This window comes from Hemicordylus capensis, chromosome 3, assembly GCF_027244095.1.
Source record: "Hemicordylus capensis ecotype Gifberg chromosome 3, rHemCap1.1.pri, whole genome shotgun sequence".
Lineage (NCBI taxonomy): Eukaryota > Metazoa > Chordata > Lepidosauria > Squamata > Cordylidae > Hemicordylus > Hemicordylus capensis.
Genome location: NC_069659.1, coordinates 178,913,297 through 178,985,385, shown reverse-complemented (window position 1 = coordinate 178,985,385; position 72,089 = coordinate 178,913,297). Strand labels below are relative to the sequence as shown.

Below are 72,089 nucleotides of genomic sequence, written 5' to 3'. Positions count from 1 at the left end.
AATGCACCTGCACACTTCAGTTGTTCTCACAATCCACCTTGAATGCCATAGGCAATTCACACACATTCCTACCCAGGAAGGACTAAGACACAATGCATTCCAAAAAAGCGGGGAAGGGGAATCCCCTGTTCAGCAGAAGACAAGTGCCCTCAAGGCACGTTTTGAGATATAATTATCCCTAACTCCCAGTGTGCTTCCTCATGTATTACACCTCGGACTCCCACTGTGAAACATCTCAGTGTTCCCTTGTACCTCTCACTCTGGACCACAGCAGACTGCAAAAAGAAACTCCACTGTGGTGTTCTCCTCTTCAGGACAGATGATATAAACTCTTGCCCAGCTCCTTCAGGACTGAATCTACAGTATCCCTTTCTCTTATTTCTTATTCTCTTATTTAACCACCCAGAGCCTCTGGATGGGGCGGTTTATAAATGTAATAAATAAATAAACAAATAAATAAATTAAATAAAATTTTGAAATCTTGCCCCTCTATTTTAAAGTACCTCTCTAGCTCACCTGGGAATTTACACATAATTTGGAACTATAAACTAAATGTTTTTTTTAGCATATTTGTAGTGCCTTTAAACTAGGGCCACATAGTAATTTAATCTGATTTTACTTTTAATAAGCTCCTTTTTGATTTAATTAAAACCTCTCTCAAGCCAATTCTCTTGCGTTCATATGCTTACACAAATTAAGGCTGATTGGAATGGTCTTCTGTTTTGAACTAAATTCCTGACATCTGCCCGAACTAGGGGGTGTAGGCCAATCACCCTTGAGGCAGTTTCATTAACCAAATCTATTTTGGATGAAGTTTCACTTACCTGAAAAATCAATTTTGTGGCTTGGGGTGCTTTTTCTGGTGGCAATGGTGGCCAGTAGTGTTTGACTTGAATATATATTGGTGATACACCAAATGTACTCCTTTCCTGGAGATATCTTATCTAGCCACAGTTATGTATACTTTGCTAATATCCAGATGGGACTACTGCAAAACCCTTCTCAGGGACTACCTTTGAAGAGTTCTTAGAAACTTCAGTTGGTCCAAATTACAACAATATTTCTTCAAAATGCAACAGTCCTTACGATGAACTGTCACACAGAACACATTATTCCAGTGTGTTACCCTCTCCATTGGCTTCCATGTTGTTACCAAGATAAATATGAAGTGCTGGTACTCATGGCTAAAGCCCTGAAGGGCCTTAGTCCAGGGCACTTGAAGGACCATCTCCAATATGACCTTGCCTAAGCAATTAGATGATCATCAGAGCCTCTGTTCTCTGTTTCCCCACCCCTGAAGTGGGGCAAGTGATTACACGTGAGAGGGTCATTTCAGTGGTTGTCACCAAGCTTTAAAATTCTCGCCCATTGTCTTCCTGTTTGGCTTTCTTGCAGAAGGTAAAGGCCCTTTTATAGGTGGTGGGGGATTGGTGCATTGGCAATTGTCTGTATTTCTGTCTGCCTAGCTAGCTAGCTAGCTAGTGTTTCTAATGTCAATGGCTGACATCATGCACAGCCTCCTGCTTCCATAATGGTCTACTGTGGGGCTACTGTGGACTTCAGAGGCAGCCCCAATATTATTTTGAAGCAGTGGATGTGGAGGCAGCATTTCATTGTTTCTCTATTGCTGTGAATGGGGAAACCTCTGGAAATGCCACATCTGCATCCACTGCTTCAAATCTGCTTCAGAGCTGCCTTTGAAGGACTCAGCAGCTTCAAGGTGGACCATTATGGAGATAGTAGGCTGTTCATCAGCCATTATATTGATTTTTAACACATTTTAATTTTGCATTTTTGCATAAATTTAGCATCCAGCATAGCACTTCCACAACTGTACTAGCACAAGCCATTTTCCAAGACCACTTCTCCCCACTGTAGTCCTCTGATCCCTCTAAAAAGCTGTTTTTGAGGGTTGTGGGACACTCAACAACCATGGGAGGCTGCAGGTGGGAAAATAACTGTAACCTGTGAGCAGAGGGGTGTTTCCTCTTGCAGTTTCTGAGTATCCCCCTTGCCGCTCTTTTGCAACCCCTAACACCATTCCCCACACCATTGCTGAGGATTTCCCTCAACCTTCAGTTAATATCTTTTCAGGGGCATCAGGGAAGTATAGCAGGGAAAAATTGCTTGTGGGTAGTGTGAATGCCACTCTGAGTAGTACTTGTTTCAATTAACTGTTTATGTAGAAATGTAGGATACAAAAATTTTAATCAATAACTGAATATATATGATCATATATAATTATCATATAGGATAATCATATGTGAATAAATATTCATATCTGTGTGTTTGTCACAAGGGTGAGGTAAAAGTAACTTAAATAACCTAAATACTTTTAGCTCAAGTTCCTCCATGCTGATAATTACATTTAACATTGGCCTGAGAAATTAAAATGTCCCACAAGGCAGGATGTAGTTATTGAAGGTGGCGAAATATGGTGCCAGAGTACCAGATGCAAAGTCTGAAGACACATCTGTCATAAGGATCTTTTGCCTCCTTTCATTTCAAATGTAAGTATCAAGGTGAATCATGCAATTGCTAAACTTCAGATGAATATGCATTATGAATATGAAGTGATCATAGTCAAGAACAGCTGATCTGTGGGCGATAGTTTCTCCAAATGTGTATGCACCATCTGTGAGCTCTTTGCTCTTGTCCTAAAAGTGAATATTAAAACACATGCTAGGGAGCATGTGCCAGCTTAAAACTGTGCTCATATCCCCAAATGACTGATTGAGTAAACAACTGCCTCTTGAGTCAGAATTCTTTTTGTCATTGTTTGCAGGTTTATCCATTTCATGCCAAGAATTATTTGAAGGGCTGTCTGTATGTAATTAGAATTATACCTGCAGCTACTTATCTCAATAATGTGGTGACTTTGGTATAAATCATTGTAAACCGCTTAGAGAGCTTCGGCTATAGAGCAGTATATAAATGTAAGTGCTATTGCTATTGCTATTGCTTTCTGATCCAAAAATACCATCTAGATTCAAGGAAAATTAGAGAAGTCCTGGAAATAATAAAGCAGCAAATAACAGCAGTGTCAAAGAAGATTAGCAGATACAAAGCTAGAATTACACAACACAGGTAGAATCTCAAATTCCAGTTGAATCGGAGACGTTTCTACCAAAGCATAGAAGGAGAAATTGCAAGAAACATCGAAACACCAAATCAAGAAGAAAGTGCAGTTCTGGGGGAAACTATGGGACAATCCAATAGATTATAATAAAAAAGCAGGCTGGATGAAAGAGGTCAAAAAATGTAACCAACAAATGTAAAAAATGTAACCAACAAGATCTAATAATAACACCAGAATTAATAAGTGAAATTTCAAAGAAAATTAAAAATTGGACTGCACCAGGCGACGATGAACTGCACAGCTTTTGGCTTAAACACCTAACAAGCCTTCATAAACAACTATCAAAACAGTTCAATCACATTTTGCAAGGAGGTGATATTGAACAATGGCTAACAACTGGGAAAACTCATCTCATAATAAAAGACCCAGCAAAAGATGCAGTTCCAAGTAATTATAGACTGAAGACCTGCCTGCCAACCATGTAGAAATTATTAACTGGAATAATAGCAGATGAAGTAATGCAACACTTATTAACTAACAAACAGCTTCCAGCTGAACAGAAAGGAAATTGCCCAAACACTAGAGGCACAAAAGACCAGCTGCTGATTTACAAAATGATTTTAGAAAATTGCAAGAGAAGAAAAACAAATCTAAGTGTTGCCTGGATTGACTACAAGAAGGCCTTCGACTCATTGCCTCACACATGGATACTAAAATGTTTAGAAACAACTGGTGTCAGCAAAAACATTCAGATATTTATAAAAAAGCAATGAGCATGTGAAGTACACAGTTTACAATCAATGGCGAGACACTTGGATAGGTTAGCATTAGAAGAGCTATTTTCCAAGGGGACTCATTATCCCCTCTGTTGTTCGTAATTGCCATTACTCCACTTTCACAAATACTAAACAAAACAGGCCTTGGATACCAAACATCTAAAACATCAAGTAATATCAACTATCTGCTGTACATGGATGATCTGAAGTTGTATGGAAAGTCCCAGTCAGAAATCACATCACTGCTAAAAACACTGTCCGTATATTCAGCAGTGATATAGCAATGGAGTTTGGACTAGACAAATGTGCTGCATTAATAATGAACAGAGGGAAAATAAGAAAAACAGAAGGAATAGAACTGCCCAATGGAAGCAAGATCAAGAACCTGGAAGAGAAAGAACATTACAAATATTTGGGCATTCTCCAGGCTGATAACATTGCACACACTGAAGTTAAAAGAAAAATTGGAAGTCAATACATCAGGAGAGTTAGAAAAATCCTCAAGTGCAAACTCAATGGCGGGAACACCATACAAGCCATAAACACCTGGGCTATACCTGTTATCAGGTACACTGCAGGAATAATAGACTGGACCCAGGCAGAGCTAGAGATGCTAGATCGTAAGACCAGGAAAATAATGATCATCAATCATGCTCTACACCCCTGCAGCGATGTAGATAGGCTATACCTCCCTCGCAGCTCAGGTGGAAGAAGAATGCTGCAAGTCCATCAAACAGTAGAGGAGGAGAAAAGAGGCCTTGAAGAATATACCAACGACAGTGAAGAAGATGCACTTAAAATGGTCAAGAACGAGAAACTATTCAACACCAATGAAACAAAGCAGGACTACAAGAAAGAAGAAGTCAAGAACCAAGCAGAAAAATTGAAAAATAAGCCACTGCATGGTCAATATTTGCACATTGCCCAACACCCAAGAAGACACGAGACACACGGTATTGGTATGAATTGGGCCACAATTTATTTAAACTTCAACAACTTAAAGAGCAGGGATTGGCTCTTCTCAACCTACAGTGCAGTACTATAGGCATGCGCCACCAGGGCATGCCTAACCTATGGCATAGGGCGATACACCTTGGCTCCAGGCAACCCCAAATGCTCTAAATCCAGGGCTGCCTATCCTAGCCGGCCTAGTGCCGGGCCCCTGAGCTAGCATCGCCCCCAGGTAGCCATTCAGCCATTCCGTGGGGCTTAGCCAGCCAGAGTAGGTCGACCAAGGGCATATATCCCTGAGCCGTGCAGTCTCTAGGGAGTTGCCCTTCCCGAACTATAGCCAAACGCTTACCCGAAGGTGTTCACCAGCCTGATAAGATTTTCCCAACTGTACTGCACCTGCCACCACATGGGTTAGCCTCGCTTAACCCCTGCCACCCCACCAGGTGTGTAAACGTACGGCCAATCCCTGCTCTAAATCCTGTAGAAACAAATTAGTCCCACTGGGCGAAAGGTGGACTCCATCCCCTCTAAAGAAGCTGGGTACAGAAAAGAGGATGCCCGGATGCTCTATGAGACCACCCCCAATGGACACAAGGAAATGCCCCATCTGGGCGTTAACCTTCCTGCGAGCTCTGTCCACTTGGTAAGGGTCCCCAGCATCCCTCCAGACCCTACGTTGCAGCATTGCTGACCAAATGATGACAATTCCCGGGCACCACTCAAGGACTTGTAAGATGTCCTTCCACAAGCTATGGAGAATGGATAACCCTGACTGAGACACTAAATCATTTTCTCCCAAATGAAGGACAAGGATGTCAGGCGGCGGATTTGCTGCCAGAAATTCCTGCAACATAGGTAAACATTGGGCAATGACCATCCCTCGACGACCGATCCAGGAGATCGATGCCCACTGCCCAAGACCTAGCTGAGTTCCTTTCTGCACCACTCATGCTACCTTATGAGCCCAGAAAACTATGGAATGGCCCAGAATGAGGACTCGAGCCCTTTCCGCCCGTCGCACTGGGCCTGTAAAGAGAAAAACAATCAGCGGCTGCTGCCAAAGCACTAGCGCACATATCTCTTGTAAGTGGCAGACTGCCAACGCCCAATGCACTGGATGTTCTTGCCCGAAAGACCAAGCTGGGAGGCTGTCGATGCAGCGCCAATGCGAAATGAATGGAGAGAAAGCTGTGCAGTGTCAACGCCCGCCGCTTCCAGTGCACGACGCGCCACTGTCCAGAACTGGTATTGAGAAAGGGGGCGCCCATCATTGTGGATGAAAAGACACCCGGGTGCGGACCCTCAAAGGGTCATGTAATTATTTAAGGCCCGCACTGGGCAGAGGAGCGTGTTGTCAGCCTGATGCAGCAACACGAGTTGCCCTCTGCCCCTTTGTTCCATCTTAGAAAAGTGGAGGCGTAACCGCACCGTGTCCCGCCCCAGGACAACATCCCCAAATTGTACTACCTTGAAGACAGGACTGTTCCGCCCCCTAGGAAGCAACTCACTGGCCCCAAAAGCCCCAAAAAACAAAACTAGTGTGGCTGCGTGGAAGAGCGCAGTCTCGTAGGGAGACCGGCAAACAACCGAAAAATGCTCCACAGCACCCTGAACAGCAGCGGGCAAAAGGGGCCTCCTACTGTCTGCCATGGCCGGGTGTTCCCGCACCCAGCCCTCTAGCATCCTCCTTACCCTGAAATCCCCAGTGGTGTCAGCAAGGCCCTTGTAAAAAGCCAAAGCTGCTAAATAACCTGCCAGAGCCCCTGGGGACAACCCCTTACCCTTAAGGTGGACCAAAAACTACATCAGCTGCTCTGCGGGAGGGGGCCAGTCCTGACCCAATCCTACCTGTATCCTAAACTCCTGGAAGACCCTGCACTGTCTATTGTATGCTGCCCGCGTGCTGGGGGCCAAGGAGGCCCAAACGGCCCTCTGCGCTCCTAGGCGCCAAGGCTCCACAGCCACGACGGCATCTGCTTGGGCTGGCATTCTGCCTCTGGCGCAAGCTGGCGAAAGCACTGAACCTAGAAATGAGACAGCACGTCCGCCAGACCGTTCTGAAAGCCTGGCACGTAGCATGCAATGAACTGGATATTATTGGACAGACAGGCTAAAACAAAAGCCCTGACCAGGGTCATCACCCTGGGGGACTTAGAGGTCTGCCTGTTGATCACCTGGACCGTGGCCTGGTTATCACACCAGAAGCGCACTGTCTTGTTCCGAAAAAGATCAGCCCAAAGATGAATGGCCTCGACTATGGGGAAGAATTCCAAAAATGTCAAGTCCCTAATAACCCCACTTGCTAACCAGGTGTCTGGCCATCTCTCGGTGCACCAGCGGCCGCGAAAGTAGACGCCCAAACCTGACCCACCGGCAGCATCTGACTGGACTTGCAGCTCCGCCTCTAAAAGGAGTGAGTCACGCCAAAAAGATGCCCCATTGTAAGAATCCAAAAAGGATGCCCACAGGCAAAGGTCAGCCCGCATGGGAGCAGTGACCCTGACCCGGTGGTGACCACACCGGACAACCCGAATGGCGTCACAGAGCCGGCGTAGAAAAGGACGGCCAGGCAGCACCACCCTGCATGCAAAATTTAGATGTCCAATAATTTGTTGGAGCTGCTTGAGGGTGGCCTTGTGTGCTCGTATACAGGAGGCCAACAAGGCCCGCAGCGTGTCTAGTTTTTCCCGGGGAAGCCTGGAACAGCACGAAATGGTGGCCAGCTCAATGCCCAAGAATATAAGAATGGGTGAGGGGCCTTCCGTCTTCTCCTTCACCCCCAGAAGGTGCTGACATTGGTCAGTCCCAGGTCGGCCAACCAGGAGAAAATCATCCAAGTAAAGGGCCATGGTTGCAAGGCCAGCCTCCCGCCGAAGGGCCCATTCGAGCATGGTGCTAAATGCCTCAAAGGCTGCACAAGAAACCGAGCAGCCCATGGGCAGAGCCCAGTCAATGTAAAATTGGCCCTGAAATGTAAACCCTAAGAAGTTGAAGTCTACTGGGTGAACCGGGAGGAGGCGAAATGCAGAATCAATGCCGCATTTCGCCAGCAGAGCGCCTCGCCCACACGACCAGACAACCCGGACCACCTGGTCAAATGACGTGTACCTAACCAAGCAAAACCCATCTGGGATCCTGTCATTAACTGAGGAACCGTGGGGGAAGGAAAGGTGGTGAATCAATCAATATTCGCCTGGCGCCTTCTTGGGCACCACCCCCAAGGGGGAGATGCGCAAGTCCGGCATGGGCAGCTCCTGGAATGGGCCGAGAACCCACCCCAAGGCTATTTCCTTGTTAATTTTCCAAAGCACCACCACTTCCATCCCTACCACGGACCTAAGGTTTGGGGCCATACTATGAACTCTTGGACCAACATAAGGAATACGGAAACCTTGAGTAAAACCTTCCCACAGATAGTCCGCTTGCACTCTAAGTGGATAGTCCCGTAGAAAACGCGCCAGGACCGGGATATTAACTGGGCTGGGGCCCTTTTCCAGTAGTGGCACCCAGCATGGCGCCCCCACCCTTTCTGTTGCCCCCAGGGGGTTCTCTTGTGCCCCCCCGGGGCCCCTTGACACGCTGGCAGTGAATGCTGGCATGCTTCCCCCCGCAGAACCTGCACTCATGCTGGAATCAGCAAGGAGACTTATTGCAGCTACCACTGGTATTATAGGCCCAGCATGGCAGGGTACTTTGAACACCCTGCGCAGCAACAGGCCCTGAAGACTGCGCTGCGGGAGTCCTAGAAATCAAGTGGCCGCTGTCTGTGCGTTCTCCCTGAATGGGCCTCGAGGGTGTCATGATGAGGAGCCAGAGCTCCTGGTGCTGCCTATCCCAGGTAATAGCCGGATTAAAGGATGCTTGTAGCCGAAAAGAGCGATCATAGCGCTCCCAGGCGTTGCCCATAAAGTCCATGTATCCGCGATGTATTATATCCATATACTTTACAAGGACAAGGCCTTTGGAGATGTGTACCTGCAGCCTAACGCCCATGTAGACCGTATATGCTGACAGACAGTTAGCCCAGTTATACTCAACTAGTTTGTGTTTAGATTTCACCTCTTCTCTCTTTTGCTCTCCCTCCTTCAAGACGGGTTCAGGCTCCCTAAAGATCAGTTGGAAGATGTCCACAAATTCCCCGCGCCAAATGCGTTCCTTAACCGCAGGCAACAGGTGGTCTCCCAGTAGCAGGGAGGTGTCACATGTCGGGTAAGGAATCTGTGTCCCTGAAGTATCTGCCATGGCACCCGTGACCACAGTCAATGGAGTAGCTGCAGAAGGTGCTGCCCCCTGCCATACCTGTGTGCATGCCCCATATGGGGGTAGCGGGCCCAAGGGGGCCAGGTGCCAACCGTACGGGTTGAACGTCTGAGCCCAGGGAGACATTCCCCAAGGCCAAGTGTGGTGCAAGAACTCACCAGGTCCCTGCTTATCCGGTGTACGCGCATCTCCACCGCCAGGCTCGGGAACGTTCGATGAACCATCCTTGTCCATGGTCGCTTCCACCGCTGGAGGGACAGATTGTGAATCCCACGCTTCCAAGGCCTCGATCCTGGATGAAAGCGACTGCATTAGCTTAGCATGCTTAACCCCCCTAGTAACCCTTCTGGAACTGGATGGAACACCAGATAGACCACCCTTCTCTGCTGCAGGTGCCAGTTCCTGTTTCTCCTTTTCCAGCGCCTCCAGGCGTGCAATAAGCGCCCTCACAGGACCCAAGTCCCCATCATCATCTGAGGAGGAATCAGAAACAGGCACAGGGTGCGGGGGGGGGGGGGGAGGTCGAACCCGCTTCCTGCCAGTCTTTGCCTTGGCTTTTTTTGGACCCATTGGGATTGCCCCAATTAAGCACTATGGCAAGTGAAAAACACCCACCCTGCTGTGGTTGAATAACAGGCCAGTTGGTAAGGTAATACCGGACACAAAACCAAAACCCAAATTGGGGATTGAAGTCTAGTCAATCGTATCCCCTGTCTGCCACCCCCCGCAAGGTACCAGGCCTGCACTCCCTGCCCCCCACTGTCCTGGGGGGAGTCACAACCCAGCCTGCCACTTATGGCCCTGAACGCGCGAAGGTGTCCGCAAAGCCTCCTCTCTAGATAAGCCCCCCGCTGAGGGAAAACCGCCCAAACTCCCGTTCGCCGAACGGGGGGTGCCTGCCCACCCTGCTGATGCCCGGAGCCCCGCTGCCCAGCCGAACCACCGCTGGGGCCTAAACAATGGCAGATGGTACCCGCCCTGAAAGTAGCCAAAAGGCCTCTCCAAACCTCGGGGGGGCCTTAAAAAGCCACCCCCCAGTCACCACCACCACCGCTCGGGTGGAAACCCACTCCCTGTCTCACGCCGGACCGCCCACGCAGGAGCCTGAAAAGGTGTCCTGCTCCGATGCCTGTTGAGAGCGAAGTGAGCTCTCTCGGGCCCAGAGCAGGACTGAAGCCCCGCCCCTGCACTGTCCCTTTGGCCAACCAGGCCAAGGAAAGCCTCGTGCTTCTCACGGGGGGGAGGGGGGAGGCAAGAGCGCTTATTCAAGTGGCGAGCAGCGTGAATATTACCAGAAAATCAGACATCACCAAGACCTGGCAAAGGCTTAAGAATGGCAACTTGAAGAAGGAAACAGAGGGTCTAATACTGACTGCACAAGAACAGGCACTAAGAACAAATGCAATAAGAGCAAAAGTCGAAAAATCCACAACAAACAGCAAGTGCCGTCTTTGTAAAGAAGCAGATGAAACCGTGGACCACCTAATCAGCTGTTGTAAAAAGATCGCACAGACTGACTACAAACAAAGGCATGACAAGGTAGCAGGGATGATACACTGGAACATCTGCAAAAAATACAAGCTACCTGTAGCCAAAAATTGGTGGGACCATAAAATTGAAAAAGTTGTCAAAAATGAAGATGCAAAAATATTATGGGACTTCCGAGTACAAACAGACAAACATCTGCCACACAACACACCAGATATAACTGTAGTTGAGAAGAAAGAAAAACAAGTAAAAATAATCGACATAGCAATACCAGGGGATAGCAGACTAGAAGAAAAAGAAATAGAAAAAAATCACAAAATACAAAGATCTACAAATTGAAATTGAAAGGCTGTGGCATAAGAAGACCAAAATAGAAAAAAGAGCAGGATATAACTGTAAAATCATCATCACCCCAGTGGTAATTGGCACCCTAGGTGCAATTCCAAAACAACTTGAAGAGCACCTCAACATCATACGGGCCACAGAAATCACCATCAGCCAATTACAAAAAGCAACTTTACTAGGAACAGCCCATATTCTGTGATGATATCTGTAACAACAGCAACAACATTGACAATAAAATTCAGCCATCCCAGGTCCTTGGGGAGGACTCAATGTCTGGATAAAATAAACCAGTCAATAACACCTGTCTGACTGTATAAACAACAACAATAACAATAACAATAAATAATAGAATGGACAAGAAATAATAATAATAGAACCTCTGCAACTGGCATATAGAGAGATGAGAAAATACCACAATCTGCCCCAAATCCCATGACCTGAGGAAATACATTGATTAAATAATTAAAGACTCACTGTACCCACTTGCAGAGGAAATTGCCTGCTGGGTCTCTAGCTTTGAGTTCTTCAGCCTCCAGTGGGGTGGCAGAGTAATTCTGCTGTGTCTCTGCACCCGATGTGATTAAGGTGATAATCCAAAATATACTTACTAGGGAGTAAGCCTCATTGAGCACAGCGGGATTCACTTTTGAGGAAAATAATCACAAATAGGGTTGTGCTGAAAAGTGTTTAATCACTCCAGGTGCAAAGATGAAGCAGTAACCCACCCCAAGAGGAGGCTGCCTGTTTTAACTCTGCATGAGGCAGTGTTCTCTCTAGTCAGGAACATCTAAAGCAGTGACTCACACAAAAGGGCCGAGCTTCTCTGAGAATGCTTTTTCAGTTGCAAAAGTGAACAATATTTCCAGTTTTAATTCAGACAAAACATAAGCTTCATTAGATGGCTCTTCCTACCTAGTGGCTCATTTTAGCAGGTTGATAGTCCACCTCCACCCCAACTTGGGGATTAACAGTGGGGGGTTCGCTAATTGCCTAGTGGGCAGGCACCAAGTAGGATTTTTGTTGTTTCCCTGTATGGTTGACTCTGGTCAAAGGGTGTGTGTGTGTGTGGGGGGGGTGTCCCTGGTCCATATTGTTATGTTTGGTGGTGTTCACAACTGGCAGGTAAAGTGTAGGTAGGAAAAGACTGGGATAAAACTGTTGAGCACCCTGAGGTACTCTGGGCAAAGAGAGGATTACTTAAACCAATTCATCAAAACTGGGCAATACAGGAGAAGTTGGGATGGCACCTACTCAGGCACTAGCTTCATTGCCAACCTCAAAGGCTTTGGGAGAATGCTGTTGCCAAGAGTTTCATTGTACAAGTAAAGGGTTGGGCTGGAAGGAGCAGGGACCAGACTGTGGATTGGGTGGATGACTCAGTGCTCGGTGCTAGGGTGTGGTCCTCTGATAAGGTTATGGGTTTAGTTGCTTGTACTATAGAAGGGATGATAGATCTGCTGTAGATCATTATGTGTTACTCAAGTTATGATTGCTTTTGAACTCAAGCTGGTACCTCGTGTCTTTACTGGTGTGGGGACAATGCTCAGTTTTCTTATTTATTTACTTTCATATTCTGCCTTTTCCCCATGGCAGAGTACATCCATGGGCTTCCAGGCACTGAGCAGATGTAGGCAGTGGCATAGCTATCCCATGGTGGCCTGTGTTCAACTCCCATTGCCCTGCCATTCCTATGTGGGTAACAGTGGGGCTAGCCCCCTTGGCATTGCCCCCTCCTTCTGCCTCCCACTGCCACCTTCCTCCTCATCTTGTGGCTCATGGTTCCCACCACCACTGTCACTACCACCATTACCCAGCTGAGTCTTGCAGTGGCAAGAGAGGGGATGGAATGCTCCCTTCTTGCACAAGCAAGAGAGGAAACATCTCACACCCCACCCCACAAGCCTACCTGGTAATGCTCCCAGGTGCACATGCGCCCTGATGTCAACATTTGTGCCATCATGTGCCTGGGGGAGGTGGGATTTGGTGGCACTGTTTTACAGTGGTTCCACTCCTACTTCTCTAGCAGATTCCAGATGGTGTCACCTGGAGACTGAGAGCTGAAGTTTGGAGTCCCACAAGGCTCCAAACTGTCTCCAATGCTTTTTAACATCTACATGAAACTGCTGGGAGAGACCATCAGGAGGTTTGGTGCTGGGTGTTATCAATATGCTGATAACACCCAGATCTCCATGCTAACACCCACTTCTCCATGCCAGCCTCATCAGGAAAAGGCATATCTTCGCTAAATGCCTGCCTGGAGGCAGTAATGGTCTGGATGAGGGATAACAAACTGAAGTTGAAACGAAATAAGATGGAAGTACTGACTGTGGGGGGACAGGACCCAAGAGATGGTTTAGATCTGCCTGTTCTGGATGGGGTTACACTCCCCCTTAAAGATCAGCTTGAGAGTGCTCCTGGACCCAAAGCTCTCCCTGGTTTCTCAGGCTGAGGCAGTGGCCAGGAGCACTTTTTATCAGCTTTGACTGATATGTCAGGGATGTCAATTTCTGGAGATGAATGACCTTAAAACAGTGGTACATATGCTGGTAACCTCCAGGCTTGACTCGTATTGTAATGCACTCTACATGGGGCCACCTTTGTACATAGTTTGGAAACTACAATTGGTACAAAATGAGGCAGCCAGATTGGTCTCTGGGACAACACGAAGGGACCACATAACTGTTGGGAATTCTCTCTGGTAGGAGAAACCCTTTTTTCATTATAGCAAAGTACACAGAGGCACAACACATTGGAATTTAGTTAGGCATGCGTGTATGCTGAGAGTAAAGTAACTTGGAGCCAGTTCATAGTTTCAAATCAATATAAATGGTATTTATTAGAGAACTCCGTTCTAGATAAGAAAGTGAGGAGTTAGGATCTCTCATCTATCTAGCTAGCTGGATGCAGCTGGATTCAGCATCTCCTCACACATGGTGCAGGGGAGAGGAGCTTGCATGTTGCAAGGTAGAAGGAAGGGAAGAGGAAGGGGGGAGAGAGGAAGGAAGTGGCTGGAAGGAAGTCCCTGAGATTAGCAATCTACATATCAAAGGGATAGTGTCAGAGCAGTAGAGAAGAGATGGGCAATGTCTTGACCCTCTAGCCCTCTGCCTCACTAGTCTGTCCTCCACTATCATTGAGACAAGAGACAGCGCACAGTCCTTAACTTCCAACACCCCTTCTCGATGTCTTGTGACTCAGTTCACAAGATTCATTTACTCTCTCAGCTTTTCAAAGCAGGGTCTTGGTAGTGGCTTAGTGAGTAGATCTGCAAGCATTTCATTTGTTGGGCAGTAGATCAGCTTGATTAGTCCATGCTTTTGCAGATTTCTTACTACATGATACTTTATTTATTTATTTAGTTAGTTAGTTAGTTAGTTAGTTATTTTTGCATTTATATACCGCCTTTCGTTAAAAGACAACCCCAAGGCGGTTTACAAAAGTTAAAACATACAATAAAAAGGCAATTAAAACATCAAGCTAAAAAATATAAAAACATATAAAAAACAGGCATAAAACAATACAACAGGTAAAAACACACAGACATACTTCACAATATGTTTGGTACGCCGCTTTACATCTTCTTGTTTGGAGAGTTGAATGCAGCTTTGGTTGTCTTCATACAATGGTATGGGCTGTGGTACATCTATACCTAGATCTTTCAGTTGTTGACACAGCCATTGTATGACAGCCCCGTGCAGCTGATACATATTCTGCTTCAGTGATTGATGATGCTGTTATGTCTTGCTTGGTGTTTCACCAGCTTATGGCTCCATCTCCATAGAAAATTATGTGACCACTGGTGGATTTCCTTTCTGTTAGGTCTCCACCCCAGTCTGCATCTATGTATGCTTCTAGTTTTGGTTGACTGTTAGCTGGCAGCTTGAGCTTAAAGTGTGCAGTACCCTTTAGGTACTTAACAAGTCTCTTAATTGCATTCCAGTCCTTGACTGTTGGTGATGCAGTCTTTCTGCAAAGTAAGCCAACTGCTGTACTAATATCTGGCCTAGTGAGTGTACTAATGTATAGAAGCTTACCCAATGCTTCACGATATCTATGGTTGTCAGATAGTGGCTCAGTTTGATCTTCTTGCTTTATGTAGTTCACTTCCATTGGAGTTGGTGTAGGATTCTCATCTTCCAGTCTGAGCAGGTTTATCAGGTCTTTAATTTTCTGTTCTTGGTTGATGAGGAAACTTCCATCTTTCTCTCTTTGTACTTAAATGCCCAAGTAGTGTGCAATGTTGCCAAGTCGCTTGACTTCCACATTAATGTTCAGATGATGCATTATTTCCTTGCTGTCATCTGGATTCTCATAGGCAAGAATCAAATCATCAACATATGCCAAAATGTAAGTCCATTTGCCATCTCTGCATTTCATGTACAGGCAGGGATCACCTTCACTTCTTTTGAAGTTTGCTTGAAGCAGCATATCATTCAGTTTTGTGTTCCATGCTCTGGCAGCTTGTTTTAAACCATAAATGCTCCTTTGCAGTTTGCATACAAGGTCCTCTTTGCCTTTCTCTAAGAAACCTGGTGGTTGTTGCATGTAAATGTTCTCTTCTAGTTTGCCATGCAATAATGCAGTTTTCACGTCTAGGTGTTCAACATGCATTCCTTTGCTAGCAGCAATACTCAACAGAGTCCTTACTGTAGTATGTTTGACCACTGGTGCAAATGTTTCATCATAATCTTCTCCATATTGTTGTGAATATCCTTTAGCTACTAATCTGGCTTTGTAGCACTGAATCTCACCATCAGCATCATGTTTGAGTCTGAAAACCCATTTGCAGCCTATAACTTTCCTCCCTTGAGGTAACTTAGTAAGAGTCCAGGTTTTGTTTTTCTGTAGAGCCTCAAGCTCTTCAATTGTAGCTTGTTTCCACTTCTGGGCTTCTGGTTGTGGTAGGTGGGATATTTCCTCGCATGATGAGGGTTCTGGTTGTTCCACCGTTCTTGCGAGGTAGGACAGTCTCGGGCCTGGAACACCTCTGGTTAAGCGCATTGAACACCTCGCCTCACCCTCTGCGGTCTCTCCCATTATCTCAGGTGCATCTGGTGGATCACTGGGGGTCTCTATGTCGAGCGTGGTTGGATCTGGATCTGCTGTCTCCCCCTCAATTCCGCTGAGATCAGGAAGCATAATCCAGTCATTGGGGTGTTTGGTCTGGTTGCTTGCTTCGGTGTAGGCCCCCTCTGAAGACTTAGCTCTTTCATTTTCATCAAAATACACCAATCTGCTTATGGTTATCTTGTTGATGTCAGGATCCAGAATTCTGTAGCCTTTGGATTGCGCTGAGTAGCCTACAAAAATCCTTTGTGTGGCCCTAGCCTCTAACTTAGCCTTTTTTTCCTTTGGGATGTATGAGTAAACTGTGCTTCCAAAGACAAGCAAATGCATCACGGATGGCTTATGACCATGCCAAAGTTCATATGGTGTTGTTCCTACAGGCTTTGTGTGCATTCTGTTTTGTATGGATGTAGCAGTCATGATGCCTTCTCCCCAGAGTTTCTGTGGGTGGTATGCGTCAGCAAGCATGCATCTTACCATATCCAGGAGGCTTCTATTTTTCCTTTCTGAGACTCCATTTTGTGACGGTTTATAAGCTACAGTGGTTTGATGCATGATTCCATGTTCTCTCAGGAACTGCTGTGTGGCACTGGACATATGCTCTCCTCCATTGTCTGTGCGCAGGATCTTTGGCTTCCACTCAGATTTGATGCTTGCCATGGCCACGTAGTCCTGGAGTTTCTCGAGCATCTGTGATTTCTCCTTTAGTAGAAAGTCAACCGTGTATCATGTGGAATCATTGATGAATGTGAGAAAATATCTGAAATTACCTATGCTTGCTGGTAGTGGTCCAGATATATTGCTGTGGGTCAGCTCCAGGGGTTTTCTGGTCTTCCTTTCACTCTGCTTAGGAAATGGCTGGTTAACTGCTTTAGACTCAAGACAACAAACACAGTTAGTCACAATGTCACATGGTACAAAATCAATCCATCAGCTAATCCTCTTTCCTTCATGTTCTGGATTGGCTCATAGCTCCTGTGTCCTAGGCGTCTATGCCACAGTTGCAAATAGTTCTCATCTGAGCATGACTGAGCAAGGATCACTTCATTGGGCTGGTATGCTTCAGGTTTGGACCAGGCTGGTCTCTCTCTGTCTGTCTTTGACACAGGTTACTCCTGCACACTGTACAGGCCTTTGCATTCAGAGCCTACAAGGCAAACGTCTCCATTCTGGGTAACAACACATTGTCCATTTCTCATATACAGCTCACAGCCTTATTTCTCTAGGTTGGATATTGAAAGCAAGGAGCTTGAGAAGTCAGGGATATACAAAACATCCTTCACAAAAAATTCATTAATTGATCCATCTAATAACTTGCAATACAAAATTCCTTCGCCTTTCTTCTTTGCTTTAATTGTAGTGTTATTACCCAAATGAACAATCTCTTCAGGAATATCAAACAGTTCAATATAGAAATCCAAATGATACAAGATATGAACTGTGGAACTGCTGTCTAGTACGAATCTTCCATTTTCTTGTATCAGGGAAACACTGAAATTCTTATTTGAATCTCTTTCTGTAAAGTCAGCTTTCCTTGTCTGATTCTTGGGACAGTTCACCACCTTGTGGCCAAATTGGTTACACAGAAAACATCTAAAGGCATTAGTCCCAGTTGGTCTCATTCCATACATTCCAGGAGCAATCTCCCTGCTGGTGGTCATGTGAACTCTCTCTCTGGACTGAGTACTCTTGGCAACGGTGCCAGACCTCTTTGTATGCAAATGTGGGGGCCCCATGCGGTTTCCTCTTGCAGCATTCCCTCCCCACCTTGGGTTTCCTCTGGAATGGCCAATTGTTGCCTTAAGAGCAAAGTTATTTGCCAATTCACCTTCATAGCGAGAATTCAAAACTTGTCTTCTGCTTGCTTCAGAAGAGATAGTTTTCACAGCTCTCTCAAAGGTTAGAGCGGTGTGGACTTCCAATTGGCCGATTTTATTGCTATAGCTGGGGGGCATGCTTAGAGACAGAGCTTCCAGCTTCTGCCTCTCTGTAAATTCCTCCTTTGCAGCTTTAAATTTTGCAAAAAAATTCCCATAGCAGTCCCACATGCATGGCAAAACAGTCCTCGTCTTTATACTGGAGATTCTGCATTTTCTTTCTCAAGTTAAAGGTGTATGCCCACCCCTTTTTCATAAGCAAGGAATCTAGCTTGCTTAGCGTTCCTTTTGAGGTCTCAAGATCACATATGGTAGAAAGATAATTTTTACTCACAGAAGCAGCTATCAAAGCTTGAGCTTTTGCATCCTTGAGTTTCCACGGCTCTTTAGCAGTTTTCTCAGCAGCTGTGGTTCCATCTGCCGGGGGAATCTTCTTCAGTGACTTTCTGTAGTCCTTCATCTCACAATGCAATCCTCAGTTGGATTTTCCCTTCCAAGTAATTGTCTGGGTTCAGGATAGTCAGCCTGAGCTTTCCCTCTAGGTAAGTAGCCATCCTCACTGAGCTCCGTAAAAGGGCAGCTGCTGTAGATTAGCAATTTAAAGTGTCCACGGCTAGATCTCACTGGATCTCCTGGAACAGACTTAACTCTTTCGTTGCAGTACACGCAGCTCAAAATACTGGGCTCCTATAGCCTGTTGGGAATTCTCTCTGGTAGGAGAAACCCTTTTTTCATTATAGCTGAGTGCACAGAGGCACAACACAATGGAATTTAGTTAGGCATGTGTGTATGCTGAGAGTAAAGTAACTTGGAGCCAGTTTGTAGTTTCAATCAATATAAATGGTATTTATTAGAGAACTCCATTCTAGATAGGAAAGTGAGGAGTTAGGATCTCTCACCTATCTATCTAGCTGGATGCAGATGGATTCAGCATCTCTGCACACATGGTGCAGGGGAGAGGAGCTTGCATGTTGCAAGGTAGAAGGAAGGGAAGAGAAGGGAGAGAGGAAGTGACAAGGCAGGCAGGCAGGAAGTGTCCCTGAGAGTAGCAATCTACATATCAAAGGGATAGTGTCAGAGCAGTAGAGAAGGGATGACCAATGTCTTGACCCTCTAGCCCTCTGCCTCACTAGTCTGTCCTCCACTATCATTGAGACAAGAGACAGTGCATAGTCTTTCACTTCCAACAATAACACTGGTTTTAAAAGTAGAGGTAAAGCAGGGACAGGTAAGGCAACCCTCACTAGCTACCTCTAGTCCCAATGCTCCTAGTGGTCATTAGGATAGTCGGTGCAAAAGGTCGATGCACTGGAACTCTATCTCCAACAAAGTTAACCTGTAGTTCACACCTGGTCTAGCTGATCACTGCCAGGTTAAACAGCTCCCCACCAACAGCCCGGTGCCATTTCCGGCAGGGAGCTGGGGGGAAAGCTGTGCCTGCACCAAGTGTGGTGGCTGCTCTAATGAGAGCAGCCGCTGTACTCATGCCCCAGGGCAACCTGGGATGCGGGAGAGGGAAGTCCCCCCACTCCCAGTTTTTTCCTTTCCACGCCCTCTCTCCCAGCAAAGGGAATGATGAAAACGCTCATCTGTGTATTGGAGTTCATGTGCATGACCTCAGTGTGTACTCACAACAGGAGTGAGTGCACAAATAGCTCTCTGGAAATTTCCTGCCTTCTTTAGGAATGCCTATATGCTCCAGTTAGGTTCCACTTGAGTTTTTGTAAATAAATCAAATATTAATGGTTACAAAGACACCTTCAGTCTGCAGTGTTCTCTCCTCCAAAGGCAACTAAGCCATGTAGCTCTGCCCCTAGAACTTTTCACCACTCTGGGCAGGAAGGATTGCATAACAATGCATTCCTCCAAACAACTGTATTTGGAACCACGTCATTCATTACTAATCTCACATTTCTGCTACATGCATCAGAAAACTCATGTATGAAATGGCCCTCTGGTTGTACAGGAAGAGGTAAGCATGGTTTCATTCCCTTCCCTCTTTATGGTAATCAGTCTTCTGAATCCTCTTATGTGCCACAGGCATGTCTTAAATAATTTTGAGCCAGGAGGAATGGGCCATCGTACAGACATTTGTGGTGCAGGTGAATCCCAAGGGATTGTCTTGAGGGCACATAATGTAGCCACCTTGCTGATGCTAAGCACGTCTACATGCAGGGGCATAGCTGTCATTGTGCAGACGTGTCCCAAAAACATGAGCCACCTACTTGTGAGCAGTTACATGGGCCCCTCACCTGTCACCTCCAGATCCCTTCCATTGACATGAGAGGGAAATTGATCGTCATTAAAAAATTGGGCTTGGTGCGCGGGTGACAGGAGTGACTTTGTTCCCAACACTTCACACATGCAGCCTAACCCAGGCTGGGTTGTACATGTGAACACATATGAATACCCTTACTACCTCTCGCTGTTCCTCTATGTCATTCTTCCATTCAAAGACTGCCAGCTGCTGTTTCTTACACATTTGTTGGGCACCAATCTCAGAGTCCTTGCAGTTGAATTCCCCATTCAGGAAACATCAATAGCTACTAAGGCAACATTAAGATCCTTATGTCAGCTCCCCAGGTCCCAGGAGAAGATAATTCATATAAAACCATCTTGAGAAGTCAATTCACAGTCTCTGCACAGTCAGACATCCAACAGCATAGTGTCTAAAGGCCTATGCTTCTCCTTTGGTGGAGTCCTAGGGCATATCCATATTAGGCAGAATCCTGAGAGCTGTGAATTGATGAAGGGGATGAGAATTCTATGTTTGAGATCCCTAGCTCCAGCCCTTGCAAAAATACAGCTGCCAGGATGTCTTGGAGGAAGTCAAATCAGTTCAAGACTGTTACTACAGTTGAGGCCTCAGAATCCCTTCTAGACATGACACTAAAGCAAGGGATATGCATGTAATAAGTAATGAGTTTGGGGCAATTATTTGTACGATTAAGCAAGGGTCTGGTTCTAAAGAATCAAAAGAATACTACACTTCTGAACACTCAGTTTTTGGTAAGAGAAGCCAATATCCTTTTCTCTACTCGTGCCACTGTCAAGACAGTCATCATGCTGATTTTTGGTTTGTGTGCCCAGACAGCCTTGAGTGTAATGATTTCCTCTTAGAGTTGTTAAATCAACTGTGGGAGTGAGATTGCCTTAAGAGAATCCTTGAGCTTTGAAAGAGGAGTTCTCATCTCCCTCATCCATATTCTTCTCTTCTTTTGACACAGCATGTTGTTCTTGTAGAATGTATTCTGATGCAGAGCAACCATATTGTGTGTTCTTCTGTGTCTTGAGATATTTCCACAGCACAAGGAAATTCTTGTATTATCTAAAGCAAAGGCTCTTATACAAATGCAACAGATCAATGCCTCATGCTGCTTTGCAAATCAAAGCAACTATAGACAGCAATCACTTGAGACTTGCTGTCTTCATCTGAGAGTACGCAGCAGCTGGAAAACTTGTTTCAGATATGCTTGTTTTTAATTTGTCTTCATGGGAAGTGTGCCCATTTGTGGCATAGTATCCGTTTATTATATCTCATAATAATCTTTTGTACTTTATGAGCTGTCATGAACCCAGCCTATAATTGCCATGCTTTCGAAGGCCTGGCCAGTTTCCATTTTGCAAAAGTCCCCAAATTCCATTGCAGCAGCAAGTAATGTCAACAAAGCAGTCAGTCCATCTGGTTCATGTGCAGCATGTTCAGTCCCTTTGTGTAAGTCCCAATTGTCACCTATGGGGAGCCAGTTATATGGATTTTTGTCTGTCTCATTGTTTCTTCCTGTCAGTGCTAATGAGTTGTTACTAGGCAGAAGTGTTTTGCCCTGTGTGCGTGCATGTCATTCAGTGCCAGGAGGAGGGTGGGGCAAATGAGATGCCTGCCCTGCGTGTACCAATGCTTAGGGCTATCAGAGTGATCACCTGGACTCTGGTTGGTTTGTGCTCCAAAATGAGGCTGACAGATCATGCAGTCCTTCCATCCAGTACAATGGCCATGGTGCAGTTCCTGCTGCTTCTCCTTCCTGCGTTGCCATAATGCAATTAGGGGGAGAAGCAGCCACTGCTTGCTCCTCTCCTCCCCTTGTAGACTCCCCTACCAAGCGGCAGTACAGATGTGTTGCTGTGTCTTCTCTTTCAGCACTGCCCATGTGACTGGCAGGGGAAGAGAAACAGACCAGCCTCAGACTAGAATCACATGTGCCAGCCAGTGCCTATGCTATTCATAGCTGTCACACAGCTCTGGGCATGTAGCAGAGGAGAAGTGATGGTGCTATTTGCAGAAAGGAGGAGTGTTGCTGGACCTCGGCAGCTCTGCATCTCTCTCGTTGAAAGAAATGATCCCAATTCCCAATTTCCTCAGTATTATCGGTACCACTTATTTTATAAAAAGGAAAACCTAAAGTTTAATATGGTAAGTTGGTGTGTGTATGAATGAAATTTTGAATATCTGCCCCAGATGCAAAACAGCTTGTCCTGACACTGATGTCATGGATGCATTCTTCCGCTCTGATGGCTTTTTACAACTCTTACTTACTGCCCTTATGTACAGTGTTGATTGGTTCACAAGCTTTTCCCTATTGAAGGATCGTTCCTGGGAGATTTAGGGGGAGATCTGTAGAGTCAGCTGAGAGTTGTTCTGTCATGGAAAAACTTCCTTGGGCCTGTTCATTTGATCTGAACAATATGTGTTAGGAGCAAGGGTAGTATTATCATAAACTATCAGTATCACTGCTGGGCCCCATATCTCAAAAGCAACATTGTAGAACTGGAAAAGGTGCAGAAGAGGGCAACCAAGTTGATCAAGGGTCTAGAACACTTCCCTTATGAGGCAAGGCTACAAGATCTAGGGGATTTTTACTTTAGAAAAAAGATGACTAAAGGGAGACATGATAGAGGTCTATAAATTTATGCATGCTGTGGAGAGAGATTTCTTTCTCTCCCTCTTTCGCAACACCAGAACCAGGAGTCATCCCAGGAAATTGATTGTCAGGAAAATTAGGACTGGAAATTTAGTACTTTTTTCACACAGCATATAATTAATCTATGGGATACAGTGATGGTCACCAAATTGTGGCTTTAAAAAGGGCTTAGACAAATTAATAGGTCTTCCAATGGCTACTAGCCTTGATGGCAATAGGCAGCCTCCAGACTCAGAGGCAGGATGCCTCTAAGGGGGGTGTCCCATGGGACATGGGCCCTTAATGAATTGCTTAGAGCCCTACATCTCATCATCCCAGAGCTAGTGTAGCAAATATTTTCCACAGCCTGTCAGATTTCCTAGCCCAGTCATGCCTTCTGATGGACAAGAATGTAAGTTTTCATTACCCCCTCGGTTTTCAGTACCAGGGCAAACTTTTCTGATGGGTAGTGTTTTCTGATGGACTAGACCATACGTTTTCAGTACCCTGTCCAGTACTGAGGTGAGCTTTTTTTTGATGGGTAATGTTATGATAGACTAGGCGGGCGGACTGAAATATTTCAGCACCTGTGCACATTTCAATAGTGAGTTAAGCTTTTCTGATCGGTAATGTTTTCTGACGTACTGGACCATAATTTCTCATTACTCTGTCATATTTCAATATTGTATTTTCCAGTAGTGTTTTCTGATGGACCTGGACCATAATGTTTCATTGCTCTGTCAGTGTAAGGGCATTGGCTATAAATAGAGAGACTGAGCATGCTTTTTGCTTGCTAGCTCCCCAGGCATTTCATAGCACTTTAAATTTGCATTAATAAACACCATTGTAGCCTTTCCCTCTTTGTATTTCACTTATTTGGGTGCCAAATAACACAAGCCACACAATCCGGTGCTTTTCTGTAGAATTTGGATTTGTTTTGTTCCCATTTTGAAGGAAGTAATAAAATCTGACAAGAATTATGGGCAGGGGAAAAAGAAAGCTGCTTCTTTCAGTCATACTGAGCATGCTTCACTGCAGTTGAACATGCTCAATTGCATGGGGTAAGAAAATGTGACTGGCTAAGGAAAAAATTCACTATATTGGCCTTACATCAGCCACCTCCATGGCCTCTTTCAGAAGGGAAGTGCAGCAGTGGAAGCTCCTGCACCAAACATAGGAGAGAGCCCATAGCCTCACCAGCTCTCTGCTGCTTCCACCTTCATAGGTGCTGTATTGTAATATTAGAGACTTTTAAAAGCATATGTAATTATTCTTGGGGGCGGGGGGTATGATTGAGTTTAATTATCAAAAGGCATCTGTGGGCCTGGGCCCCAAATCCTTTAAGTACCAAGCAGTGCTCCTGCCTTGAAATACCAGTTACAGGGGAGCAGCAGCAAGAAAGAGGGCATGCCTTCAACTCTTGCCTGTGGGCTCCCCAGGGGCATCTGGTGGGCCATGGTGTGAAACAAGAAGCTGGAGGACCAGATAGGCCTTAGGCCTGATCTAGCAAGGCCTGATCTAAATGATGGGCTCATGGTAGGAATTTTTACTGTTCATAACATTTGTTTTGATGGATACCACTTACTCCACAATTAACAAGAAGACACATTTGGAGCAGAAGTCCTTCTTTTGCCCTTACATAGTTGGGGTTCATCAAAGCAGGATGGTCAGGCTGGTAGCTGCTAATAAAGCAAGCTCAGAACTTGACTGTATTAAGCCCTTAGTTAATCTTGATAAGAAACTATCCTTTCATCCTGCTTCCTGCATTTTTACTAATCTTGGTATTTGTATTGCTATGTGTGGCTTCCTAATCCCAGTTTTCAAATCACCATGTTTTGCCACCCACCTGCACATTTCCTACTTTTATGAGGAATCCACACTGCCATTTACCAGCATCAGGCTCCAGAGACATCCTTGAGTGGATGAGGCATGCTGCTAGAACAGGGACTTGCTCTAGGAGAGCAGCCATCTGCTATCTCTTAGGCAAGACTGTTGCCACCAATGTCAAGGGATCTGCTGATGCATCCTTTTCTATTGACGGTTTCAGCATCCAATCAGGGCTCAGAGTATTGTGGCATAGGACACAGTTGCTTAGGCAACACACAGTTGCTACCAATGTCCCTGCACTACAGTCCAAAAGCAGCACTGTGAGGCCACACATGAACCAATACCTCTTTTTTGGCTCCTTAGAATGCCAAAAAAGCAAGTATTTATGGAGGAAGCTTGTAATTAGTTGTCCAAATACAATTCAAGCAGAGGGACACTGGCACATCTGGTTTGGGACTGTGGCATGAGATGAGAGGGGACTGACCTTTTGCCCCGTTCATGGCCCAGATTCAGATAGGGCTTACCCCTGCAGATGCTTTCAGACCTGGGGCAAGTAGCAGCCATGAGCGAAGCCTGATCTGGATTGTGGCCATGGTGAAGGCAAAGCCCCTCTTCCTCCATGATCTCATTCTGGACTGAAACTTCCCCATGGCTGCTAATGCCATATGTAGTTTGATCCTCAGCCTCCCTGTGCTCTTCTCTCTAACTCTATTCACACATGCATGCAAAACTGGACTAAGGGAGCCCAGCCCGGTTTTGCATGCACGTATGAACTGCTGGGATTGGGCCCGATCCCAGTGGCTAGATGGTGGCAAACCCGCATAAGTAGCCACCCTCTTAAATGAGATTAAAGAAGCAAGTGCTCACTTAACCTCTTTTTTTTCTTTTTGGTTGTGTGGAGGCTGCAGCTGCCACACTGTGGGGAGACCAGGGAGGGCAGGGGGGGTTCCATAATGCACCATGCACTCACGTAGTACATTAGTGGAGCTCCGGGGGGGGCAGGGCAACGCATGGCAGTGCATCTTGGCACCCCTATACCCGGAGCTGCCAGGAGGACAGCTGGTCATCTGGGCCGGCGATCCGCCTGCCCAGGGAAGGGAGGTCAATCATCTGTGGGGAGGGTAAGTGAAACCCTCTCTCCCCGCAGTCCTCCCCGTGACCCTTCTCACTGATCCTGAGAAGAGCTCCTCTGTGTTTCATATAACTGATAACTTAATGCTTGGGACTTCATAAGATAAATGGAGGTGTCCCTGAATGTCTATAAAAGCTGCAGTGCTTGCAGATGGTAACTACTATTTTGTATGTTTTTGAATTTGCATGGGAACCAGGAGCTTTCCCAGGGGTGTGGATTTACTGCAGCAGGAAGTGCCTGAGATTAAACCACTTTGACCACTGCACCAAAGTGCTACTTTTTAAGGATGAATATAATGGGCAGTGACTGTGAATTGCCAGAAGCTAAGTTGAATAATGCCATTGGCTGTATCAATGGCACATTCTGTTTGTTTGTTTGTTTAATACATTTATATACCGCCCCAAACCAAAGTTTCCGGGTGGTTCACAATCATAAAACAACAATAAAAATAAATAAAACATTAAAATCAATTAAAACTCCTGTTCTGTTACTGTTCTGAGATAGCTGTAAATGGTTCCTTCATATGATCTCCCTTGCCACCGCCTAAGTATTGCAAAGCTGCATTCAATCTGTACTTGGAAAAACTCCAGCTGAAGCTGCAAGATAAGAATGGTGGCAGCATACAAGAGTGTTTGACTCCTGCTGTGCCACATGGGCACAATTAAAACAAAGCAAGCTGTCTAAGGGCTTAATTCATGACTAAGGGCCATCTTCCCATGGCCTCTGGTGTTGGAGGGCCAAACTAAACATGACATTATATGTTTCATTGTGCACTTACAGGCATGACTTTACTTATGGATAGCAGCTGCATGGAGTCCTGATTTTAACTGGAACCATGGCATGGAGGTATAGGGTATAAAGCCCCTTACCTTTGCCATTATTTCTGTGTGTGTGTGTTTTCTCCTGACCTGGTTATACATGCTTGCAGATCAGGCTGTAGTCTTTGCCTGGACAACAGTCAGGCTCTGGTCTTGCTTTTGACAGCTGAGTCTTGTTTTAGATATTTCTGCCAATCAGCCTGTTTGTTGTCTCCCTGCTTCTCCATTCAATCTGGCATCTTCCATGTCACTTGCTTGCTATTTGTCTATCCCCTTGGTCCAGTTCCAAGTCTGGATGGATTACTTGGTTCAGTGTGCAAATGAAGCTGACTTTATACTGAACATCAGTGCTCATGTTCTGTGGTGCTTTCTGTAAAATTCTCTATAAAATAAGTGAAATAACTGCTGAGCAGCTGCAGAGTGCATTAATTACAGAAAGAGCGTCTATGATAAGATGAGGTTTGATGAATGCTTAAAATGTGTTTAGTGCTATATAATTTGGGTTTGGAATGTTATCTGGGCAAGAAGGGGTTAAAGGTCATACTGAGACTGCATTCAGACATCACACTAAATAGGAGTTACAGGTTACCGGCCAACCTGTAACTCCAGTTTCGTGCAATGTCTGAATGCATGCAACCACGGCCTCGCAACCAAAACACAGGGTTCAGTTTACTTACCAAATTGGAATTTGGAGCTGGGATTACTCCTCAGTTTCACTGCTCTAAATCTCTGTTAGAAGGCGCTGTTGTCAGTGTTCCCTCTAACAGCGATTCCCAGATGTTGTTGACTACAACTCCCAGAATCCCCAAGGAAAAGCCATTGCAGCTGGGGATTCTGGGAGTTGTAATCAATGACATCTGGGAATCCCTGTTAGAGGGAACACTGGCTGTCATGTTGTCTGCATGCATCCGCCACTATAACTGTGGTTACAGGTTATACAACCAGTGAGAGGCCAGCTTGGAGTAGCACCAACAGCGGTTACACTCTAGGGGTTACCCAGGACTCCAAGGTGTGTTTCCTGACTGAATATCATGCCCCTCCCTACACACTTCCTACTTCCTCTGCCTGCCAACAGGCACACCAGGCCCTGCTGCTCTTATAATTAAAGGGCCAGCATAACTACCAGGGAGCAGAGGTGGATTTAGCCATGGAACTTGCGGATTATGTCCATGGCCTCTTGCCCCTGGAGGGGCCTCCAAATGTTCTGGGGGCCTCTCCAGATACCCACCCCTGCCCCATGCTCACCCTGCTGCTGCCTGCTGCACCAGTTAAATCTTTTTTAAAAACTTTTAACCATCTGCAACTGTGTGGCGGGGATGGGGGCACCAGAGCAGCCATTCAAGGGGGGACTAAATTGGGGGAGGTGGCGGCAACAAGAGCCCCTTCCCTGAACTCACCTGTCTCCTAAATGACAGATCAGGACGTTCTCGGCCCATTTAGGGGCTCAGAGGCCTGAAAAGGGCCGAAAACAGCCCAATCTGTCGTTTGGGTGGCAGGCAGACTCAGAGAAGGAGCTCTTGCCACCCCCTTGGACTCCCCTCGAGTGGCCGCCTCGTCCCCACTGCACAGTGGCAGATGGTTAAAAGGTACAAAGAGAGAGAGATTTAACTTATCCCCCTGCCCTCAAGCTGGGGGTGGGGGCTCCAAAGCCCTTCAGGTCTGGGCTTCAAAATTACCTAGCACTGCTTGAAGTCTACAATCCTTGCAGCAATAGCAGTGGTAGGTCTGTGCTGGACGCCCTGAACCTGTAGAAATCCCCCCCCACACACACACCTTGTGAGCAATTTCCTGGCACTGTGAAGCATGTCCACAGCCTGGCACCGGCATGGCTGTACAAGTAAGGACCAGAAAGTGGGAGGGGAGAAACTAAGCTGCCTTTGGATTTTCCTGAACTGGGAATGGGGGATTGTCTCCGATGCAATCCCCAGTTTAGAATGTTAACTGCAAACTGCAGTTCTAAGCCAGTTCCTGCGATGTCTGAATGTGGCCTAAGAGTCCAGCAGAGAAAAGCCCTGCAGCCAAGACTGGGGAACCCCTAGTGAAGAGAGCAGGGGCAATTTTAAAATGTTCAGTTAGAAAGCAGTTAGAGTTCAGTTGTTGAAGTGAGCAGTTGGAACTGAAGGTTCACTGTGTAAAAATGTCTGATGTACACTCTAGTGTAAAGGCTGGGGGGAAAGGGAACAAAGTATTGTCCTGTATGAAATATACTTAAAGTAGACCAGTTGTAAGAGCTGTGAAGAGAAACGATTTAAAAAGCAACATTCTTATAAAAGTTGCATGTGTCTGAAGTGTAAGAAAAGCTTCTATAGTGGTCCAAACAGTCCTCTAACTAAGCAAGTAAACTACCCTACCAGGGGCATCGCAAGGTTGGAGTGGGCCCAGAGACAAGATTTAAAAAATGGGCCCCCTTTCACTGAAACTCAGCTCATCAAGTAAAGAAATCTTAAATGAGGCTGAATAGTGGTAACAAAAAGCATATATATATAACACCTATGTGCCACAATAGAACATCATCCTAATTTTTTAAAAAAAGGTTTTGTAATTGTGGACAATACAAGTCATTTAATGGTACTAGAGAAAGACATGCTGTTCTGGTAGCTCCAGGTCTTAACACTCACATAAATTTTGGAGGATGAATACAACTGAAGGAAGCCCGGGTGGGTGCACAGCTGGGGAAGTCAGTCGTGTGACTTGCCTCTGGGGGCCCCCCAAGGCAGTGGGCCCCCAGACAACTGTCTCCCCGTGCCCCATTATAGTTATGCCCCGCCTGCTTTCTAAGTAGAGGACCAACCTAACATCAGAACTAATAATTAATAAACCTCTATTTTATTCATCTTGAAAAAATCTGTGAGTAACTTAGGCCACCTCTGGACATCATGGGGAACCAGAGACAAACCAAACGGTGGTTCCAATTCATCCCCCAAACCTGGGAATGAACCCTCGGTTGGAATGAAGTTTCACTCACCAAACCAAGGGCCCACTGCCTTCAATGGCTGTCTTTGCACATAATGGCAAACTGTGGGTCCAATGGACCCACAGTTTGCCCCCATCCCCCCCCCCTGCAGCACTCCCAGATTATCCTGATCTGCATTCTGGGAGACTGCAAGTGGTGAGGAACTGTCTGCACAAGCTTCCTCTTTGCATGAAGGAAAGCTGCAATGGGCAATTGAGAATGAGAGAGGGAGGAACTTCCTACCCTCAACTCTGGTTTGACACAGCAGCAGAAACTGGATGACACGATGCCGCTTTGGGACCCAAGGTTCTGGGGGCAAAACTCAAGTGGAACCAAAGATTCAAATTCAGTTTTGAGTTAAAAGCCTTGGGTTGCTTTTGTGATGAAACCGCGGGTTCACGCATTTGGACGATCACAAAACTGAATCTCTGGCATGGATGCCTCTGGTTTGGCGTTATGTCTGAAGGTGGCCAGCTTGCACAAACTGGAGTTAAGGGGAGGAAGCTCCTCCAATTATGAAGCACAATTGGCTGCCGTGGCTGTCCTTGCATTGAAGGAAGCTCACGCAGCCAGTTACTTCCCTTTGCCAGGGGAAAGGAGGCAAACTGTGGGTCTGTGGGACCTGTGGTTTGCCACCACGCCAGAAGGCAGCCTCAGTCTGGCTCCCCATGCCTACAACACTGCATTGCCTCAGCAAAAGACCTTTACATACTTAAATCCTGATATCCTGTCTATTCATACAGAGACTTTAGGTGGCAGCAAAATAAAGGAACACTGAGAGGAATAAAAATCATAAAATAAATGCAGGTAAGTGCATGACAGCTTCCATATAAGAAGATGCTGTTTCCAGATAAGATTTGAGCCCCTGCTCTTCCCCCACTAGGTATTTAGTAAGTCCCTTGTATAGTAATTCCCTTGCCAACTTGATTGCCAACTTGCCAACTTGATTGCCAACAACATGCAGCTCTTCCTTGATAGCCAAGTAAGATTTTTCCTTGCCATCTTTTTGCTTAGTACCTCACCCACCTCATTTTCCTCTGGCATCTGTTGCACTCACCCTCTTGCCATTCTTTCACCAAGCCTTTGCTTCTCACCCAACTGCCACCTCATCCTCATTTTCAGCTGTGCTTCCCCTCATCTTCCTTCTGTTGAACTCCTGCAACTTCTTTAGCCACTTTCTCATTCAGCTTTGTCACCCTGAATATCCCTGACTTTGTCATATTTATTATAATTGATTAATTGTTGTTGTTGTTTGTTATAAATTTCTTGTATACTACCTTCTCCAAAGACTCTAGGTGGTGAAGAATAACAATAACTATAGCATTAAAAAAATTAATTAATTAAAGGGCAAAAGTCTGGTGAAAAATGTAGGTCTTGAGAAGGACCTTAAAAGCCACTAAGGAGGGGGCTGAATGAATTGTGGGGGAGGGTGTTCCAAAGAAGAGGGGTGGCCACAGAGAAGGCCCTCCTACAGGCCAAAGCATCTGCTTCTGGCCTACTTTTGCTTCTGGCCTTCCTTGATTCCTATCAGCAACACATAGCTGGTGACATCCACAGCTCTGCCCACCCAAAATGACTTTCCTTTTCTGTCACAGAAGTCACAGGCCCAAATTACATGTTCTGTTAAATTCACTGAAGCTCTTCTCATGACCAATGAAAAGAGCTCCGCTGAAGTTTGCTGGGAGAGCAGGTTTAGGATTGAGAGTGGGGGCCCAATGAGGATTGGGACTGGGGATATAATGCTTTCCTGCTGTGCCATGCTTTTAAGAACATAGTTAGTTGCCTTATACTGAGTCACACTATTGGTCCATCTAACTCTGTATTGCCTGCATTGACTAGCAGCAGCTCTTCAAGCTGCTGGAGATCCCTGTTGATGGGATCTCCAATCCCTGGAGATGCGAGAGATTGAACCTGGGACTTTCTGCAAAGCAGATGCTCTACCATTTTGCTATGGCCCCACGAAAATCAGCTCCAAGCTGCTATTTGCCCGGAAAGAGAAGCTGCCATTGACACCTTACCTTCTGGGGTCAATAGCAGCTTTGGAAGGGTGATTTAAGTCATAGGAACATAGGAAGATGCCTTATACTGAGTCAGACCATTGGTCCATCTAGCTCAGTATTGTCTACACAGATGGCAGTGGCTTCTCCAGGGTTGCAGACAGGAGTCTCTCTCAGTCCTGTCTTGGAGATGCCAGGGAGGGAACTCGGAAGCTTCTGCATGCAAGCCTTCAGGTGCTCTTCTCAGAGCAGTCCCATCCCCTAATGGGAATATCTTACAATGCTCACACATGTAGTCTCCCATTCAAAGGCAAACCAGGGTGGATCCTGCTTTGCAAAGGGGACAGGTCATACTTGCTACCACAGTAGGAAAGGGTTAAACATTTCCTTATTGTAGAACCTGGTCCCAATTTTGATCAGTCTTCCCTGCAGCTGCTATTTACAGAAGGCGGGTGGTGGTGGTGGTATACACAGCCAAATTTTGAGGAGATTCTCACCATCGGCAAAAAGCAGGCTAAGAGAGCCTAACCTGCTTTTTGCCAATCGTCTGCTGCGACGGGAGCTGCGTGGCGGCCGGAAGCAAACCTCCCAAAGTACCCCTCCCCTTAGCCAAAGTTAATGGAGCGAGTGCTCTATTAATCTCATCTTTCTGATCGTATATTGCCGCGGTGCGGCTCTGCTCCATGGCAACACATGAGGAGACCCCCGCCGGGAGGCTGAAACAAGCCTCCCAGCCCTGGGGATCTCTCCTGGATGCCCCACGCACTTGTGTGGGGCATCCTGGAATTTCCGGTGGCCACATGGCCCCTGATCTCTGCAGCCCCCACCAGCTCCGTGACGGAGCCAGCAGTCGTGTGGGCGGACGATACAGCTGCCCAGGGCTGCTGGTGTGCTCTCCCTGCTAACCCAATTCAGGCCAGTCTCAGTGATCATGGGATGCTCCTCTTTGTGTTTAATGTAATACATAGTTTGGGGTTTAGTGAACAGTCTGATTGTTCCCATTGAACTGTTACTATGGTTGTAGGTAGATATATGACTGGCCTCATCCTGAAGCAAGATGAGCTGTCTGCATCAGGCAGAATATTTTAGGCCTGGCAAGTTTTGTCCCAAGGCTAAGACTGGATCTGGTGATATCAGAACAGATGCACTTATATTTGTGTGCAAGCAACCACCAAGTTGTGACCAGGTTTGAGCCCATCCACATTTAATTACTTCATTAGCAGTAAAACTTTGATAGGACCCAATTAGATTGGATTTATACTGATGATCCCATTTCTACTATGCATTGTAAAACCTATATATACTGACACCAAGTCAACGTATAGCACGCTTTTTCTCTATTTACAAGCATTTTCAAAGACCTAGAAGAATACTTAACTAGTGTTTGTCTAATATAATGCATCAGCACAAGGCTGCTAACTTGAAAACTTTTACAAAATGTTTATTTTAGTGCTGCTGCGAAAGTGCTTCTTTCTTGCTTTGTTAAACAATTTCTGCAACATCCTTGTGCTAGTGCATGAGAGTTTTCACTTGCTTGGATGGCTATTATGGGCTTGCAGTGAATTCTAATGAGCTTAGAAACCGTAATAAAGGCAGAGAGCTTGCTACAGCACAGCAGCACATACTGAATGATGTCCAACTGTGTATGGCTACTATAGACAATAAATAAAACATAATGCCATCCGCTGCCAAATTCTGGATATCACTGATTCCCCATCCGGATTTCATAGATCACCATCCAGCTGAACTGCCAATACTATCTCCACATCACCAAGAAAGGATTCTTGCCAGATTCTTTGTATATTTTGGCTCTCATTCAGAACCAGCTTCCATGCACTTCTCTATTCATTGCAAAACAGGGGAGCAATTATTGAACAATAATTTAGGTGCGTGGGGGGGGGAGGTTGAGAGTGCAAGTAGGGCAATTCTTTCACTAATCTTTTGGTTAGACAGAATTTCCTCAGGAGCAGGTGTTCATAGTAAAAATCAATAATAAAAGTTGTAACTCATCCAGACTGACTATAACTCAGTAAAGCTGAACTTAAACCTTAAACTAGAGGAGTAGGGAGAGTGAACAAAAACTATTGTGTTACATACCTCTTCACCTTCCTACAAATACCAAGTTGTACAACTCCCTAGAAACAGGGCAGTGAAATTTTGCAACATGAAGGAAATGGTTTCAGAGAATAGAACACCAAACCAATATATAATACCACTGAATTGGATCTGGATGATTGATCCGTTGTGTCAGCACTATTCTCTCAGCACTGCTATTTTAATTATTAATCTATTATGTACTGAACCAGTGGCGCACCCCCTGCTCTCCTGCTAAATAGGGGTATGCATGGAACTGGTTTTGCCAGTTTAGATCAAATTTAGATCAAGCCAGCATGGTGTAGTGGTTAGAGTGCTGGACTAGGACCGGGCAGACCTGAGCTCAAATCCCCATTCAGCCATGATACTAGCTGTATCATGGTTCCAGATTCCAGATACTAGCACTGGAATCCAGTGAGGATTCCACTTAACCAGTATAGTGGCAGGGGTGATACCATAAGGGTAGAGAGGGGACTTGAGGAGAGTCATGGGTACTTAACTCGATTTTCAGTGGGCGTGAGAGTGGTTCTCCCCACCCCTGCTGGGGTTCTCCCCACCCCTGCTGGCCTCCCCCAGAGTAGGTTCGGACCATCTCTGGCCCATTCAAGTGACATCCACGCACTAACGGAGGCCATTTATGTGGCCAGCAACAAGAGTTTTAAGAGGTCATTTTTCATCCAGAAGGCATGCTTACAATAGTTCTTGAACTATTTTCCTTTTTTTGTCTATTGATTGATATTTTCTCCCTTTCTCATGATATAGATGCAGCTTCATTTTTGAAAAGAACCTGAAGAACTTGATATGGTATGATCCAGAAGGGACTGATGAGTGGGGTAATTAAAAAATCTATTGAGGCTATTCCCACAATCAGGAGGAATCGGGCTAGGGAAGCCTAGCCCGATTTCTCCTGACTATGAGAACCACCGGGCTCGCAAGCGAGCCCAGTGGCCTCCAGGCGGTTAACTTGCCAAAGTAACCCTCCCCTTAAACCAGGTTTGCGGAGCGAGCGCTCTGCAAACCCGGTTTTTAAAAACCATGAGTAGCCGTGGTGCAGCTCCACACTGTGGCTACTCATGAGTAGACCCTCGACCAGGAGGCTGAAAAGCAGCCTCCCAGCTCAGGGGTCTCTCCAGCATGCCCTGTGCACTCGCACAGGGCATGCTGGAGCTTCCAGGGGCCGCACGGCCCCCGAACTCCCCAGCCCTGGCCAGCCCCGTGACAGAGCCGGCAGTTGTGTGGGTGGCCACTGCAGGGTGGCTCATCTGCAGGGAGAGCAGGCTAAGCCCGCTCTCCCCGCAAACCTGTTGGCGGCTCTTCACACTAATCGTGTGAAGAGCCTCATTGTCTATTCTATGTGATGAATAATTTTACCTATATTTATACTTTCCACTTAAACTATCCTGAGAATCATATGAATCTTTATGCTTACATGTTAGCAGTATGAAAAATCATTATGTTAGTAAATGGTTCCCAAAGAACATTTCTCTATTCAGTTAAACCAATTACTATTTTTCTAGCAAGTTGATAATATATGTCCTACTAGTGTGAGTAATCCGTACCTGCAGCCTATGTTCATTCCAAGCTAAGCCAATAATTGTTTCAGGAGAATGTACCTTGCATTTGAATTGCTCTTAGCTATGTTAATTAGATGATATCTCAATGTTCAAAGGCAGTATATCTCTGAATAGAGGTGGTCTGTTGTCTTCATATCCCACTTGTGAACTTTAGGAGGCTTGCTACACTACCTGGAGATGCCAGGGACTGAACCTGGGACCTAAATGCTCTATCACTAAGCTACAGACCTATCCCCTAGATGGGCCTTTTCTTTTCTTATGTTGCTGTTTCAGTCAAGTATGGAAAAGCTGTGAATTAACTCAACTGCATGTATTCCAGATTAAGGATTCAAGCCAGAACTCAGTTATTCTGGAGTGGTCCTATTAAATGACAGGCAATGTGGCTTATGCACAGCAGCCAAACATAGGCAACTATGTGAGCTCTGATTTTGAATTACATTGCTACATAAATGTCAATACACAAAGTACCAGTGAATATTAGAAATCATTGATTCTGTGCTCTCAGTACAAGGGCAGTGCTGAAAATCTCTCGTTAATACCTTGTCCCCATCTTTGCAAAAGCATCAAGTACTGAAATGAAACCATTGCTATGTTGGTCAGCGACCCTCTCAAATACAGGGGATATTTAGGCTGTGCTGCATCAAAATTGCAGGCTCTTTTTGTGATATAGGCCACTGACAGCTAGAATAAGAAGAGATCAGAGTAAAGCGTATTATTCCCTTGTGAATCACTTTGACTCTTGAGTGTCTGAACTTGAAGTGCTGGTTCTAACCTGCTTCTGTGTTTTGAATTGCGGCATTTGTGTGACTGCATCTCAAAATATATGTTTGAACTGTTGCTGTAGTTCTGTCCAGAGGATTTTCAAAACTATGTCAGTGAGTTTGGGTACATCAAGAAAAGTTTTATTTTTTTAAATACCGCCCATACAAAAATATCCCTGGGCAGTTCACAATCTAAAAACCATTAAAACAGACACAATTTAAAAATACAAATAAAAACTCTAAAACCTGAATCTTTAAAACTATAAACTAAAAACCTGGCTAAAGAGATATGTTTTCAGGTACATCTTAAAAACATTTATAGAAGAGGAAACTCTAATTTCATTAAGAGGCACATTGCAGAGTCCTGGGGCAACTCTAGAAAAGAGTTTTCAGTCTCCACCAACCGAGCTGGTGGCAACTGCAACTATAGTTCCCCAGATGATCTTAATAGGCAGCAGGTTTGGTGAAGAAGGTGTTCTCTTGATTATCTGGGACCCAAGCTGTTTAGGGCTTTATAGGTAATGACCAGCACTTTGTATTTTGCCCGGAAACATATTGGCAGCCAGTGTAGTTCTTTTAAAATGGGTGTAACTTGATCTCATCAGACAACCCCGGAGATCAACCTGGCTTCTTCATTCTGCACCAACTGCAGTTTCCAAACTACGTACAAAGGCAACTCAACATAGAGTGTATTGCAGTAGTCAAGTCTGGATGTTACCAGCATATGCAGCACTGTTTTAAGGTTATCTCCAGAAATGGTCGTAGCTGGCAAATCAGCCAATGCTGATAGACCGCCCTCCTGACCACTGATAGACAGCCCTCCTGACCACTGCCTCAGCCTGAGATATCAGGGAGAGGTTTGGGTCTGGAAGTACTATCAGACGACGTACCTGCTCTTTTTGCGGGAGTTCAACCCCATCCAGAACAGGCAGTTCTAAACCACATCCTAAGTCTTGACCTCCCACAATGAGTACCTCCATCTTGCTTGGATTCAGCCTCAGTTTGTTTTCCCTCATGCAGCCCATTACCACCCTCAGGCAGGCATTTAGGGAAGTTAGGCCATTTCCTGATGAAATTGACATGGAAAAAAAGATTTGGGTGTCATCAGCATATTGGTAACATCCTGCACCTGATGATCTCCCCGATGATCTCCCCCAGCAGGTTTCATGTAGATGTTAAAAAGCATTGGAGACAGTATGGAGCCTTGTGGGACTCCATCCCAGAGCTCTTGTTTTGAAGAGCAACAGTATCCAAGCGACACCATTTGCAATCTTCCAGAGAGGTAGGAGCAGGACCACTGCAAAGCCATGCATCCCACTCCCAACTTCTTCAGGTGCCCCAGAAGGACACCATGGTCGATGGTATTGAAAGCCGCTGAGAGACCAAAAGGATCAACAAAGTCACACTCCCCCTGTTGATTCCTAATTGGAGATCATCCAGCAGGCCAACCATGATCATCTCAACCCCATAGCCTGCCTGAAAGCCCATTTGAAATGGGTCCAGATAATCCACTTCCTCCAAGAAAGCCTGGAGCTGAGTTGCCATACCATCTCAATCACTTTGCCCAACCATGGGGTGTTGGACACAGGCCTATAATTGCCTGATTCTGAGAGATCCAATGCAGGTTTCTTCAGAAGTGGGCTAATAATTGCCTCCTTGAGACAAGGAGGCATCCTGCCCTCCCTCAGAGAAGCATTAATGATGTTAACAAGACCCTCTCCAATAGCATCCCTGCCAGATTGTATAAACCATGTTGAGCAAGGGTCAAGAGGACAGGTGGTAAGGCGAAGTGTCCCAAGTATCTTGTCCATATCCTCAGGAGTCACAAACTGAAATTGATCTAATGTAACCACACAAGAGGAGCTGCTGGACACTTCCACAGTAGAACCTGCAGTAACTGTAGAGTCTAGTTCAGCTCGAATACAACAAATTTTATCTGCAAAAACTCATTAAAAATATCACACTGGGTAATTGATGGATCTAAATACTTATTCAGGAGAGGAGGGGCATGTACTAGTCCTCTCACAACCCTAGACAACTCTGCTAGATGTGAGCTTGCAGAAGCAATTTGAGCAGAAAAGAGCTGCTTCTTTGCTGCACGCATTGCCAGAACATAGATCTTCAAATGTGCTCTGTGTTGTAATCTGTTGGATTCGAGCTGAGTCTTTCTCCACTTGTGCACAAGCCATCTGCTTTGCTGCTTCACCCCCCGTAGTTCTTCCATATACCAAGGGGCTAATTTAAAAGTGGGTCAGAGAGGGTGCTTAGGAGCAATCATGTCTACTGCCCTAATTAGTTCATTATCTATCTATCTATCTATCTATCTATCTATCTATCTATCTATCTATCTATCTATCTATCTATCTATCACATTTTTATACTGCCCAAAATGTGAGTTCTCTGGGCATTATTCCAAGTCTGAACCAGGGCATCTTCAGAATCACTGGCAGAACTAACCTTAAAGCCTTCCAAGGCTTCTTGGGATCTTATTGGATTCAATAGCCTTTTGGGCTGACTACCCTAATAGGTCATTCACCCCTGTAGAGGAGGGTTGAGGCTGTGAGTCCAACCTTAAGCAGATGGTGCTCAGTCCCTGACACTGGGGAAATCACAGGAGTCCCCACCCACGGAACACCTTCCTGATCAGAGTAAAAACCCAAATTGAGAGTGTGACCAGCAACATGCGTTGGTCCTGAGACCACTTGGGATAGCTATGAACTCCTGAGCTGATTCTGACAAACTGGTTCCAAAGTGAACATTAAAGTCCCCCAGAACTACTAGTCTAGGAAACTCCAACCCCAACTCTGCAACCAAGTCAGTCAGCTGAGTTAGGGACTCTTTTGGGTAGTAGGTGAATGGTACACCAACAGAAGTCCCAGTCTATCCTTGGAGACCAGATATAGGTCTATGTATCACATTCAAGATAGGCCAATTCCCTGACAGGAACCCTGGTAAGGGAGATATTATTCTTATAGACCACAGCCACTCCTCCTCCCCCCTGCACTATTTTTATGATTTATTTTATTTTATTTAGTACATTTATATACCATCCCATACAAAAAAGTCCCTGGGCAGCTCACAATATAAAACCATTAAAACATTAACATAATTACAGCAATTTAAAATACAATGATATTTATTTTATACTCTACAATCGAGTATCCTGCCGGGAGAAGCTGGGCCCAAACTGGACCACTACCCTCCCCCTTCCGGGTCTCTGTAATACATACCAAGTCAGCTCCATCATCTACAATCAAATGATGGATAATTTCTGGTTTATTTTGAACTGACCTGGCATTACAAAGAAGCAAGGTGAGGTTCTGGGGGAGATTGGTACTGCTCCCCAAGGTCAAAGAGCTGGCAGGGAAGCTGGAAGGGGTAACAACTATTAAATTTCTGATCTCCCTTCCACTATAACAGCTTGCTGCCCTGCCAACACCACTTCTTCAACTGTTCCCAACCACCACTGGAATCACCCCAGGGACAATGAACATGCTCCCCCCCCCCAACTTGAGGTACACCAAAACGCATACCTGCATAAAAATGAACAAATAAACAGAGACGCTTTTTAAATCAACAGCATAACTTTCCTCAGCCCTCTGTCCTGCCCCCAAAGGCTGGCCTCCTTTGGCAGCTGGCTTTGGCAGCTGCCTACAGGTGGCCTGCCCAGTGGCCCTCCAATGGCTGTACTCTTGGTGCAGCCCCTGCCTTTGTAGCTGCAATGGTTGCCAACCCCTCCTTCCACCAGCAGACCCAGGCGAAAAAGTGTGTTGCAATTAAACAGAAGATAGGAGACAGCCACAGAGTAATGGCAAAGCAGAGCAGATATAGGCAAAGGAAATTCCTTTCACTGGCAGATCTTGCAATTGTCCTTGGCTGTCCACAGACAAGAAACCAACACAGAACACCAGAATACATGGCATTCTGCTGATTTGTAATCCACTCTCTTGGCACAGTTCAATATGTTGGTTCTGATCAATGCCATGTTTACCTCCAGTGTGCAAAATGGGTATAATAGACAATCCCAATGGAGATCTAGTGGGTGGGAGATGGAGTGGTGTGTGTCTGTGTGTCTACCCTTCTCCTATTTTCCTTTTCTCACTACAACAGAAAGTCTAGTATCAAAGCCTGGCTGGGGCAGAGTATCTTTCTGGAGCATCTGATGGGGTTGGGGTGGGAGGCATTGCTTTGCAGTGGTTCCACTCTTACCTCTCAAGCAGATTCCAGATGGTGTCCCTCGGGGATTGTTGTTCTTCAAAAACTGAACTTCGGTATGGTGTCCCTCAGGGTTCCATTTTGTGTTTGATGTTGTGTAACATCTACATGAAACCGCTGGGAGAGATCATCAGGAGATTGGGTGCAGGGAGTTATCAGTATGCTGGTGACACCCACATCTTTTTCTCCATGTCAACATCATCAGGAAAAGACATAAGGATATCACTGGATGCAGTGATGGGCTGGAAGAGAGGTAACAGGCTGAGGCTGAATCCAGATAAGAAGGAGGTACTTATTGTGTGGGATCGGAACTCGGGAGATGCTTTTGATCTGCCAGTTCTGGATGGGGTCACACTTTCCAGGAACTGGTACGCAGGAACCGGTACGCAGTCTGGGGTTGCTTCTGGACATACAACTCTCCCTAGTGTCCCAGGCTGAGGCAGTGGCCAGAGGTGCCTTTTATCAGCTTTGGCTGATACACCAGCTGTGTACGTTTCATGAGATAAATGACCTCAGAACAGTAGTACATCTGCTGGTCACCTCCAGACTTGACTACTGCAGTGTGCTCTATGTGGGGCTGCCTTTGTACGTAGTCTGGAAACTGCAGTTGGTCCAGAATGTGGCAGCCAAGTTGGTCTCTGGGTCATCTCGGAGAGACCATATAACTCCTATCTTAAAAGATCTACACTGACTACCGATAAGTTTCCAGGCAAAGTACAAGGTTTGGGTTATAACCTATAAAGCCCTAAACAGCTTGGGGCCTGGGTATTTAAAAGAACATCTTCTTTGCTATGAACCACACCACCCATTGAGATCATCTGGAGAAATATTTCTGCAGTTGCCACCAGCTCGTCTGGTGGCTACCCAGGGACGGGCCTTCTCCATTGGTGCTCCGAGGCTTTGGAACACACTTCCTGCTAAAATAAGAGCCTCCTCATCTCTTACAACTTTTAAAAAGGCAGTCAAGACACATTTGTTCACCCAGGCTTTTAATTAGAAATTGTTTTAATTGTGTTTTAATAGTTTTAATGTTTTAAATTTTAATTGTTGAAATGTTTTTAATCTTGTTGGTTGTTTTTATTGTTTTGTTGTAAACCAGAGAACTTGCATTTTGGGCAGTATAAAAATGTGTTAAATAAATTAAATTAAATTAAATTAAATTAAATGTGATAACTATTGTTCACCATTAGTACTGAGTAGGACTGCATTATATTGTCGATGTAATATGGCAAAGCAATATTATGTGGACAATAAGCAACACAAAGAAAAAGGCTTTCTACCAGTTTTACAAAAAAAAAATACAAAGTAAATTATCTCCCATCAATGTAGTCAGTGTAAAGCAGATGCACTGTAATGTGTCTGCATCATCATCAGTTACCTTGGATGCCATGTTTGGTAGATATCAAGGATATCAAGCTTTAAAATGAAATCCTCTGTCTTTAAGCTTATTCCATCACACACTAGTGGAACCGAAAAAAGAACCAAAGGACAGTGCTATGTCCATATGTCCAGTGCTATGTCCTCTGTGTAAACCGTCCTGAGCCATTTTTGGAAGGGCGGTATAGAAATTGAATTATTATTATTATTATTATTATTATTAGTAGTAGTAATAATAATAAATAAAAGCAGACTTGGAAGCTATTCACACAACCTACTGGGCAGGTGGGGAGAAGGTTGCGCAAACCCAAACTTCCCCCCAGACAATAAGTAAAAATGTGCTGGGAGCACGGACTGTGCTCTCAGATTATCAAGATCCAGAGGGCTGGGACACATCATCCCAGCCTCCGGGAATCCCACAATGCATGGAGTACAGTGCATTAGGGGATTCCCCCAGGAGATGGGCACTCTAGGCACCCATCTCTGCGTCTTCTCAGGCTGTGTGCAGCCCAAGGAGACCCACAATCCCAGAGCCCAAGTTAAGAGTGTGCTCACTCCCTTAACCCTGGCTAAAAGCCAGGTTGAAAAGCTGGGCTAGGCAGCACTGCCCTACCGGGATCGGGCTCGATCCCAGCGGTTCTCACATGCTGCCTAACCCAGGTTGGGCTGTGCATGAGAACAGCCGCTTGATGTCCCTCATATCACCTTTTTTTCCTCCAATATTGGAGCATGGGGAAAAGGAAAATGCTGTATATGGGGACAAAGAGGTGTGTGAGAACAAAACCTGCCCTCTGCCCTGACACTTGAGGGCAGCATGGGAGGGAGCCTGTGTATGTGTGTGTGAGCGCATGTGCCATATTTGCATACAGTATGTCTCTGTGTACAGATCAACTGCACCCAGGGATCCTTCCAATATACAAGCCCTCCCTACACATGCTTTTGCACAAAGCCACACACAGTGACTCACATACTGTGCAGCATTCTGAGGGCATTTTGCACACTGCAAGTGCTATTTTGTCTTCCAAAAGCAAGTTGTGCTAGTGTGTAGTTGCTCAAATGTGAAATTGTATGAGTGGGCTGCACAGTCACACAACCATTATTTCCAGTGGCTCTGCAGTCATGAAACTCCTTTGTACATTTTCTGTATTTGTGCAAGTGTGTTCAAGCTCAGCTTGCATTTGGAAGACACAGTTGCATGCCTGCGGTGTGAAAAACACTTGTGAAATGCTGAACTGTATGTGGGCCACTGTATCCATCACTGTGGTGAGCATATTGCTCATTTTTAATAAAGAAAAACATCTGTAAATAATAGGTGGCTTTATATATATACATAAAAGAAGTTTATAAACTGATTTTCTATTCTCAGTACTTGGTTTACAGCCTACTGCTTGTTGCTTCTGTTATTTAATTACAGATTCTGGTTAGGATCAATTTTGCACTGGAGTGCTATAGTGTGTTTTGCAGTGCAAAGACTGGGCCAATCTCATCTTTTATTAAATCAGACAAAAAGCACGCTTGCTTGCCCTCAGCTTGCTAACTGGATATTGTGATATTTAATGAATGGTGTGTTTATTTTTGTGCCAGCTCCACTAACAAGATTAGTATGCATTTTGGCAAAAGCACTTTCACAAGGTGTTAGTTTTTAAAAAGGACAAAGGGAGAGAAGACTTTTATCCACTGTATCCATATACATATGAAAATAATACACTAAAGGACTTTCCATGAGGAGTTCCTGGATTCTATCTAGAAATATGGATATTATGACTTTCATATGGAATTAAGAAGGGATTTGAAAAGTACAGGGGTAATTTGAACTGGGATTCATGTGCAGAGAACCTATTTTGAATGGCAGTGCTCAGTACTAGAAGGCATGAAATAGTGAAATTCCCCGAGGATGCATAGAGTGCATTTCATGCTAGGAATCTATAGGCTGGTCCTGAATATACAGAGGATGCCTTCTAGAGAGAGTGTCTGTCAGGCAGCTTGAGGCTCAACACAACTCTGTTTCTTAACAAACAACTGACAGCTTGAGGCCATAACAATAAGTGTGTACATAAAAGCAAAATGCACACAGTACAGGAATAGGAAGCACACGCAGCCAACATGACCAAACTCTGTTTAAGGTCACCCGATCAACCTACTGCCTTTGATTTAACAACATTATGCCTGACCTTTGCTGCTTCAAACTGAGCAAATTTAGAGGACACAGATGCACATTTGTCAATTTTTATAAGAAATTCAGGCTTCTGAATAACAGAAAGATTATCCACTAAAGGAACACGTAGTTGGTCCCTGGGACTTGTGAGAAGAGGACAGTAAATCAAATAACGGAGAAGATCCCTGCAGTGGATAACCCACAAATATTGAAGGTGATTTCATATCGTTTTACAGAATCAAACTTCTGGGACCATTGTTTGCATAGCTTGCACATGTAGCACTATAAACACTTTTCTTAACTTACATGGGATAAAACCTGACAAATAATCCTCACAACCAAGTGTATGTTTGAGCAGTTCACACTCTGCACCATGAAGAAAAACAGAGTATCCTAATATATCTGAATGAACATGGAGGTCTTGAGTCCGCTTTTTACTTAACATTTTACAGTAACCCTCATCCCCGCCCCCAGGCAGTTGCAGAAACAATTCTTTCCTGTATAGAAATTAGTCACAAAGCATGACCCTCAATATTTGTTCATGCAGAAGCCTTTCACAATCCACCCCCATCATAATCTTCTGGAAATAAATATTCCTTCCACATAAAAAGAGCTCTGCTAGATCAGACTAATGATTTGTCTATCCTGTTCTGGTGGTATTGACCAACCAGGTGCTTCTTGGAAGTCCACAAGCAGCAGAAGAAGAAACCAGAAGTGATGAGCAAACACTTTCCCTGGTGCTTGCTCACCAGGTATACCACCGTTGATACTGGAGATTCCATTTAATGATAATTGCTAACAGTTGTTGATAAACCTTGGGTAAACTTACAAAATATGATCTACATTCGGATATCCTTAAATCTGATTATCCTGTTAACAAGTGATGCTACTAACTGAAAATTCAACACAATTTGGCCTTGTCTGGGTATGATAAAAATCAAAGGATGCAAACTGAATCTTGAAGCAAACTGGGTTCTAGAACTCTAGAACTGCAATCCTATTCATGCTTACATGGGGGTCCATCTCATTCAACATCATGGGTCTTCCTTCAAAGAAATGTGCATGAGATTGGGCCACTGATGGTATTTTGGCTTCTTGAAGCTCCATTATTCTATGTTTGTGACACTCATTGATTAAAAAGGGATTTGTGTGTTGATAGGATACACAAATCCCTTTCTAATCAATGAGCGTCACAAACCATACAGAATAATGGAGCTGAAAGAGGTCAACATACCATCAATAGCGGACATGCACATTTCTTTGAAGGAAGTCCCATTGTGTTGAATTAGAGTGACCCCCATGTAAGCAGGAATAGAATTGCAGCTCTAGAGCCCACCCAAGGATATAACTTAGGGTGCTTCATTCGGTTCTATGGGGGGGGGAAACACATGAAAAAAGCCCACAAGAAAATTGTGCACAGAAAAAAAAACCCAGTCATAAATGCGCACAAGAAAAATGTGCACACGGAACATTGCTCGCACCAAAAAATGTTCACATGGAAAATTACCCAAACGTAAAATTGCTCACACCAAAATATGCCCACATGGAAAAATGCCCACACAGAAAAATTCTTGTGTTGGAGCGTAATAACGTCTTTTCCTTGATGCGTTTGGAATGAGTCTCTTTTGGGGCACCAGACCAGGGGCAGATCCAGGAGGGTGCAAGGGTGCAGTTGCACCCCCTGTGAATTTGGATCCAGATTGGCAGTTCCTTGGCAGCAGCAACTTCATAAAAAAGGGTTATCTTAACTTTCTGATGCTTCTAGCTGCTTCCCAGCAGGGGGAGCATCAGCAGCCTGATTTGATCTCCTGCGGTCTTGTGCTCCGCCCCTACATAATTTAATACATACATAATTTAATTTAAATTAATATCTTTCTGTCTTTACTTTAAAAATTACTTCATACCGACATTAAAAAGGTTGACAAATGTAAATTAAATGAATTTAAAGTTTGTTGATAAAGAACTGTTCACGTTTATTTCCTGGATTTTCCCTTACAAACATTTGAACTCAAGAGTATATGAACATAAAATATTTTAATCATAAGATATCAATAACATAAAATATAGATAACAACAGTAAACAATAAACAATAAAATATAGATAACAAGCCTCAAAAAGTGTGCATTTCAAATTACTATATGTGTTTATTTTTCCATGTGGGGCATTTTTCCGTGTGGGCATTTTTCAGTGTGAGCGATGCTCCGTGTGTGCATTTTTCTTGTGCGCATTCATGACAGTGGGGTTTTTTCTGTGCGCAATTTTCTTGTGGGCTCTTCTCATTTGCGTTTTTTTCTGGTTACCGCTTCATTCATTTGTTCATCACTTAATGGCTACAGTATAACATGGTGGCTTGCATGTATGAATCAAACCATCACAGAACAAAGACTAGAGAGAGAACTTTTGTATGACCTCCCATCATTTCACACACAATTTTTTTCTTTCAATGGAATCAGTTCACACATTCAGTTTTGGATCATTAAATGTCAAGGAATGGGATATCCTATGATCTTCCCGGCTAGGTGAATTGTCCCTTGGAAGCCTACCTGCACTGAACAATCAACTGCTATTGCACTGATGTGCCCATGCTGCTCTTTGGCCCCTGCATGGCACACCTATGCTCCAAAAAGGCTTTGCATCTCTCTAGCATATAGCATAGTGTGAAGAGGGGTGGATCAGGCAATCCACAGTTTTTCTGCAAATCTATATGTCCTGAGCTTAATTTGATACATCACTCATGTCTCTTAAAACTACAGTAAGTGTAGTTCATCCAAAGCCTTGCTTTGACTTAACAAATCAATGTCTAAATATAGAATAATCTCCCAAGTAAGTCTGCATATACAAAGCTGCACTGGATTATATTTATTGGCACCTGACTTGCTATGAATTACTGTGGGTTAAAGTGAAAAAGATATAAAATGATATCAGATAAAAAGATTATGAAAATATAGTTTTATTTGCAGACATATAAACACTTTTGGTACAGTACAGACATATTGTCAGAACTTGAGAAAAGTGTCAATTTTAAGTGTAACACTCATTTGCCTTGTTTTACACAGATCAGTTTGATGCAGGCATCTGACATGATGGTTTTCCAGCTCATGTCATGACTGTTAAAGGTGTGCATTGCTGATAAACCCTCTGCTTTGTAGCTACAAAGGCAGACAGGTGTCTAAATTTCTGGGAGGATACGCCATTCGTTTTAAGGAGAAAATTCTGGCCCCAATTCAGAAGACCAAGCTAATGAAAAAGAAGGGAGCCAACAGTCAGAAATCCGCTTTTGTTCTCTTGCACAAAATACCCATCCAGAGAGCAAGGGTCAACACACAAAACAAAAACTTTCAAATTACTGTGAATGAAAAGCAATTTCTGTTTGCATCTGAAAGATCCAATTCAAAAGTAATGCATTAAGAAGAAAAAAATTACACAAAGTGATGAAATAATAATAAAAGACTGTTGAAAATACAATGAACCATTGACAATTTTGTGGTAACTCAGGCTTTAGGGTTACCAGATTTATGTATTTATTTTAAATTAGCTTAGCTTAGGTGGTAACATTCTGAAATGAAAAAACATTCATCGTGGGTCCTAACTCAGCGATCCTTGCATGCAGCAGAAGATGCAAATGAAGGTCTCCCTCCTTCCCCTCCATATATACCCCCACTCCCCACCCCACCCCCAACACAGAGAGAAAAAACACAGATTAACAGGATTGTCAGTTCCGACAGCATTGGTCACCAGTTTGGGAGAGAAGGGGATGTCAGAATTAATCAGTTTGGTGATGTAAACAATGAACAGGGTGCAGACATTCTCCTTTTCAGAATCATTTTGTACCTAGGAATCAGAGCAGGAAGAAAAATTCATGTATGGAAACCTGAATCCACACAAAAATCGTCCTTGCTGAATTGGGAATGAAGGTCTATTAGGCCTATCTATTTAAATCCTTTCTCCCTTCCCTTGTTTTGTTGCATTTAGATGGCAGTCCTATGCACTCATTCTTGGAAATAAGTCCCATTGAACTCAGTATGATTTTACTTCCAAATAAATATGGATAGAATCAGGCTGTTGTATTCTGGAGACAGGGCATCTGGGATTCCAGTCACAGTCCCTAATACTCCCATCAAATTGCCTGCAAAGCTCAGCGAAGCTTTAAGAGAGGCATTCCATGAGGAGCAAGGAGCCACTGCTGGACAAATTAGCAACACAGCCCTCCTCCTGTCCTTAGTATGTGTAGGCCTCTGTGAATCCCAGCTGGCATGTTTTCATTTGTTCCAAGAAATACCGACTGCAAGATTTCATAACAGTAAGTAAACTGCTGAAGAAGTTGGTTGTGTTCCTTGTCCATAGTGAGTGGGAAGTGAACATTTCTGTTCACAATGTCAAAGCGGATGATGTGCACCCTCAAGAAATTGCACTTCTCATTAATTAATGCCTTTCCTTTTTTAAAAAAACATCTGAGGTAATAAAACATTCTGTTTTTATTTACCAGTGCATATTTTCTTTTCATTCTCTTCTCATATATCCAATAGAACATACATTTATTATACCTCAAACCCATACTTTATTTTCTTTCTCCTTTAGAAAAACAATACATTTTAAAATAGACTTTTCATTTTCTCTTAAACAGTCCCATTTACAGGAATGGCTGATGATGCCCTCTTGTGGTCAAAAACGACTTATAGGAATGAAGAATATAACAATGAATGCATCATTGTCTTACCTTTCACTTTATGAGTACTGTACTGACTTGGTTTATGGATGGGGGTCTTGCGATGACCATGTCTACACAGACAGTTTACTAGCTGTTAGCATTAAGGTTTCATTAAAAAAAGCTGTACACTGAATTTGATTCTTTTTTCTTTTAAAAAAATCTGTAAACAGCTATGTACAATTATAATAAGTTATAAATTAGTGGTCCTTCATTGCAGTTTCTGCTGCTGACAATCCCCCAGTTGGGAAGTTAATCACTGTTCAGAATGTTTAGGTTTTGGTTGAGACTGTCTGTAGAAACCCATCAGATATTAGAAATCTCCACAGGTTTCTTCTCCAGCATATGTATATCAATTCTTCCATTTAACGGGATTTGTACTTCCAAATTTTCATCTCCCCTGTGGTATTTTCTTCCTTTTCGTAGGCAGATATAAATACCCATCCCAGTTACCAATGTTATTGAACCCAAGCTTATTATTGACAGGGCAACCAAGGTAGGCATGCAAGATGCGGATTCCACTCTTTTGTGTGTTGGTTCTATAGAGATCTGTGGCTCTTTTTCCTCAATGTTAATGTCAGGTTCCTTTCTTAAAAGGCTTTCGATGTAGCTCTCATTGCTCACAGTGTCATTGACAAAGAGGTTGACCATGACTGTAGAATGCAGAGGTTCTGGGTAACCGTGATCACTAACCTTAACAAGAAGGCGATAGAGGCCATAATCATTTTGCATGAGCGACTCTTCCAGAGTGATGTTGCCCGTCTTGGGGTCAATCTTAAATGAGTCTGGCCGGGGACCTCTTCTCCCTATGATGCTATATGCTATGACTGCATTCATGCCAGTGTCATTATCTACAGCATACACTTCTGTGATGGGTGATCCAGGCAAAGTAGATGGAAGGACTAGGAGGTAAGACATGTTAGACTGAGGAAACAAGACTAATGGTGGGTTGTCATTTATGTCAAGCAAAAGGATGGTTATTTTTGCTGTAGAGGACAAGGCAGGGTCACCTCCATCGACTGCTTCAACCCATAAGATGTATGAGCTCTGCTGTTCCCTGTCTAGGGAGACCTTAGCTCTCAGCACTCCTTTGCCAGTGTCTATAACAAATATATCACTTCCATTTACAACAGAAAGTGCTACCCATCCATTTTGCCCTATATCTGCATCAGTGACACTTATAACTCCAATTTCACCAAAGCCTGGGAAGTTCTCTGGCACGAAAAAACTGAAATCCTTGTTGATAAATCTTGGACTATTGTCATTTTTATCCAGTACTGAGATAGTAACAGTGGCTATGGATTCTCGTGGTGGCATTCCAGAATCTACTGCTCTTACTGTATATCGGTATTTTTCTCTTTCTTCTCTGTCCAGCTGGGTGGAAACTGTAAGGACTCCAGTGACTTTATCTAAAGAAAAATATGAAGGAGCTTCAGGCCCTAGGAAATAAGACACTTGCCCTCTTTCTCCACTGTCAGCATCTGTGGCATGCAACTTGGTCAAAAAAGCATTGGGAACATTATTTTCTTCTATAGATAATTCTACCAATGGTTGAGAGAACACAGGTGAATTGTCATTATCATCCAGAATGTGCACTTTAACTATTCTGTTTACATGAAATCCTTCTGAATTCCATGCAATTACTGATACTTCATAGAATTGTTGAGTCTCATAATCCAATGGCTTCGTAGTCTCCAATAAATACTCATTGTGGTATGGTTTATAAGGTGACAACCTGAAAGGGCCATCACCATCCAAATAGCAATCCACTTTGTATTTCTCATCTGGATCTTTTATAGTAAAGAATGCTATTGGTGTGTTGACAGGCTCTAGCTCCCTCAAGAAAACCACTCCTTCCACTTCATTCGCTATGAAACGAGGGATCACTTCAGGAGGTCTCATCATAACTTTGATTATTGATATTAACACAGTGATCACAGCTGGAATGCAACCAGGACCATTGCCCAATACACTCAACCTATGGAGACGAGGAGTATCGCCATTAATCCTTTTGGAAAGCTTGATAATGCCTGTGGTTTCATCAAGATGGAATAAAGTGCGGGATAGCTGAGAGACCTTTTGGCTGTAGGAATAGGTTATCTCTGCATTGATTCCCTGATCCACATCCACAGCATGAACAGAGGCTATGTGCAACCCAATGCTCGAATTCCCAAAGACAGTGACATTGAGCTGAGTCTCATTGAATTGGGGACAGTTGTCATTGATGTCACTGATGCCAATGGTGAGAGTGGCACTGCCCACCAGTGGTGGAACTCCTCCATCTTCTGCTGTGATAACTGTAACATACTTATCCCTGGCCTCCCTGTCCAAGGCACCCATGACAATCAGATACGGTGTTCTTTCCCCACTTTCATTCTCCTCCACATCGAGAGTAAAAACCCCATAGTCATCTTGCAGTTGGTAAGTCTGAACTCCATTGCTGCCAATGTCTGGGTCCACAGCTGGATGCTCTATAGCTAAGCGGGTGTTGACGGGTGAATTCTCAGGCACAAAGAGGTGTATCTGTGGCATGGGAAAGCATGGTGCATTGTCATTAACATCATGGATGGCAATCTTCACTTTGACTAGACGGAAATACTCCTGAGGCAACACCAGAACATCCAGCAACAGCAAACAAGACTCAGAGGATGGTACTGGGGAGGAGGAGGAGGAAGAGGCAACCACAGCAGAGCCAATATTATCCTCCGTGCATAGTGCCTCCCGGTCAATCTCCTGTGTTGAGGTGCGCAGCTCTCCTGTCCGGTTATCTAGACTCACATACTGACCTCCCAGTCCCTGAGAGGCCAGGCTGAAAGAGAGAGGGGGGTTCTCCCATTGTTGGGGTTGCCACTTGTCCTGTGCCTCCACCTCTTCCTCTGCCAATTCCCGAAGCTGTAAATCCTGGGCTAGATTCCCAATAAGGACCCTAGCAGGCAGCCCTTCATTGATGCTATAGAAGAGTTCGGTGGCACGGCTATAGCTAGCAAAGCAGTTGAAAGGTCCAAGGAAGAGCAGGAAAATGAATAAATTCTGGGGAAAGAGATGCACAAAAGGTTAGTGAATGATGTGTTCCTTTGTCAGCGTCTATGATGCACTTAACCATCTTCCCCCCTCTTCTGTTTCCCCCAAGGAAAGTCTTCCTGTACAAAACCTTACACTAGAGGTGAAGCACATCTTCCGGCCTCCACCAAATGAAGAATCCTGTCCACACCAATCCAACACCATCTGAGTACACCGTCTTGAGCACACAGTCAACTTGCTTCACGTCTCTAACCTCCAAATCCTCCTATATACATAACACCCAGGACCAGTTTTCGTTCTAACTATAATTTAGCTCCTGCTACACATTACTACCGTTCCTCGGACATCAAACCCCCATATTCACCATAAATAAGGATGTGCCAACACATTCATCCTTAACAATCTCAACATATACTCATTAAGAACTCTGAAGGGGGTGTGATAGATGTACACATATGAAAAATCTCTACTGTGCACTTTGCAGAACACTGTATAATACAGCGGATCAGTGAGAAATATAACTGTATTTAAATCCTATTTCAAAATTTACCTCACCCTCTAATGTATCAGTATCTTTGTCAAACTGTAAACAGATAATCAGTGACAGAAGATACTGGTCAGCCAGCCTAGGAATATGAGCACACACTATCACAATTTGCACACACACCCCCCAAAAAAGCATCATGGTTTAGTTTTGGATTTGTGGCTTGTTACCATTCTAATTGGCACTCGGTATATTTGACCATGCAAGAAGCACCCAGAGAATCCTCTTCTTTGCATTAATTAAATAGGGTCTCTGTATGTCAAATGACTCATCCCCTTGGATCAGTATACTGCCAAACAATATAATCTGTATGCCTTTGCCACAGATTAACCCTATCATCTCCTCCACCTGCACACATCTTACAGTTCCCATATTAGCTATGGAAATATCAGGAGCCAAGACTGCGTTGACTTGTGTCCTTCCTCCACCTAAAGTTTAAGAGTCATAGCTGCAGTATTTTAAAAAGATTACTTGGTAATACAAGCCTTTGAAATAGGTGAGTGAGCATGGACATGAGTGGGCCACACGTGTTCATCCTCAAGCATTCATGATATTGGCAGATAACAGCAAAATACTCTCACTTTCATCCTTCCCCCATATGTGTAGTCCCAAGTGCAAAGAAACCCTCTTGGAGTGTGCAAACTAAACCTCATGATTGAAGAACAAACCCGGGAAAATTCTGCTTTGACCCCTGTAAACATAGACACCAGTTCTCTTCTCCCCATCCCAATATCTCAAATGTGCAACTGATCTCATGCATCTTGACTAGGAAGAAGGCCCACTAAGGCTGCAATCCACCGCAGGCGTACTTCTGAGTAAACTGAACTAGGATTCATAGGCTTGAAGTCCCGGGGCAATGTAAGTGTTATTTAAATAATTGTCGATTTCAACAATAGTTGAAACCACCCATTAAAACACAGATTCAGAGCTGGCAGACTTGGTTGCTGAAACTGTTGCTTCGTTCTCTCTTCCGCCCCCCCCTCTCCCCCCTCACAAGATCTGAAAAGAATCCTACACAGCGTGCCTGTTCTAAGCCTGTTCTAATCCTAAACCAGCCAGGAGGAATCTCGCGTTCGTTTTGTGATCATGATTACGGCATAAACTCTCTGTTAAACACGTCACTTGTCATCCCATTCCCCCTCTTCATTTGGGAAGTTTCACTCGGTTTTTTTTATTGTCCAACTTCCTGAGGCTGGAACAGCTCTATCTCACACATCTTTACTTAGGTAACACTTCTCCTAATTTCCTCCGCAAGTCTGCACAGAAGTGCAGAAGCCCCTCGAGTTGTATCCCTTCTTCTCCCCCATCAGAACAAGGTTAAGAAAAGCAAAGCTTACCGGCAGGTTCCTCTGACTGGTGGTTGTGCTGCTCCCAGGACTGGATCGCTGCCCCATAGCCAGCTGTCGATGCCTCTGTCTAAGGAGCCAGCTAGATCTTAGGGCTGGTGGCGAGCGGCGCCTCGTCTCATTCCCTCGGCAGCGCATTCCAAATGCGGTCATTGAGGGTCCCCTGCGAGGTTGGGGCGGCGGGGTGGGGTGGGGGGCGGGCGGCGGGAAGCCGCCTTCGGCAGGGGAGGGGGAAATAAATAAATAAACAAACCGGAGACACTCCCTCCCTCTCTTCTGCTCATGCAAATGCCTCCGAGTACTCCAGCCAATCGCCTCGCAGGACGCTCAATTAACAAAGGGTTCCCGGGGGGAGAGGTGTCCGCCGCCGGGCCGCCTTCTAGTGTGTGTGTGTCTCGTCCCATTCAGGTGCGCGAGTGCGCTTGCCCGGCTCCCTTCTTTGCGCTGGAGCGAGCGCTTTTGGCGGCGTCTTGCCAGTCACTTTCCAAAGCAGGCTGTGCCAACGCGGCGCGCTTCGCAGGGGAAGCAGCCAAGGCGGCAGCAGTTCCCACTTGGGCTCCTTCTCGGTGCGTCTTCTTCCCCGAGACAGGCTTTAACTCGTAAAGATCCGTGTCTCTCTCCTCCGATTTCGCTCCTTGGATCGGAGGCGGGCGGGCAGGTCTCGGGGGAGCGCTTCCGTGGATCCGCAAGCGGAGTGAGCGGCCTGAGCTGGAGCTCTTCTGCTTTAGCGTTCCCAGCGGGATTTCCTAGGAGGCAACTCATGCAAGGAGAAAGTGCGTGTGTGTATGTGTCGGCGCAGGCAGGCGTTAGCCGCCGAAGAGTAATCCGCGCGCTGGCTGGCTTTGCGGCGGCTTCGGCTAAACCGCGTGCCAGACAAGAGTCACGTAGAGAAACCCGTTAGAGGTGGTTGGTTTTTGAAGATTCGCCCCCCGAGAGCCGGAGAGGAGGCAGGAAATCCTGTACAAGTGGCTGGGCATCATCTGGAGCAATGCCTTGCGGAGTCCTTAAAACGCTGTGGAGAGGGGAAGCAGGAGGAAAACAAGCTGAAGCGTTCTGGCATCCGTCCGTCTTTAGTTCGCTAGCCCTGCGTGCTTTCTTTCCAACTCTGCTGCTCTGTCCTTTCCTGACTCGTTGTCCTGGCACCCTTTTCTGACCTGAACCACCGCTAAGCCAGATTCATGTCTCTAGTGCCCATCCTGTGAAACAGTAATAGTGAGGAAGCCGGAGTTGAGCAGTGTGCGTTTTCCTGCCAACTCAGACTGCTCCACACGCATCAGATATTACTGCACATTTTAATGTGTGAATGAGATGAATTTGTGTTTGGCCACATGTTTCTTATACATACATGTACAGGCCCAAACAGCACCGGATGTCAGCAAACCGGGTCTGCCCCAGTTATGTGTAAAGTCGGGGTGGTGGTGTGTGCATAGGTGCACCGAGGGAATTTAGGAGCCTGGACCTTTTGGAGCCTGGACTCTCAGCACAGTACCTCCAGTGACGATTGATGGTGTCTATCTTATGTGTCTTTTTAGACTGTGAGCCATCTTATCTATTTAGCATTTCTCTGTGTAAATCACCCTGAGCCATTTTTAGAAGGGTGGTATAGCAATCGAATTAATAATAATAATTAATACTGGGAACAGCCTATATTCTGCGACAATATCTATAATAACAGCAACAACATTGATAATAAAATTCAGCCATCCCAGGTCCTTGGGAAGGACTCAATGTCTGGATAAAACAAACCAGTCAATAACTCCTGTCTGACTGTGTAAATAAATAAATAAATAAAGAAAAATAATAATTTATTAATAATATAATAATATATTATCATTATTAATATCTGAACAATATTGATAATAAAATTCAGCTATCCCAGGTCCCTGGGAAGGACTTGATGTCTGGATAAAACAAACCAGTCAATAACACCTGTCTGACTGTGTAAACAAGAAATAACAACAACAACAACAACACTGCAGGAATAATAGACTGGACCCAGGCAGAGCTAGAGATGCTAGATTGTAAGACCAGGAAAATAATGACCATCAGTCATGCTCTGCACCCCCGCAGTGACGTAGATAGGCTATACCTCCCTCGCAGCTCAGGTGGAAGAGGAATGCTGCAAGTCCATCAAACAGTAGAGGAGGAGAAAAGAAGCCTTGAAGAATATATAAAGAACAGTGAAGAAGATGCACTTAAAATGGTCAAGAATGAGAAACTATTCAACACCAATGAAACAAAGCAGGCCTACAAGAAAGAACAAGTCAAGAACTGAGCAGAACAATGGAAAAAGAAGCCACTGCATGGTCAATATTTGCACAGAATAACTGGAAAATCAAACATCAGCAAGACCTGGCAATGGCTTAAGATTGGCAGCCTGAAGAAAGAAACAGAGGGTCTAATATTGCCTGCACAAGAACAGGCGCTAAGAACAAATGCAATAAGAGCAAAAGTCGAAAAATCAACAACTAACAGCAAGTGCCGCCTTTGTAAAGAAGCAGATGAAACCGTGGACCACCTAATCAGCTGATGTAAAATGATCACACAGACTGACTACAAATAAAGGCATGACAAGGTAGCAGGGATGATACACTGGAACATCTGCAAAAAATACAAGCTACCTGTAGCCAAAAATTAGTGGTTGGACCATAAAATTGAAAAAGTGGTAGAAAACGAAGATGCAAAAATATTATGGGACTTCCGAGTACAAACAGACAAACATCTGCCACACAATACATCAGATATAACTGTAGTTGAGAAGAAAGAAAAACAAGTGAAAATAATCGACATAGCAATACCAGGGGATAGCAGAATAGAAAAAAATCACCAAATACAAAGATCTACAAATTGAAATTGAACGGCTGTGGCAGAAAAAGACCAAAATAATTCTAGTGGTAATTTGCACCCTAGGTGCAATTCTCAAACAACTTGAAGAGCACATCAGCACCATAGGGGCCACATAAATCACCATCGGCCAATTACAAAAAGCAACTTTACTGGGAACAGCCTATATTCTGCGACGATATCAATAATAATAATAATAATAATAATAATAATAATAATAATAATAATATCTGTTTTAAAAAATTTAAATTGTGTTTTACATTTCTTGCTTTTAAATTTTTGTTTTGTTTTGCTTTTGTTTTTAATTAATGTCTTACTTTTTAATCTTGTTGTAAACCACCCAGAGACATAAGATTTCGGTGGTGTAAAAATATGATAAATAAATAAATAATAACAGCAACAACACTGATAATAAAATTCAGCCATCCCAGGTCCTTGGGAAGTACTTGATGTCTGGATAAAACAAACCAGTCAATAATACCTGTTTGACTGTGTAAATAAATAAAGGCTTTTGGGTCCCCCCCCAGCTCCCCAGCAGTATTTTAACACATTTTTAACACAACCACACCACCTGGGACAGATTAAAAAGGATTTGAGGGTCTCCAGGCTGTGTGTGGAGGCCCTGGATTTGGACCAGATGTCCAGGGGTAAGACCGCCTCTGGGGTGTGTGTCATTTACAGTGCCAAAGGGGTGCATGGGTGACTGTTTTTACTCTGCAAGTGTTCCCCCTCCCCATCCAGTACTTTCCTTCCAGCCAGATTCACTTCCAGTAGCAAACCCAGGCTGGGGGCGTGGAGAAGATTGCTTAGGACATACTTTGGCTAACTTGGCAAAGAGGCACCTTTTAATGTGGTGATTCTCTTTATTTAGCAGGGGGAGAGTAACTGGCCCTGTCCACCGCCAGCACAGTACTTCCAGTGAATGTTGCTGGTGTCTGTCTGATGTTTCTTTTTAGACTGCGAGCCCTTTGGGGACAGGGATCCATCTTATTCATTTGTTATTTCTCTGTGTAAACCACCCTGAGCCATTTTTGGAAGGGCACTATAGAAATAGAATGAATAATGAATGAATGAATTAGGGGGGGAAATATTGTCCCCACTCCAGTTCAGGGGTGATCAGACCTAAATTGAAACACCCAGAGTCTGACAGCAGTATGTGTCCTTCGGGCAGGGCCATCCTTAGGGGGATGCAGGGCTCAGGTCAGTGGGAGCTGGTGATGAGCATCAGCACAGGCTAGCACAAAGATGAGGGGGCCCTGGGGGGGGGTGCAGGTGTGGAGATTTCTACCTGGAATCCCCCCCCCCACTGCACTGCTGCCAGCTGGAGCGCTGTTCCTGCCCACTGCAACATCCGTGGCACATTCCCGGCCACACTGGTTTGCTGAGAAGAGTGTCCACTGAGTTGGAGGGCAGTTGCTACAACAGGCAGGAGCCTCACTCTGGGCTGGCGGGTCAGTGGTGGTGGGAAATCTCCATGCCACCGCTGCTAACAGAGCACAGCTCCTGTCTGCCGCAGTAGTCATGCACCAACTCAGCCAGCCAGAGGTGCACCTACTAGGTAATTTTGGAGCCTGGACCTAAAGGCCTTTGGAGGATCCATCCCCTGCCACTACAAGTTAAGCATCATCCCCCTAGACACACACACGCCATGACACATGCAGTATTTTTAACACGTGGGTTCTAGATGGCACAAACAGCAACTGAGCTCACAAAAATGTAAGAATATAAAACAGGTCTATTAATGCAAATAGGCATTAGCAGAAAATTTTCAATGCACAACAATGTATCTCCATTTCTCTCTCTCTCTCTCTCTCTCACACACACACACACACTCCACATTTATAGCCCGCTCTTCCATGGAACTCAGAGCGATGTACATGGTTATTTTTATCCCCACCACAACCCTGTGAGGTAGATTAGGCTGAGAGATACATGACTGGCCCAGAGTCACCCAGTGAGTTTCATGGTTGAATGGGGAGTCAAACCCGGGTCTTCCCAGTCCTAGTCCAACACTCTAACTACTACACTATGCTGGCTTCTCCCCCCGCCCCCGCTCTGTCTCTAAAGCAGAGATCACCCTCGGCCGCCCCGTGCAGCGTGGTGTGGCATGGCAACCACATCACCTGGGACAGACTAAAGAGGATTTGGGGGGCCCTAGGGGGTGTGGAGGCCCTGGACTTCAGCCCAGAAGTTCACGGGCAAGAGTGCCTCTGCAGCCAGCCCTGTGGTGCATTCCGGTTTGCCAAGCAGAGTGTGCTGCAGGGCCTGGCTGAGAAAGGACCTGCTGCAACAGGCTGGAGCCGCACTCTGGGCTGGTGGCCCTGGGAAATCATGTCACCACTGCTGCAGCTGCTACTCACCACAGCAGATGTCCTCCAACTCAGTCAGCCCCGTGGTGCACGGTGGTTTGCTGAGCAGAGTGTGCTGCACGGCCTGGCCGAATTGGATGGTAACAGCTGTGGCAGGCAGGAGTCCAGCTCTGAGCCGGTGGTGGCGGGAAGTCTCCATGATGAGTAGTGCAGCCCCTGCCTGCTGCTGTTGCTGCTGCAGCTGACCTCTGACTCAACATACACACTTATTGGGGACTGGGAGATTCCAGCGTGGAACCTCCTCGCTGCTGGTGCAAGGCTGGGGTGGCATGGGGCTCAGGGTGACCCACCCCTCAGGACGGCAGTGAGTTGGACCATTGGCATTAGCTCTCTGTAGAACTTCTGGGCTGGTCCAGACCAGGGGTATAGCAAGGTTGAAGTGGGCCCTGCGGCAAGAAGTGAAGGTGTGTCCCTGGGCCCCCTGCCTTCTTCTTCTCCCCAACCTGTGTCTTTGCTGCAGAAGAACTATATGGACATGGTGAAAAACAAAACATTGTTAGCAGAGGTGCTCTGACCCCTGGACTTACACCCCCTGCCCCCCCAGCAATCCTCTTTAGTCTGTCCCAGGTGATGTGGTCACCATGCTGCACCACACTGCACAGGGTGGCTGAGTGTGACCTCTGCTTTAGAGACAGAGCAGGGAGGGGGAAAGAAATATGTGGGATGGGAATATGTGAAGTTGTGCATTGAAATGTTTCTGCTAATGCATATTTGCATAAATAGACCTGTTTTATGTCCTTACATTCTTGTGAGCTGAGTTGCTGCTTGTGCCCTCAAGAACCCATGTGTTAAAAATACTGCGCGTGTCACAGTGTGTGTGTGGTGCTTAACTTGCAGGGAGGGGGGCATCCAAAGGCCTTTAGGTAGAAAACTAGGAAGCTGCCATATACCGAGTCAGGCCAATTGGTCCATCTAGCTCAGTATTGTCTACACAGACTGGCAGCGGCTTCTCCAAGGTTGCAGGCAGGAATCTCTTTCAGCCCTTTCTTGAAGATGCCGGGGAGGAATACATACTCCCCTCTCCCATCCCTGTGTGAACGTCTACTGCCTATTTATGTTAAAATGAGATGAGATTGGCTGTCTCATCCAAACTCACCAATCTTGGCTTATTCTAGCCTACTTGCTTCAAATAACCTGAGATCTGTACCCCAATTCTTGGGTACAGATCTGGGATTATTTGAAGCAAGAAGGTTGGAATAAGCCAAGATTGGTGGTTTTCAGGTGATGTGACCAGTTTCCATTTATTTTAACCTAAATAGGAAATAGATGCTCACGTGGGGGTGGGGTGCACACATTGCTGAGGCTCAGTGACAAGACATGGAGCCTGGCACTGACTGAAGTTCTGCATGATGTCTAAACCAGCCCTACATGTTATGGAAAATCCAGATTTGCTGCCTTGTGGCCCTAATTGACCACAGCCTGTTCTGCATATCTGGGATTAAAGGAGAACTTTCAAAAGGAGAACTTCTGGGTTAGAGGAAGTAGGCTTGAGCCCCAGAGCCATTCTCCTTTTTTAATGGACCCACATCCCCCAGACATATTGGCTGGAAGGTAGTGGATTTTGTTCTGCAACCTCACAGCAGCTGTCTGCTCCAATTAATGTCCAAGAGTTAATGTAGTAAAAGCTTAAAGCAAAAAAGTTGTCACTGCTCAAACTGATGTACAGCCTGATCCATAATCCAGTGAAGCTGAAGTACTTGGCTGGACTCCAGTGGTTGGCCTAAATTGCCTTTAGCCCCAATGTTTCACTGTTATCGCTTTAACCAGGTCATGTTGGATCAATGCCACTGAACTTGGGCAAATTCATTCACAAAGCACTTAAAATGGAGTTGTTTAAGTATGCTTATGTTATGGATTGCATCTGCACGGATTGCACTAGCATCAGTAGTTGGTGGATTTGCAACCCAAAGTGTATTTCTGTATAGACCCAGTCCCATGGATAAGTTGTGAACACCAGACGTGCTTTGTTGGATCAGATCCAGTGTCCATCTAGTTCAGCATTCCCTTTCTGACTGTGGCCAGCCAGATGCACAAGCAGGACATGAAGACAAAAGTCTCCCTTTGTTGTGTCCCCCTGCCTAGCATTTGATATTTACTGTTCTGCTGAACACAGGTATTCCATTGAACTATTGTGGATAATAGTCACGGATAGACCTGTTCTTCATGTGTTTGTTTCCAGCTTCTCTCAAAGCCATTTAAATGTTAGGGGAGAATCCCATCAATTAATTGTGGATAGTGTGAAGAAGCACTTAATTTTGTTAGTCCTGAACCTACTGCCAGCAGGTTTCATTCTAGTGTTATGAGTGGAAGAGAGAGAGAGGGAGAGAGAGAGAGAGGGAGAGAGAGAGAGAGAGAGAGATCATGCATGACTTGTGCAGTTGAACCTACCCATACCTATAACGTGATGCTTCAGGATCCATATACTCAGAGGTGTAACTAGGGAAAACGGCGCCCGGGGCAAGCACTGAAATGACGTCCCCCGCGCCCCCCGCACCCCCCCAACATACTACATTATACTTAGGTTTTTCCTCACAAGCGCCTGCCGCCGCCGCCGCCAAGCCAGGCCACTGACTGGCCACCAGGTGCCAGCAAAGCAATGGGGAGGGCGCGGGCGGCACGGAAGGGACCGCTTGTGGGGGAGGGGGCGCCGACGCGCTCCCTTGACTGCTGCAGCGCTGCTGCACTGAGCACGAAACATTTGTATTAACAAAAAAAAATTTAAAGAAATTAAAAAGAATTTTTTTTGTCATGGCGGCGCCCCCCACGTGACCAGAAAAGATGGCGCCCGGGGCACATGCCCCCCCTGCCCCCCCTATAGTTACGCCTCTGCATATACTCAACCAGATCAACCATTGGTATGATCATTCTGCTAGTGTTTGCAGAGGTGCTTAGTGCTAGGTCATTCTGTGCTGCACTGGGTCTGTGAACAATAACAACAACAATAACAATAATAAATAATACATATTGGGGATATTCACACAATCAAAAACTGTGTTCTTCCTGGATTTGGGAGCTGTGTGTACTCTCAATTTTCAGTTGTGTGGAAGCAAGGTAAGGGGAAAACCAGGGTAGAAGGGAATGGGTGGAAGAAAGGTAGGAGGAACAGCTACCCAGGATGTTTTTCACACAGCAGGCTTTACTGTGAGTTTACTGTGAGTTTGAAGTTGCCCCCCAAAAAACAATGCAAAAAGAGGATTTTTATACCCTGGATATAAATCAGATTATAATCTAACATGCAATTAAAAACTCGAATTGTGTGTAAAGTGCTTCCTGATAGCTCACAGGGACTTCAGGGTAAATCTGGCTGATATGTGAATGCACACTCTCCATTCCAGAGGAGATGTGAGCTACCCAGGTTTCCCTGTTATCTTGCTTCCACACACCTGGGTTTTTGATTGTGTGAATGACCTCAATACATAATACATAATATTTATATAATGCTTTTTCAGTGCTCAAGCACTTCTCAAATCCACTGCAATCCTGTGATGTAAATGGGCATATTATTATTTATTTATTGTTAAATAGCTCTACCAGCTTTCATTAAAACAATCTCACGGTGGTTCACACAAAGTTAAAACTACAAAAATCACACAATTAAAATACTAGCTAGAATATAAAAATACAGATGTGATTTAGAGATTTAAAAACAAGCACAATATAACCATAAAAGATACAAAGCAGCAGCAATAGAAACAATCATATAAAAGCCTGGGTAAGAAGCCAAGATTTCACACACTTTCTAAAAAATGTGATGGAGACTGAGGAGCGGATGCCCACTGGGAGAGCCTTCCAGAGTCTGGGGGCAGCAACAGAGAAGGCCCTGCCCCGCGTGCATGACAACCGAGCCTCCCTCATTGTCAGCACCTGGAGCAGAGCCCCCCCACCCCAGATGACCTTGTCAAACGGGCATCACAATATGATATAATGCTTTTTTTCAGCGCTTGAGCACTTCTCAAATCCCCATGTTGTTGCATATAGGGAAGCCAAGAACCAGTGACTTAACTAAGGTCACCTAGGATTATCACGACTGAGGCAAGATTTGAACTGCGGACTTCCTAGGCCACAGCTCACCTTTTAGCCACTCTACTATGGCCACCTAATAGTACAGCGGGAAATGACTTGACTAGCAAGTCAGAGATTGCCAGTTCGATTCCCTGCTGGTATGTTTCTCAGACCATGGAAAAAACCTATATCAGGCAGTAGTGATATATGAAGATGCTGAAAGGCATCATCTCATACTATGCAGGAGGAGGCAATGGAAAACCCCTCCTGTATTCTACCAAAGACAACCACAGGGCTCTATGGTTGCCAGGAGTTGACACTGACTCGATGGCACACTTTACCTTTACTTTACTATGGCAGTGCTGGATCAGGACTGTGGTGGGGGCAAAGAACCCCCATTGCTCCATGGTCCCAACCTGGTATTTAGGAGGGGAAACAAGACATACTAGGCCAAAGCATACATTAAACATTCTGAGTATCTTATAAAGTCAGAGTGGACTTCTCCAGCCTCTCTCCAACTCTGTGGCAGTTGCCTTCACTGAACGAAATGTGATATTCAGCAAGATTTGCTAGGCCTATGATTACCTGTTCTCATCCTGGCTTGACTAATTGTGCAGGAAGGATGAAAGTTCATATTTATGGGTCTTTGAGAAGCCACAATAATCTGTTATTGGTACTTTGCTTGGTGAACCATTTTCTTTTTAGGTCACCACTTGTCTTCCACCGGCTGCTTTTGCTGCTTCTGTTTCCTCTTTGTTTCTCCAGATGAATGGGGTTTTTTATGCACAGTAGGAGTGTTGTAGTAGTAGTAGGGTTCCAAGTGCCTTTCCTCAAGAAAATGTTTCTATTGTGGGTATATACATTTTTCCAGTAATATTTTGTTGCTGGGAAAATGCATTGCAATTTCCCTAACCTACAGCTTCTGCTACTAGTACGAGTGCTAGAATTGAGTAGCATGGGTTTGTACAAATGTCATGAGCACTTATTGGATTATGCCTGTGACATAGCCAATGTCAAAGAACAAAACTTTTGTTCTGCCATGCCTGTACTATTTTGGGCTATTGCAGTAGGCAGAAGCAATCAAAGTGAAACCTAAGTATCTAAGCAAAGTAAAAAAGAAAATCTGTTTAAGTTGCTTCCAGACACTTGATTCTCCTGTGACAGTAAAAGAAGCACCTGCTATGTCCATAAAGAGGAAAAAAGGAGTTCCACATCAATAGGGCTCCAGTGATGTAGGCAGGTCACAAAATTGGTAACCAATGCCAGGCAAACAGGACAGAGCCTCAGAGAGATAGGGCAGGTTCACACATAATGCAGCACCTGAAGGCTGCATGAGCTCCCACAGTACAGGAGCGTATGCTCCCTCTCCTATTCCTGTGTATTCGCACACCTACTGCATTTGTAGGTTACAATAAGCTGAGATTGGTTGTGATGTATGAACCCACCAACTGCAGCATATTTTAACCTACTTGCTGTAGGGAATCCGAGATCTATAACTGACTTCAGTGCACAGTTACAGATCTCAGGTTCCCTGCAGCAAGTAGGCTAGAATATGCTGAGATTAGTGGGTTTATACGTCGTGACCAATCTCAGCATATTCTAACCTACAAATGCAGCAGGCATGCATGTGGGGGTGGGAGGAAGAGAGAGCATGGACCTCAAGTGCCACATTGTGTGTGAACCCACTTATAGGGGTAGAGTCTACCTTCTCCATCTCTGTTGTACTCGAACTCTGCAAATTGTGGCCATCAAATAGGAATCGGAAGTTCTGTAGTAATTGATCTAGTCCTTTTATTTTGATCGCCATCAGGGGCCATTGCAGCTGCAATTGCTGGTTTTGCATGACACTTGCTTTCCCCTCCCATACTAATCCTGCCAGTACATTTGGATTAGAAGCAATCAGACTATCCAGCAGAATCTTTTGCATACAGTAGGTGTCCAGCAAGATGACACAGGTCAGACCAAATTCCTGTGAAGTTGTCCATGCCAGGTCAGGTGGAGCAAGGGCATCTGGGCTAGGCAGCAGAACAGAGGGGCAGGAGCTGGGGCTAGAACTGTGGTCAAGAGGGCCTTGAGCTGATGCTCCCGTGAAAGGCAGGTTCCAACTGACAGGCTTATGTGAAAGCCAAGAGTCTCGCCTCTTGGAGCTTCAGAACAGCCCCAGTCTGAGGCAAGTACCTGAGCTGGCTTCCTCACGGGTAAGCCGATTGGGGGCAAAAACTGGCCGCTAAAAACTGGTCTTCCATCCAGCCATCCATCTTAACTGATTGTGGACATGGCTGTATATTTAGGTTTAGCACCAATAAAATTTAATTGGCTTCAGACTGAACTTGACTATTAAACATTTCTAAAGTGTGTATTTGATTGAAAGTGCTGTTAATTGTAATTTAACCTAGCAATAACATTGAAAAGCCATATTAAATACATAAATGAAATTTATTTTAGCCCGTAACATTACATACCAAACATCCTTAAGCTTCATCTAAAGCAGATGATCAGAGTTTTTAGGATGGTTCATTTATGTAAAAACAGATCGTCAAGGTATTTGTTTACAAGGAGTATCTTGAACTTTGAGTTTTACCTACTGCTGATCTCACTGAATAGGAGCATTTGATGCACACCATTACATTTAGAGTAATGATGTATGCTGCTAGTTTGGAATGTGAGGAATTGTGAGTGTATTGAAATCAGTTATTTTTCTCCTGTGTTGAGACAAAGTAGTATATGTTACATTAAAAGCACAATCAGCTCTGATGAGCTTAACTTTTCTTTGCTAATAGCAGCTCCAGAAGGCCTGATATGGATCCAGTCCATATCCAGTCCATATCCATAAGGTGGGGGGAGGGTGGCTTTGCTTCTAGTATGGTCCCAGTCTGTATCCCCCCCCCACCCGCCACTTCAACTGCTAGGAAGGAAGCTTCAACAGAAAGGAAGCTTCAACCAGGAAGGAAGCTTCAATTGATACCAGCTCTTTTTTCTTCCAGTACCTCTTCTTTTGCTCCTTTGGTGCTCTTGTCCTCTGTAAATCCAAAATTGCAACTTTCTGGTATTTTCTGCACATTTTATCTCTGCTGTTCCTACAACTCTTTACCTCCTGGTAACTCTTTGGCACCTTCTGTTGGTGTGTTTGTTTCCAGTGCCTATTAAAAACTTGCTGCTTGACTTTTTAATTCTCAGTCTGCCTCTACCTTTCCCCCTCCCTTGGGTGTTTAGTGCCTTAAATGGTAAGCCTGAAGGCAATTGGTGCATCTTTTTATTTATTTCATGCACAGCATATAGTTACTGTAGGCATTCTGAAATAAAATACAAAAATAGTGTGTAAGCTGACCCTGAAAACCCTACCAGTACAGGTTAAGGGCTGCATGCACTTAGGGACTGAATCTGCCCAAGGCAGCACTGGCAGTAAGAAAGCCTTCAAGGCTTGGCGCCTGTGTACCTTCAGGACCACCTCTCCCATCCAACTTCAGCTGCCCTGTGAGGTCATCTCAGGTGGGCCTTCTCAGTGTTCCCAGCTCAGGGGAGGTACGTGGGGCCCCGGCTCGTGGGAGGGCCTTCTCTGTTGCAGCCCCCTTGTTATGGAACACCTTGCTCCTTTGGGGACAGGGATCCATCTTATTTATTTATTATTTCTCTGTGTAAGCCGCCCTGAGCCATTTTTGGAAGGGTGGTATAGAAATCAAATCAATAACAACAACAACAACAACAACAACTGAGTAATGTTAGTTAGCTAACTGCTAACTTATCCCCACTGCTATCACGTGAAGGAAGCTGCATCTGTCAGGCCCACCTATCTGTGCTCCTGCCACCTGCCACTGAAGCAGCACCTCCCCTCTGGTTTCCCCATTGGATGGATGGTCAGTAGGAAGGGGAAGGAGACAGAGGAAGAGAAGCTGCTCATGAGAGCAAAGTGTTCTGAGCAAACACAATGTTCCAGTTGCTCTCCAGAACCTCAGATACCACAACATTTGCAAAAAAAGGTGGTTTGATTACCAAAATAGTCTCTATTCCTCCTAATGCAAAAAAGGAAAGTGGGGGGGGAAGGGGGAAAAGTCATTTGATCCTCAGAATAGTTTTATGTCCTCTATAAAAGCCCCTAGTTGGCAACCCTAGAACTTAGGGCAACAACCACCTAGGAGGGGAAGCATAAAGGTGGTGCAAACTCCCTCGCCCCCTGACTTGAACCATCATACCATACCCTCTCTGACTGGGGCTCCTGACATTAACATTTAATGGTTCAGCTATGTAACTTTTATATATATATATATATATATATATATATATATATATATATATATATATATATATTCATTCCTAGTTCACACATGTACATATACCACTTTCTTGTATTTTTTAATCATTCACTTGTGTCTTTTTCAGATATTCAAAGAATGTATAATACATGCATGTGATGGTGGTGGGGAGGCTCCACCACCAGCCTAAATGCATTAATTAGATCATCTGGAAGGATCTCCCACATACACAGCTCTAGAGAAGGCAGAAGGCTTCCTACAGTCTAATGAACATGGAGCAGGATTAGAGTCTGCATTCATTGTATGCACTTTGAAGGGCTTTAATAACTGGCACCTGAATGTATGAATTGACTAACTTTATTACAGTGCATTGTGTTCGTAGTGACATGAGGAATTATGGAAGTGCTATCTGTGATGGTCCGTTCACACATCCACATCACCTCTTGATATTGCGCTCATCAGGTGATGAGCATGCATGTGTGAATCAATTCACAGAAGTGAACTTGAACCAAACCACCAGTCTGTGAACTGGTATGTTAGAACTGCCAGTGGTAAGGTGCCCTCTTTCAGCCCCTTTTTCGAGTTAGGAATCCCCATTGCTTGTAAAGGGGAATCCTTACTGGATTTTCCTTTACAAGCATAGCCACCTGAACAAGTCAAACCAGGCCTGGTTCTGTTCAAACATGGACATTTTGAACTGGGCCAGTTGGAATAAAACCGGTTCTGAACACTCTGATCTGTATTTTCCAATTATCTCTTTTATTGCAAACTTGATTGTGGCAAGGAGCAACAAAGTGAACTTGAACATGGAACATGACTTATATGTCACACTTTAAACAAACTTTCAAGGAACAGACTAAGTAATAGTAAAGTACCTTTTGTCAAGTGAGAAATAAATTAAGTAAATTCCCACAGTGTTTAGCAAAGTCCTCAGAAGGAGGAATCAGTTTCTTCAGTCATACTGGAATTATGACAGTGTTTTCCTAAGGCTGCACTTTTTCACAGTCTCAACCCAAACCCCCCTTCAAAAGCATGAGAATTACTTGAAAAGAAAAGAAAAATCAGCTTTGGAAAAGCCCATTGACCTTAGAGCTCAACTTAAGGACTTCCTTCTCCACCTTAATTAGAGCACATTCTAATAAAGCCAAAGGCCTGGGTGTGACATAATTGAGCAATCAATAGGTGGTGTTTCTGTGGATGTACTTTATGACTCAAGGAAGAAACCACTCAAGAAGAACAGTCAGTTTTCTAGAAGAAGAATTCTATTGGCTATGTTAAAACAGAGATGATAAAACAAGTATGAAAATGTCACATATGTGGGCCATTGTGCTTGATGTATGCATAAATTATAAGAGTTAATTGGGCAGTCCTATCTCTGCATGTGCACTTGTTTCATCAAACAACGTATGCTACATGATACCTTTTATTCAACAACTTCTGTTGTTTGTGAGAGAGTGAGTTTAGATATCAAAGATGTCAGACTAGCTTGCAAGGCATGTATTTTGGGGCGCTGGAGGCAAGGGGTGGTTGATATTAATATTAAATGCTTTTGTTAATATTTAATAAACAGAGCCTGGGGAGGCAAGGTGTCTGTTCAGTTCACTGTTGGTTCTTTTAGTATAAGAGGATTGCATTTAAGTTTAAAGGGCTGCAATCCTATACACACGTACCTGGGAAATTCATCCCATTGACCATAGTGGAGTGTACTTTTGAGTAGACATTTAAAAGAGTGCACTGCAAATATATTTTTGTAAGGATATAAACAAGTTCTCTTTCATATCATGTATTGGAAAAAAGACCGTTATGGCTGAATTGGAGGCTGAAATGGAGGGAAGAGGGAACAACTTGGGCAGGGCATTGATTTTTGTGCTTTTTGCCTCTGCCCCACCTTTTCCAGGTGTGTACCATCTATGGGGCTGCTTCTGCTGCTTTAAAACTCAGCCAGGGGCGTGAGCGTCTTGGTGCGAGCCAAAGGGCAAAAGCACAAGGGCTCTTGTCCTTGTGGTTCTCAGCCTTGAGGCGAGCTGCCTGGGGTTGGAAGATCTTCCTGACATCTCTTCTATCAAGAAGTCAGCATATGTTTTTTGAGTACTGGATTTGGTTTTCTTAAGTAGTGCAGCTGTGGTTGATTGGACTGAGGAATGTGCCTGGGAGAGCAGGAAAGTGGGGTTGGTGTGGGGGCAGCAATACCACTGGTAGCGGGCAGAGGGAAATATGGTTATGGGAGTGGGCTGGCTGTTACAGGGGGAAATGGTCCAGGTAACTGAGGCCTGTTCCTATTCCCAGCTCTTCTCCCAACCCTGAGACCCCCTGGGAGCTCTGAGAACACTCCCTCGAGGATTAGGGTGCTGCTGCTGAATGCCAGGTCAGTTAATGCTAAAACATCTCTCATCCATGATCTGATTGTGGATGAGCATGCTGACCTGGTATGTGTGACGTAGACTTGGTTGGATGAGCTGGGCGGGGTTGGTCTCTCTCAGCTCTGTCCACCAGGTTTCCTGAGTGTGCAGCAGCCCTGCCTGGAGGGTCGGGAAGGGGGCGTTGTAGTCATCTATCAAGAGACCCTCCCCATTTCCAGGTGCCCAGTTAGGCAATCTCAGAATTTTGAGTGTTTGTCCTTGAGGGTGGGCCTCTGAGATAGGCTGGGGACTCTGCTGGTGTACCGACCACACCGCTGCACTTCAGTCTCTCTTCCTGAGCTGGCGGAGGTGGTCTCGGAGGTGGCCTTGGGTTCCCCCAAACTTATTGTTCTGGGGGATTTCAGTGTCCACGCTGAGGCCCCCCTAGTAGGTTCGGCTCAGGATTTCATGGCCTCCATGGCAACCATGGGTGTGTCTCAGATGGTATTGGGCCCTAGCTACATGGCAGGACACACTCTGGATCTGGTTTTTGCCAACCGGGGAATAAATGATCTGGAGGTGGTGGTGGGGGTTGAGATAACTCCCTTGTCATGGACAGATCATCATCTGGTGGGATTTAGTTTGACTGCTCCATCTGGAGACTTGGACTGAGTTGTCAGAAATATGCAGATGACACTCAGCTCTATCTCTCCTTATCACCTAATCCTAGGGAGGTGGTGGATGTCCTGAATCAGGGATTGGAGGCCGTGATGGGCTGGATGTGGGCTAATAAACTGAGACTGAATCTAGACAAGATGGAGGTAATGTTGGTCAGTAGGAGAGCCAATCAGGATGAGGAGATTTTACCGGTTCTGCATGGAGTTGCACTCCCCTTGAAGGAGCAAGTACGCAGCTTGGGGGTACTACTGGACCCAGCTCTACTTTTGGAAGCTCAGGTGGAGGTGGTGGCCAGGGGTGCCTTTGCACGGCTCCGGCTAGTGAGCCAGCTGCGTCCCTTTCTCGAGAAGGCAGATCTGGCCACAGTTACCCATGCCTTAGTCACGTCACGGCTGGGTTACTGCAATGCGCTCTACATGGGGCTACCCTTGAAGAATATCCGGTAACTGCAGCTTGTACAAAATCCGGCAGCTAGGGTTCTATCTAGAGCTGCCTGGTGTGATCACATCACACCTATTTCGACAGAGCTGCACTGGTTACCAGTGTGTTTCTGGGTCCAATTCAAGGTGCTGGTTTTGACCTTTAAAACCCTTAATGGTTTGGGCCCGGGATACCTGAGGGACTGCCTGCTCCTAAGGGTTGCTGCCCACTTGATGAAATCATCTGAGGGGGCTCTGCTATGAGTGCCGACAATGAGGGAGACTCGGTTGTCGTGCACGTGAGACAGGGCCTTCTCTGTTGCTGCCCCCAGGCTTTGGAATGCTCTCCCAGTGGCCATTTGCTCCTCGGACTTTATCACAGTTTTTTTAGAAAGCTGGTTAAATTTTGGCTTTTTATCCAGGCTTTAACATGATTGTTTTATTGCTTCTTCTGTGTGCTTTTATCCATGTATAGTTTTTTGTGTTTGTATACTATATATTTTAAATGAAATTTGTTTTTATATTTTTAGCTTAATACTTTTAACTGTCATTTTTATTATATATGTTTCAACTTTTGTAAACTGCCTTGGGATTGTTTTTAATGAAAGGCAGTATATAAATTTAACAATCAATTGATCAATCAATCAATCAATTTGTCAACCACAAGTAATTGTTAGTTGCCTATATCAGGCTTCCCCAAACTGCGGCCCTCCAGATGTTGCTGAACTACAACTTCCAGCATACCCAGCCACAAAAAATTGTGTCTAGGGATGCTGGGAGTTGTAGTTCAGCAACATCTGGAGGGCCACAGTTTGGGGAAGCCTGGCCTATATAGATGTATGGTAATGATACTTTGTAGCATTTACAGTATATAGAGCTTTGGAGTACCCACAGTGCTTCATGTACATTATCTCTGTAATCCTTAATGTTCAGCACTTTGTATTTTATTCAGAAACATAGGGGCAGCCAGTGCATTTCTTTTAAAATTGATGTTATATGGTCCCTTCAGGTTTTCCCCAAAGACCAGTCTGGTTGCTATATTCTGTACCAATTGCAGAAACTACAAATTGTAATTTCCGGACTATGCACAAAGGCAGGCCCATGTAGAGTACATTACAGTAGTCAAGCCTAGAGGTTACCAGCATATGCACCACTGTTCTAAGGTCATTTACCTCCAGAAATGGACGTAGCTGGTGTATCAAGCAAAGCTGATAAAAGGTGCACCTGTCCACTGCCTGGCCACTCATCAGGGAGAGTTTGGGATCCAGGAGTACTCCCAGGCTACGTAGCTGATCTATCAGGGAAGTGTACCCCATCCAGAACAGGCAGATCTAAACCATCTCTCAGGTCCTGACCCCCCACCCACAGCCAGTGCCTCCATCTTATTTGGATTCAACTCAAGATTATTATCTCTCATCCAGCCCATTACTACCTCCAGTCAGTAGGTAGTACCTCCAGGCATTTAGGGAAGTTTATGCCATTTCCTGATGAGGTTGATATGGAGAAATTGATCTGGCTATCATTAGCATATTGATAACACCTTGCCCCAATCTCCTCATGATCTCTCCTAGTAGTTTCATGTAGATTTTGAAGAGCATTGGATACAGTATGGAGTTCCACAAAGAACTAAAGTATGGAGTTCCCCAAGGCAGCCTCAATCCCATAGTCCACTCGGAAGCTGGTTTGAAATTGATCTAGATCATCTCTATCATCCCAAACTGCTTGGAGCTGAGAGGCCACCACCTGCTCAATCACTTTGCCCAACCATGGAAGATCAGAAATGGGTCTGTAATTAGCTAACCCTGAGGGATCCAGTGCAGGTTTCTTCAAATAAGGTCTAATAATAGCCTCCTTAAGACAAGAAGGCATCCTGCTCTCCCTTAGAGAAGCTTTTATAATATTTAGCAGACCCTCTCTGATAATA

General features: G+C 44.9%; 1 protein-coding gene and 1 long non-coding RNA gene across 3 annotated transcripts; one reads left to right on the top strand and one right to left on the bottom strand.

The window, feature by feature from the left end:
* The first annotated feature begins 27,367 nt into the window (after positions 1-27,367).
* On the top strand, positions 27,368-47,102 carry LOC128351866 (uncharacterized). 2 transcript variants are annotated; one of them, XR_008320093.1, is made up of 5 exons: positions 27,368-27,530; positions 30,218-30,281; positions 34,328-34,369; positions 43,768-43,861; positions 46,705-47,102. It is a non-coding gene; the product is annotated as an uncharacterized LOC128351866 (long non-coding RNA). The 2 variants fall into 2 exon arrangements; XR_008320092.1 differs by lacking the exon at positions 43,768-43,861.
* Positions 47,103-48,105: 1,003 nt separating this feature from the next.
* PCDH20 (protocadherin 20) lies at positions 48,106-54,453 on the bottom strand. Its single transcript, XM_053311858.1, has 2 exons — positions 53,256-54,453; positions 48,106-51,383 (listed from the first exon to the last, which is right to left on the bottom strand). Exons 1-2 carry the CDS (start codon positions 53,415-53,417, stop codon positions 48,660-48,662), a joined length of 2,886 nt encoding a protein of 961 aa, XP_053167833.1. The 5' UTR covers positions 53,418-54,453; the 3' UTR covers positions 48,106-48,659.
* Between the last annotated feature and the right edge of the window lie 17,636 nt (positions 54,454-72,089).

Coding starts and splice junctions, on each gene's coding strand:
- PCDH20 (XM_053311858.1), bottom strand. CDS start 53,417: ATGACCGCATTTGGAATGCGCTGCCGAGGGAATGAGACGAGGCGCCGC. Junction 51,384..53,255: donor CCAGTCAGAGGAACCTGCCG/GTAAGCTTTGCT, acceptor CTCTTTCCCCAG/AATTTATTCATTTTCCTGCT.